At 37.5% G+C, this 72,089-nt stretch overlaps 1 protein-coding gene across 4 annotated transcripts; it reads right to left on the reverse strand.

The window, feature by feature from the left end:
* Window positions 1-24,772: 24,772 nt before the first annotated feature.
* BUB1B (BUB1 mitotic checkpoint serine/threonine kinase B) lies at window positions 24,773-48,615 on the reverse strand. 4 transcript variants are annotated; one of them, XM_014061109.2, is made up of 23 exons: window positions 48,516-48,615; window positions 47,873-48,028; window positions 47,308-47,367; window positions 47,067-47,211; window positions 45,260-45,456; window positions 43,605-43,783; window positions 43,325-43,524; window positions 42,870-42,964; window positions 41,257-41,474; window positions 40,323-40,429; window positions 40,078-40,217; window positions 39,848-39,897; window positions 37,743-37,824; window positions 37,283-37,385; window positions 35,614-35,888; window positions 34,932-35,086; window positions 34,540-34,683; window positions 32,634-32,743; window positions 31,551-31,709; window positions 31,172-31,314; window positions 28,865-29,036; window positions 28,531-28,637; window positions 24,773-25,320 (listed from the first exon to the last, which is right to left on the reverse strand). In XM_014061109.2, the coding sequence occupies exons 2-23, from the start codon at window positions 48,010-48,012 to the stop codon at window positions 25,131-25,133; spliced, it is 3,171 nt and encodes a 1,056-aa protein (XP_013916584.2). In that variant the 5' UTR covers window positions 48,013-48,028; window positions 48,516-48,615; the 3' UTR covers window positions 24,773-25,130. The 4 variants fall into 4 exon arrangements, with proteins under 4 accessions (XP_013916584.2, XP_087578993.1, XP_087579004.1 ...); XM_087722867.1 differs by lacking the exon at window positions 47,308-47,367; XM_087722878.1 differs by lacking the exon at window positions 31,551-31,709.
* Between the last annotated feature and the right edge of the window lie 23,474 nt (window positions 48,616-72,089).

Consider the following 72,089-nt stretch of genomic DNA (forward strand, 5'->3'; position numbering starts at 1 on the left):
TCGCAGTCGGTGTTAGTGGGGGGGCAGAGATCGTCCCCTAGGCCCCTAACTTATGGGGTGCCTCAGGGCTCGGTCTTATCCCCCCTACTATTCAACATCTACATGAAACCGCTGGGTGAGATCATTCGCAGGCACGGGATTAGATACCATCAATATGCGGACGATACTCAATTGTATCTGTCCGCCCCGTGCCAACTCAATGAAGCGGCAGACGTGATGAACCGCGGCCTTGAAGCTGTTATGGACTGGATGAGGGTTAACAAGCTCGTGCTCAACCCAGAAAAGACCGAGTGGCTGTTGTGTTTCCCTCCCAGAGATTCGACCAATATTCCATCACTCAGGCTGGGGGGTCAAATTCTATACCCCTCAGAGAGGGTTCGCAACTTGGGAGTCCTCCTGGACTCACAGCTATCGTTTGACCATCATTTAATGGCTGTGACCAGGGGGGCATTCGCCCAGGTTCGCCTGGTGCGCCAGTTGCGACCCTACCTGAATCGGGAGGCTCTCACAACAGTCACCCGGGCCCTTGTGACCTCTAGGCTGGAATACTGCAATGTGCTCTACATGGGGCTGCCCTTGAAGAGCATCCGGCGACTTCAGCTAGTACAGAATGCGGCCGCGCGAGTGATTGTGGGTGCACCTCGGTTCACCCGCATAACACCTATCCTCCGCGAGCTGCGCTGGCTACCTGTCGATCTCCGGATGCGCTTCAAGGTGCTATTAGTCACCCATAAAGCCCTACATGGCAGTGGATCTGGATACTTGAGAGACCGCCTTCTGCCAATTACATCCCTGCGACCAATAAGATCACATAGATTAGGCCTCCTCCGTATTCCATCGGCCAGCCAGTGCCGGCTGGCAACTACAAGGAGGAGGGCCTTCTCAGTAGTAGCCCCGACCCTTTGGAACGAGCTCCCTGTAGAGATTCGCACCCTCTCCACCGTCCAGGCCTTCCGCACAGCCCTTAAGAACTGGCTCGCCCGTCAGGCCTGGGGACAAGGATAGTTCCCCTCCCGAATGATGAATGTATGTTGTTTACTATTTTATTATATGTCTTATCTTAATGTTTGTATTCCCCCTCCCCGATTTTATGTGAGCCGCCCTGAGTCCCCTCAGGGAAAAGGGCGGCCTACAAATATTAATAAAATCCTAAAATCCTAAATCCTAAATCCTACCGCTTCACTGAGTTGGCACGGGGCGGACAGATACAGTTGCGTATCATCCGCGTATTGGTGGTATTTAATCCCATGCCGTCGTATGATCTCACCCAGCGGCTTCATGTAGATGTTAAATAGGAGGGGGGACAGGACCAAACCCTGCAGCACCCCATAAGGGGCCTAGGGGTCGATCTCTGCCCTCCGACCAACACCGACTGCGACCTGTCCGAGTGGTAGGAGGAGAACCACAGATGAACGGTGCCTCCCACTCCCACCTCTCGCAACCGTCGCAGAAGGATAACCATGGTCGATGGTATTCAAGACCACTGAGAGGTCAAGAAGCACAAGGATAGAGGAGTGACCCCTATCCCTGGCTCGCCAGAGATCATCGATCAGCGCGACCAAAGCAGTTTCCGTGCTGTAGTCAGGCCTGAAACCCGACTGAAAGGAATCCAGATATGTCAGTTACATAATTTTATTTATTACATATTTATGTTAATTATGTTTCTTCATCATATATATAGGTGTGAATGTGGATCAAAAATTCAGTTTATATAACTGATGCAAATCTTGTAAATTCCATCAACTGTCTAGATTGCTTTGGAGACCACAAATATTGTTCACTGTCTTGGTGTAAAGTCTGAAATAAAATGTTGTGTATTCCATCAAAAGTTTACAATATGGGAAGAAATATTGGATTGAAAAGGAAATCAGCTGTGAAAAGTGAGATGAATAGTCCAACTCTTTGATAATTCTTCTCTAGACAAAACAAGGACTTGAGATCACCCACAAGTGCTCCAGACAGTTGCTCCTTAAAAGGAGACTGTAAGGGAGGAGTTTTCAGTGAGTTTAGAGCTCTGACAGATGGGGGAACCAGTGGTGGGTTCCTACTGGTTTGGACCAGTTCAGCCGAACCAGTAGTGGTTTGGTGGCCCGTGTCGCTGGAACCGGCAGCCACCCAGGCCTAGCTTGTCCCCAAACCAGTTCCCTGGGCGGCGCCATTGGCACTACCATCTTGTTTTTCAGTTCTGTGCATGCGCAGACCAATTTTAATTGCACTGTGCATGCACGCACAGCGCACATCAAGCACGTGCACACATGTGAAGTGCACACACAAGCAAACTAGCAGTAGTGCCTGCTGGAACCTACCCCTGAATAGCACCTTGCTCAAATTGTACTCAGCACCTTTGAAAGGATATTAGGTTTGCATATTTCTTTCTCACTCGCTTTTAGAAATTAATTGTTAACTGCTTTTCCACTATTAGGAACTATTAGGAAGGTATTCTACAGCACTTGTGAGTTTTCATCAAACTTTAGTGAAAGATGCTATAAAGATAGGTTTAAGGACTTAAAATATTTTAATAAACAGCAAAAGGTTATAACTTGGATTTTAGAAAATTACAAACAGACTAAGGATCCAAATAAATTTTGGAATTATTAAAAAAAAATCCTTCCAATGGGAAAATAGCAATAGCAATAGAACTTAGGCTTATATGCCAGTTCAGATACTCTCTGAATAGTTTACAGTATCAGCATGTTGCCCCCAACTATCTGGGTCCTCATTTCACCAACCTTGGAAGGATGGAAAGCTGAGGCAACCTTTGGTCAGGATCAAACTCCAGGCTTTGGGCAGAGTCAGCCTGCAATACTGCATTCTAACTACTGCACTACCATGGCTCCTTGTTTTGAATTGTTTAAAAAATAACATTAAGATAAGACTTTAAAAATTGGACAATAGAGGGAACTAAAAGAATCTAAAGGAGAAGAATGTTCAAACTTGACTTACAAATATAAAATGAAGCAAAATATTTAAACATTACACACTCTGAAGGATATTTTTGAACAATGACCCAGAAATTAATTTTAAGCCTCTATAGATAGACTGTGTTTAAAAGATGTTATGGAAAAACAATATATTTCACTTGACAAGATTGAAACTGCTTTGAAAGTAATTTAAAAAGTACATGCTACAAGAAATATTGAAAAAGATTTTACTAATCATACAAAAGAAACCAGCTGACATTTTAATAATTAAAAGGATGGCACAAATAGCAAACCAAAATGTACCTGAACAATTTTCCTAAACTGGATTTACAAAAAAGACTTAGTAAACCTTTAAATAATTTTATTTATTATTTATTTAATCAAGGTTAAAATATTTTGTTTTTGTTATGTGGTAGCCCTTTATGGATTTCTGCTGACCAAAGGACTGACATTTTAAGGATTTGTTTATAGATGGGATATGGGAAGAAGAGACATTTGTTGTATTTTAAGTGAAAGTGATAAGTTACTAAAATTGTTTATACTTATTGTGATAAATGGGGTTATTTCTTTATATATTCTTTTTCTCTACCATAGTTTTGCTTTTTCTCTCTTTACTGTTTTTCTTTTCTACATATTCTATTTCTGTGTGTTTTTGTTCTTTTAAGTTTGCATCAGTTTCTACTCTTCTATTTGTAAATAGAAGAGTAGAGTCTTCAACTTGCCCACAACAATCTGGGTCCTCATTTTACCAACTTTGGAAGGATGAAAGGCTGAGTCAACCTTTTGCTGGTCAGAATCAAACTGCTGGCAGACAGCAGAGTTAGTCTGCAATCCTGCATTCTAGCTACTGTGTCACTAAGGCTACTTTTTAAAGTAATACCTTTTAAATTGGAATTTTGTCTTTGAGTACATATACAATAACACCAATATAAGGTGTTAGAATGTTCAAGTGACTAGCTGGTTAAATTCTCTCTTCCATTTGTATCTCACTTGTATGTTTGGATCTGTTGACAGCGGAGGGGCTGGTGCATTCTTGGGGCCCTTTGACACATGCATATAACCATGGCTCAAGCATGTTTTTTTTTTGTCTTCTGTCCCCATCATGTTGCCTTCATCTCACCCTCAACCTTTGGATCAGAGAAACAGCCTTAAATGATTAATAACTGTCTTACTGTTAAAGTGGTATTTCCCCTTTTCTAATGGTCTCCAAGGGCAGCTTCAATGTCTATGAAGACTGATAGGATTTGTCTCCCATTGCCTTGAAGTCAGATGATGCTGTGATAGAAACAATAGAACCAGGATAAGGACTGGCAATGCGGAAAGCAGATGTCCTGTTGCAATAGTTTTTCGTTGACTCAAGGATGGGTGGATAGCGTGTCAGATCAACACTGGGGAAAAGCCCTTGGTGTGCACCAGGGAACTAGCTGATTAAAAGGAGGGAAAGGGGAACTCCACAGGCCTAAGCAAAAGTTCTGTCACAAAATGCTGGGTTTAGTAGATTATGTAATGCTTTTTTGCATGCTTTATTTATGAAAATATATAGTTACAAACAAATGTACAGCCTTAATTTGAGAAAAAGGAGAATAGCCATATGAATCATAAAGAGAGTTTGACAGCTCCTATATCTCCCTCCTGAACACTGGAAACAACTCACTAATCCAGTATTATTACTTGCTAGTATCCATGTTAGAGAAACTGTACAGAACTGGCTTTGCATATTATGAGAGAAAAGCCTGCTATGACTGACCTTAAATAAATACAAACTTTAAAAGGGTTTTTTTTCTTACAATACAATACAATGCAATGCAATGCAATGCAATGCAATGCAATGCAATGCAATGCAATGCAATGCAATGCAATGCAATGCAATGCAATGCAATGCAATGCAATGCAATGCAATGCAATGCAATGCAATGCAATGCAATGCAATACAATACAATACAATACAATACAATACAATAGCAGAGTTGGAGGGGACCTTGGAGGTCTTCTAGTCCAACCCCCTGCCTAGGCAGGAAACCCTATACTGTTTCAGACAAATGGCTATCCAACAACATCTTAAAGACTTCCAATGTTGGAGCATTCACAACGTCTGGAAGCACTGTTCCACTGATTAATTGTCCTGTCAGGAAATTTCTCCTCAGTTCTAAGTTGCTTCTCTCCTTGATTAGTTTCCACCCATTGTTTCTTGTTCTACCCTCAGGTGCCTTGGAGAATAGTTTGACTCCCCCTTTTTTGTGGCAACATCTGAGATATTGGAACACTGCTATCATGTCTCCCCTAGTCCTTCTTTTCATTAAACTAGACCTACCCAGTTCCTGCAACAGTTCTTCATATGTTTTAGTCTCCAGACCCCTATCATCTTTGTTGCTCTTCTCTGCACTCTTTCTAGAGTCTCAACATCTTTTCTACATTGTGGCAACCAAAACTGAATGCAGTATTCCAAGTGTAGCCTTACCAAGGCATTATGAAGTGGCATTAACACTTCACGTGATCTTGATTCTATCCCTCTGTTTATGCAGCCTAGAACTGTGTTGGCTTTTTTGGCAGCTGCTGCACACTGCTGGCTCATATTTAAATGGTTGTCCACTAGGACTCCAAGATCCCTTTCACAGTTACTACTGTTGAGCAAAGTACCACCTATACTGTACCTGTGCATTTCATTTTTGTTGCCAAAATGTAGAATCTTACTCTTTTCACCATCTTGCACATATAGATCCTAGAATTATCAAAGGAGCCATTTATTCAAATTACATCTTTGAATTATTCTAAATCTTTAAATTAATCCATAACTCTATACCCTTTATCCCAGTTATGATTACTGTATAGATGAATTACACTGTTTTTGTTATTTCGCAACTTTAAAAAGTAGAAAATCAAAATAAGAACATGGCTGTAATAAAGCATTCCTAGGAAATTAATTCCTACTTAATAAGATAGAATCTCTAGGGAAAACTTACTCAGTCTACAGTAATTAAAATGCCATGCATAATCTATTAAATACTGCCTCTGATTTAACCTTAAAACATGCATCACAATTTCATCCAATTTTTAACAAGGGATTATATCATAAGCAAAATATTCAAGATTTTATTCTTGAATATTTTGCCTATATAATCACTTGTTAAAAATTGGATGAAAAAAAGAAATATAAAACACCTTATTAAAATTGTAATTAAGTTGCTAATTTAAAGGCTAAGAAAATATGTGCTTATCTCACCTAGTAGTTTTGTAAATTATACTTAGGTTTGGGGCATAGTTCATCACAGGTTGGCATGTTCAGTTGTTAACTTAAATGTGCAAAATAGCCATTTATAGATTACCAACCATCATCACCTAATGTCAGATCAAAAATAAATTGTTAAATGGTGACAGCTTGTACCTTCATGTGAGAGAAACCAAATAACAAATGCTGAAATGAGAGCATGTAAAAGTAAAATCGCTCCTCAAACCTTTCCAACTTTTCAAAGGGAGTTTATATTTGCACAGGTGCTGACAATTACTGGGAACTGATTTCTATTTTTCCTTGTGGTTTTGTTATAATACAGTACTGTTGACCTCAGATACTGGTCAATTTTATCAGAGGCAGAATGAAGAAACAACCTGCTGTAGCAGATTAGTATGTCATAAAAAGACATCACAATATTGCTGGATTAGATCCAGATTCATTCATAGACTCAATGTAACTTTTGCATTGAAAGTTAATTTAAAGTTAATTTAAATCCATTAATTTCTGCTACAATCTCTAAGCAAGGATTTATATTTTTACTTAGAAGGAAGGAAAGAGTTGCTTGTGGAATTCTGCATCTTAGGTCCTAAAAACCATACTTAGTCTTGAATATTTGGCACCTTAACTGTGGGTGTGTTTGCATTACATATGACAAGAAAACTGCTGCAGTGATTTTCTACTTCTGCTCTTCCCCAACAGGTATTTCAGCTCAATGTACAGGTAGTCCTCAACTTAAAACCGTAATGGAATCCAAAATTTCTATTGCTAAGAGAGACATTTATTCAGTTTTGTCCCATTTTATGACCACAAATGAACCACTGCAGTTGTTAAGTTAATAACATGGTTGTTAAGTGAATCTGGCTTCCCGGTTGACTTTGCTTGTCAGAAGGTCACAAAAAGAGATCACATGATCCCAGGACACTGCAACCGTCATAAATGTGAGTCAGTTGTCAAGTGTCCAAATTTTGATCATGTGACCATGGGAATGTTGCAACGTTGTAAGTATGAAAAATGGTCAGAAGTCAGTTTTTTCAGTGCCATTGTAACTTCAAATGGTCACTAAATAAACTGTTGTAAATCAAGGATTACCTGTAGAGAGTAGAGTAGAGTAGAACAGGACAGGACAGGATAGGATAAAATAGGAACTGAATTTTTTATTGGCCAAGTGAACTGTTATGAGATGCGATGTTGCCTGATTTTATATCCAGATCTAGGAAGAGGGAACACCACTAATTAAGCCTACTGCCCTGATGTGAATTTGTATCTATGGTTCCAGCAAGCTAACCGCCCCCCCAAAAAAAGTAATGAGTTTGGTTGATGGCTACAGTTTGGTGTAGTGGTTAAAGGTTCACCGACAAATGCGCGCCTGACAAATGCACACCGACAAAATCGCCACAACAAAACGGTGAAATCGAAAGCGCACCCACTAAAGCATGCCGATAAATGCGCGCTGACAAAAGCGTGCCATCAAAAACAACGTGAAAACAATGGTAACAATGTTAACAACCCTAACCCTAACCCTTACCCTAACCCTAACCCTAATCCTAAAAACCCTAATCGCGCTTTTGTGAGCGCAGTTTTGTCAGCGCGCTTTAGTGGGTGCACTTTCGACTTCACCGTTTTGTCGGCGCGCATTTGTCGGGTCACAGTGGTTAAAGCACCAGGCTAAAAATGGGGAGATTTTGTGTTCTAGCCCTGCCTTCAACATGAAAACAGCTGGGGGACTTTGGCCAGTCACTTTCTCTCGTGCCAAGAAAGGAAGCAGTGGCAAACCACTTACGAAATTGTGGCAAGAAAACTGCAGGGATTTGCCTCTAGGAGTCAATGCTGACTTTCAAGACACACATATACTGGCTGATGGCTGAATTTCTAACTCATTCAACAAATTCATGGACCATTAGTTAGGCCAGGTAGCAACATATCCCATTTTATAGCGTACACTCAGGATAAAGTGACACATACTGTTGTTGCATTTAAATGCTACACTTTAACGTAAACTTTAAACTCAAGAAGTGCAGGATATGAAAAAGCTTAGAGACTGCTTTGGTCCATATGAAGAGAGACAGCCTATATTTAGGGTCCAGGTCATTTACTGCTTAAAGGCAAGTACTTACAAAGAACAAAAAATCTAGTGTGGGTGATAAAATAAACAATGATTAACCTAGGTAATGCCAAAAATGAGTAAGCACAAAGCTGCTGACAAGAAAAAGTATTTATATTGTGCTTTTCTTAATCACCGTGACCTGTAATATAATTAATGCTTCCAAAGATTTACCCATAAACAATTGTTATTAAGGAGAATGGGGATTACCTTCTGAACTAATGGTTCCCAAGACATTTGTGACAGAAGAGGCCCGTTGTTAACTTTATAGGAGTAGAAATTTACAGCAGGGGGTGGGAAGAGGAAAAATAACAACTGCACAGAGCAATTCTGCTTATTAGGAGCTACTAGTAGAAAATTAAATCATTTTCAACCATGTCTTATTCCAGTATACGTATCCTGACACATGCTATGGTGGATGCATACATTTGATATCACCAAGGCAACAGCTTATCTCAGAATATTTGTTCTTGAAAATCATATAGGTGCCTTGACTCACAGTTCTAAGGTTTTTTCCAACCAGAATGTTCCTGTCGCTTTAAACATCCTATGATCATGAGACTTTTCTTTTCCCACAATTTCCTCCACTACAGTAATTTCTCTGCCCATCTGTTAAGCAGTCAAAAACTATAATTCTGTTTGCTGCAGGAGTTGTTTTTGTGTTTTAAGGATTTTTAAAAGATATTCTTTGCTTTTGGATGAAATTCTGGCAAGCAACTTTATTTGGGCACTTTCAAAATATATTTCATGGGTATTATATAACAAGATTATGCAATATTCTACACTGGCATACTTGATGATTGGGAATAAATTGCTAGTCTGTCACTGGCCGAGCCATTCCAGAGCAGATAATAAAGTTGGGCAGAGTGCCCTGAACACTGGAAAACTCTTGGATCTCTTAATTTGACATCATCAAAAAACACAAGAAGACTGGGAAGGGCAGGTTAGTGTAGGAGAATTTTGATTCTAGCAATGGAATTGCCTTATGGTCTCCCTGGAACCAGATTACAGATAGTCCTCGATTTACAACCACAATTGAGATCAGAAATTATGTTGCTCAGCAGGGCAGTTGTTATGTGAGTCATACCCGATTTTGCAACTTTTTTGCTTTGGTTATTTAGCAAATCACTTTAATGCAGTTAGGTGAATCATTCTGTCATTAAGCCAATGTAGCAAAACATTCCAGAATTCAGACTAACAAAGATTTGGAAGAGACTTTGCTTGTTAAAAGCTGGCTGGGAAGGTTTCAAATGGTGATCATGTAGCCCTAGGATGTTGCAACCATCGTAAATACATGTCGGATTCCAAGTACCTGAATTTTGAGCACCTGACTGTGGGGACTGTAAGTGTGTTGTATGTCACTTTTTTCAGTGCCATTGTTAACTTTAAACGTCACTAAATGAATGTTTGTAAGTCAAGGACTACCTATATCCTAATACTTCCCTCATGTTTGACAGTTTATGACAACAATCTTCATCTTGCAGCTTTTGTGAAAGCCCTCTAACAAAGTTAATAGTTCAATGGAAAAACAAATCACCAATGAACATTTGACATATTTTATCAAAATTCAAGAATTTCTATTTCCTGAATTGCATTTAAACTTTAAACTTTCTTGCTGTTTCTGTCAGTTACAAACTCACCTTATTGTTATATTCATGTGTGTACCTGTTTTTCACACCTTCTCCTGAGTGTTATTATTCATGGTTCCTCCAGGAGATGTTGCTCTTACTCATTCCTTTATATGAAGGGCTTTTAATAATCCATGCTCTAATTTCCTATATTTCATCAGTACTGGTAACTTCCTGTAACCTCTAATTTCCTGTATTTCACCAGTATCTAATATTAATAGTGCGGTAACTGGCAAGCAATATCAATATTAATTAAAACATGCCTGCATTTTGTTTATCAAAAGTTTGTGTCCATGAAGGATATTAACAGTTAATTGGCCAGCTCTCTTTAATTAAGCAAAGAGATATAAACAGAGAAAGTGCTGAAATACAGAAATGAAATATAAAAAACCATTTAATATGTATGTTAGACAAGTTCGGCTATTTTATATTTTGAGTTACTTTTTTGATTTCCAGCTGCAAAAACAGGGATGGAGATTTTATATACATGTAATAGTTATGCCATGAGAATTTCAAGAACATCTTTTGATTTTCTGCATAAGAAGCTATATCACCAAAGTTTCCTATTCTGTATATTTGTTTTAAAAAAATATAGGAGCTAGCCATTCCAATTCTGCTTGTCTTCTCGGGTACTTAAGAGTTTTTGAGATTCCTCAACTTCAGTGGATCACAGATCTTACAATATATGAGGTAACTCAACAAATTGGGAATTGCTACTCATGAAATTTCAACATGTTACAAAACTCATTTGTAGCCCAATGCAATTTATTTAAAATTTACTTTAAAAGAAACACAACTGAAAACCAATGGAAAAGAATGATTAGGGGCAAAATGCTAACAGTGTTCCAATATTTGAAGGGCTTCCACAAAGAAGAGAGGAGCCACTATTTCCAAAGCACCAGAAGACAAGGCAAGAAGCAATGTATGGAAACTAATAAAGGAGAGAAGCAATCTAAAACTAAAGAGAAATTTCCTGACAATGAGAACAATTAACCAGTGGAACAACTTGCTTCCAGAAGTTAGGACTACTCCACTATTGGAGGCTTTTAAAAAGACACTGAACAGCCATTTATCTGAATGGTATAGATAGTGTCTCCTGTTTGAGCAGGGGGTTGGACTAGATAGAAGACTTCCAAGGTCTCTTCCAACTCTTGTTAGTCTGAATTCTGGAATGTTTATAGTACAAAAAGACACAAATTAGATATTTGTCTCCTTTTTCTTTATCCTGATGGTTTGAAAAATACTCTTAACATCTGAAAGTGTGCTACTGGATATGCAGTACAAGTAAAATTGGAGGGAATTTCTATTTCTAATTATTCCTAGGACTGTAAAGAGATATTGTATTCAAATAAGAGATCTTTATTTCCACGTGATTTAAAAAAACTATTCATACTCTCTATAAAAACATCATAGAGGACTATTATATATCTGAATCTGACAGCTAGTTTTCACAATTATCCACCAGTAATATTTTCACAATATCATAGTTGTATACATATAGGGCAAACCACACAACCACATGCTTTTTTCCATTGAGGAAGGGTCTAATTTTGCAAGGTATTTTATATAAATATGCATTTCAGAACAGTTCAAACTGAGCAGCATATTCACACAGAAGATGATAATATAGCTCTCAACTTTTCATTTTTCAAATATTAACACTGTTAGATTTCAGAATTCAGTGCACAAATTAGTAAAGGTGTTAGTTCATGCTCTTAAAAAAATTCCTTCCCAAATCAGCTAAGATCAATATCTGTCAAATGTATACTACTACTTGGAAATAAGAATTAGATAATTATATGAAGCTATTTATGTTCAGGACATAAATTCTTTGGGATTTGTTCCCTTTGCACACCTACCTGCACTAAACAGACTACTAAACAGATACTGAGATTTCAGCATATTTACTAATAGCTGAAGGTACGTCAGCAAACACCCCCCCCCCCCCAATTTCAATAAAATCATTATGGAGAAATACATGTTTAAATATTTAGTCAAAGCATAATAGTAAAGCTTCAGAAACTGCCAAATTCGCAGTCACAACCACCCACCATTTACTTCTCTGATGTACAAATCAACACGCTCCAAGTGCGGTTTTTCCCCAAACTTAGCTACTTAAAGATGCCAACTCCAATTCCCAATAGTACCCAGCCATGGAATTCTGTTAATGAAAACCTACACATCTTCAAGTTGGCAAGTTTGAAAAACGCTGCTCTATTTGCAATAGATAATTGTGAAAACCTCGTTTGTGAGTCCCGATATATCTAGGTACATCACAATTCTTATCTAAAATTCCCATCCACGGTTTGGGGCTTAGGGTGTTTCTTCAGGAAACTATCCTTATTCCCGTTTGGTTAAAGTTACGCCAGGTTTCCTGGCATTAAAAGCCTTACCTTTTCCTTCCACTCGTTGGAAGTTATAAACTGCAAAAAAATATGCGGCTCCTATTGGCTAATTCAAATGCTTAATCTGAAGAGGAAGTGTTAGAGCACCGTCCTCATGCATCTGGAATGCTCGCAGGTTAGATGATTTCAGCCCTTATTCTGTCTTTCTCCGTCTCACACACAAACGCGCACGCACAGCGCGGTCCCCAATGAAATTGTGTGTGTGTGTGTGTGTGTGTGTGTGTGTGTGTGTGTGTGTGTGTGTGAGAGAGAGAGAGAGAGAGAGAGAGAGAGAGAGAGAGAGAGAGAGAGAGAGAGAGAGAGAGAGAGAGAGAGAGAGAGAGACTAACTAAACCGCAATAGGAGCAAATTGCCCTGCTTCCCGCAACTCTCTGCTTCCCGCAACTCTCTTCATTAGCTGAAGCGACACCGCTTCTATAACATGAGGGGGAAGAACCATCACGCAGGAATTTGGGGCAGAAGCCCGACCCCCCTCGAAGCAGCCAAAGCAAGAGATTCCAAAAGGTAACAGAAGTGCTTCACCACAGGTCAAAGAAGCACACAGGTCGAGGTATAGACAGGTCTAGGTATAGGCAGGTGAGGGGATAGGTCTACCTGTAAGACCAGAAATCAGCTAAGCTCATCATGGAGAAAACCAGGATCTTACCTTAGAGACAAGAGGAGCTGTTTCTGAGCTGCTCTGCTGAGTCCCTCCTCCCGGGACTGCAGGCTGCTGCTTGTTTTAGGAGGAGGGAAACATCCTTTGCTTCAGGCAAAAATTCTCCAGGATTTCATCTCCTGAGCTTCGGAAACACTCTGGTTCAGCTTTATCCGTGGCTCACGCATCCCTGAGCATCCTTCTTGCTGCAGCTGCTTCCTACCAGCATTCCCTTGTGCCAACCAGCCAGCTGCTGTGTGGGAGGCATTATGAAAATGCCAGACGCCCCCTCTCCCAGGCAAGTGGGGAAAAGCAAATGGGGGAAAGAAACAAAACACAAAAGTTTCCTTTGGGAAGGATGGGCCAGAGTGATACATCAGATGTCCTTGTTTACGCCGACTAAGCCCTTTTCCTCCCTGTGTCATTCAATAGTGTCATTCAATTGTCGCTGTGCCCATTTAACAGATATGAAAGCAGGTGGTGTGTTCAAATAGCGGTGATTTAGTTGCTCCAAGTCACCAGTCAGGAAACAGCTAGCCTAAATGTGCACTTTACTTTGCCTAGATTTTGCACATAGTCATCCTGGTTAAACTTTCTCACTACTTTCCAAAGAAACCCTAATTGATTTTCATGGGCAAAATAGAAGAATAAGCAGGATTCCCTTTAATCAATTTTGTCTACGTTGGAACATTTTCACATGGTTTGGAGCCCTTGCCCACCACTGAGCTCAAATGCTCTCCACCCATTATTGAGTAAGCAAAAATTAAAAAATGACTTGATTTGATTTGATTTTGTGCTACCAAACTGTTTTTGACTCCTGGAAACCTCACACGTTTCCTTCATGATCATCTGTCCCTAACCTGATTCTTCAGGTCTTCCAACATTGCACTCATCACTATTGTAATGGTGTCTATTCATCTCAGTACTGGCCATCCTCTTTTCTTTCTTTCCCCCTTTTCCAGCCTTAGAGGTTTTCCCATTTAAATGTTTTCTCCCCTTTTCCTATATCTATTGTCTCTGTTGTAATTCTCATAGCCAGCTAGACTTCCCTGTATGGTCACAGGTGCAAAACCTAATAGATTTCATGCACTTTGAGGGTACTTTTGAACAGTATGGATTAAGGAGGAAACATACTGGTATAATTAAAGTTACCCTAAGGCTGGAGATGAAATTGGGGGGGGGGGGGGGGTTGCACAATACTTGCAAGAGGGGAAAGGCCATATTGGATTTGTTAACTACAAATTATTACTGAGAACAAGACTAGATTTCCTTGTGTATTTCCTATTATTTATTTTATAATTTTGAATCCATAGTGGAGAAAGATTTCTCTGCAACCTCCCTGAGGCACCTTCATTTATTGAGGGCTAATACTGTAGAGAAAATAGAGCAAGGAATGAAAGGGAGAATGGAAGAATAAATCCTTCTTGCTGATCTTCTCCAGATGATTTACATTACAACTTTCATAATCTCCATCAGCTCTAATGACTTAAGTCATTACATAGACTTCCATTATTAACTATGATGACAAAAACATTGCAACATGTGCAAGACAAACCCCACCCTTCATTGCCTGCATCCTGACTCTGAACACAAATACTTAAGTGTTTGCATGTTTGCATGATTGTGCTACACTGCATGTGTTATCACTGGAGAGCTCTTTGGCCCCCTTCTGGGGCCTATGATATCAAATGAAAGCAGCCGCATCCATTTATAAACTGCAAAGATTAACACACTTTGTAAAATGCTATTGTAGCAGCCACAAATATTTTTCATCTGGTTCAAGGTAAGAATATTTCTTTTGTCATGAAAGCATTGTCTTGTACTGTCATACTGAATAAACAGAATGTACATGCATAGTAGGGTAAGTGCATACAAATGCATAGGGAATAATTTTCCTTGCGTGGAACCATGTTACATCTACATGACATTTCTCATTGATTAGCTTTGCATTGGTGGAAACAATTTAATGTAAAGGCAATATCCCCAACAGATTAACGTTTATGGCCTAAACTAACCAGTCCAAGCACAGTTGGACTCGTTAGTTTTAAGACAGCAGGCTACCAGGGAATGCCATGGCTTTAGTCTAAACTAAAAAGTCATATCCAAGGAATATGGTATTTACGTACCTAGAAATAAAGTCTTACGTGGCAATTTCCCCACCTCCTTCTAGGATACATAAAGATTGAAAATAGAATTTGGAAATTAACATTGTTACATCCACTCCAAATAAGTTTGGAGTCCCTTGCCTGAAGCAACTATGGTATTTGGATACCATAAAAAAGCCTGTCCTATGATTTTTAGATTGAGAGATGACCTTGTGCAAAATTATCTTATCTCTGTAATTACTCACTATATTACTCTGTTCCCCTGGCTTACAACCCTACAGTAGAAATAGGGGAGCCACATTAATTGCATACTAAAATTAGAGCTAATGTAGTGCTGCAAGAAAAAAAAGCAACATCTGATTCATGCTATGGACTGAACGGGAGGCTTAGAGGTATGTTCATATGTGGAATATACAGTAAGTACACGCACATATATGTAGGCATTATTCCAAAACAATGGGTCCTCATGTCAAGTCAAACTCAGTAAACATGCCAGGAAATAATTATTTCCCATTCATCCACAAAAATATTTACAACCAACAATACCAATTTTTGCGTGCGGTACTTTCACATAAGGACTTTGACACTTCAGAATCCCCCTGAGCCTCAATAATCTCATGACATGAACATTAACTTATTTCTGGTTTAACTTTAATATACAGTATTTGAAATCACAATTAAACTCACATTTGAAACAATGTTAGAGTTTCTGCCGAGTCTGCTGAAACTCTTGTCTCATCCCACCTTCTGCTCCAGGACTTCAACCATCCTAGCTTGTTTTTCAAAGAAATTTTATGGTTTTGCTGTTTCCACTCAGAGGCAGAGCTCTGATTTTTTTAATACATACCAGCAGTGCAGTGGTGGGTTTCAATTTTTTTTAGAACCTCTTCTGTAGGTGTGGCCTGCTTTGTGGGAGTGGTTTGCCGATCATATGACTGGGTAGGAATGGCTTGGCAGTCATGTGACTGGGTGGGCGTCACCAACTTGTAAAATGTGGTGAAACTCACTTAACAATGCTCTTGCTTAGCAACCAAAATGTTGGCTCAGAAACTCTGGCATTTGAAGCATACAAGTCTTACAGCTACAAGTTACAAGATCCTTGCACCCCTAACCCTTTAGAAAAAAAACCCTAGGGGTGTTCATACTAGACAGCTTTAAGACTTGTGGACTTCAACTCCCAGAATTCCTCCTCCAGTCATGCTGGCTCAGGAACTCTGGCATTGAAGTGTGCAAGTCTTAAAGCTGTCAAGTTACAAGACCCTTGCACCCCTAACCCTTTAGAAAAAAAAACACAGGGGTGTTTATACTTGACAGATTTAAGACTTGTGGACTTCAACTCCCAGAATTTCTCCTCTCGCTCTTCATCTTGATGATGTCTGGACGGGCGGGGGGAGGGAGCTGGAACTGGTTCTAAACGGCACTGTAGATTTGTGGCACCTCTTCTATAGAAGAAGTTAGAACTGGCAGGAACCCACCCCTGTGGCAGAGACAAATGGATACTGCACATAGTAAGAATAAGAATGGCAAGCTATTAAGTATCTCTACTTGTCTAGAGTGGGAATAAGCCAGGGACCTACAAATTCTTCAGTTCATCGACCCCTTTGTAAAGTTTCAGATAGTTAATTAACCGCCAAACACACATATGAAAATAATTTGATAACTAACACTTTATCTAATAGTACTATAATAATAATGATCATAACAATTCTAATGATAATTATGACCCATTGTATAGACCCATCAAATCTTGGAGGTCAATGTTGACCTCTTTGGAGAACCCTGGAATATGCTCCTAGCTATCCACTTTGTAAGATCAGTGGAAGAGAATATGATCACAAGTCTTTAATCTCGGAAATCAGGAATTCAGAAGTGGAAATGGTGACAAATGTGGAAGTGTTTTCAGATTTCTGATGTTTTCTTGGAAGAAATGCATCAGCAAATATTTGATACAGAAAAGGCATCATCTCCAAAAAAATAAAATAAAATAAAACTTCTGTTTCCATTGTTTTTTTGTTTAATCTAATTTCCTAATTTACATTTCTATAAATGCACATTTTCCTGGGCCTATAATGATGCTTGATAATTATCAGAATCTGAGGGTAAAAGAAGACAAAGAGGGAAATAACATTGCAGAAAAAGAAATAGAACTGAAGGCAATTAATTAATGAGGGAGAATTTAAGAATAAGTCATTCTCAAGCCTTCTGCTTAGTCACCTGTGCATATTTTCTTCAAACCCATGAAAGTCAGTACAGATGCCCACCTAATCCGTCATTTTGAGAAAGATAGTTATTAAAGAACAACCAGAGGAAAAAAGAAGATTCCTAAAAACTGTAATAACAGAATCAACCTTTCCAAATTTGACAGTTGTTCATTGCCAGGACTCCTCCTACACCTTAGCCCTCATTGTTTAATTTCTCAGTTAATCACCAATCAATAAAGCATTGCATTTTCTAAATGTTGCCTGGTAATTTTGACCTCGTGGGAAGTTGCTATGGGAAAGAAGTTGATGTCATTAGCACGAAAAGCACTGAATTTACACATACAACAGGAACAGGGCTATTTATACAGAGAGCATTTTACCCTAGCCTCCTTCTTTCAGTGCTGTCATAGAGGGAAGAGCAGTAATTTTCCTCAGTCCTGTCTGAGATGGATTTTGTCAAGAAATGCTCTGGATTCATGCAGAGCAAAGGATAGAAAGTGGGGGGGGGGGGGAACGGCGGCATCATTTAACAGACTATTCAGGCAGATTTATCTACTTGTCTATGTTTTTTCAATAGTAACCTTGAAAGATTCCAGTGCCTTTCCTTAAAGTAGGTAAGGCAGTATTGTATCATCCAGTGCTATTGACCATTCACAAATAATTGAACTTCACGCACCCACTACCTGTAGCTGTTTTCTTATGTCCTTACTCATCTTGTCCTGTGAACAAGTGTTAGAATGCAAGTGGGGGAAAAGACATGGGATTAAGTTCTGTGCTTGAAAAGCAAGATCACAAATTATTTTTTAAATAAAGGAGACTCCCAATATAGACATTACAGTGTCTGAAATTCAAACTTTGGGGATAAAACTAATTCAGTCATTAGGACCTGTACACATAGTGATATGCCATCCTCCAGTATTCTTCCTGAGTGGTAGGCTGGCACCAAGATGAAGATCTTGTCATAAGGACATGTCTTCAATGCCATCTCAGCATTGAGACAAGAAGAGTATGTCTATAGAATGCTACCCAATTTTACTTCCATTGTTGTTTTTTGAACTTGGCACATTGCTCAGAATTATATCCAGAGCCGAAAAGCTAAGAACTGCTTAGTTTTTCTATATGCTGTTGATCATATTCCAAGATGGTGTCAGTTTTAACTGTGCAAACACATTTTGAAAAGTCAGTGAGTAACCATTTGTTTCTTCCTCCTAAATGTTCTTGGAAAAGGTCTAGGTGCAACCTGAAATCATCTCAGTACCTTACAGATCCCGATTTGTATGTCTGCAGTCTACTCCCATATTTCATCATACGATACTATAAGTAAACACAGATTGTAGCTTGAATATTAGGCACTTTCCTCTTCCCATTCCTTTCCTTATGCTTCTCCCTCCATTCTTGAGCATTTGAAAATCTACACAGTATTTTGCAAGCTAAAAGACAACTTGAACAATATTTGCAAAATATTCTACCACTAATGAATTACCTTTAAAAATTTAAGTTGGTATGGAGATGTGGATCCTCCTATAGTAGTTTCTGCCTTCAGATCTCAATCTGCCTTCAGTCAGTCTTATCACACTTTTGTTTAGCATTTGGCCCAGCAGAACATGAATGGAAGGGCATTTTTTAAAATCTAGTTTCATTTCATTCATGATCTGGTCCCTGACTTCCTGATATCTGTCAATAAACTTTAGCCATAGTTAACCAACACCATCTAATATTAGCAGAACTTGCAAGTTTGTGTGGTGGTAAAGGCAGCAGACTAGAAATTGGGAGACTATGTCTTCTAGTCCTGCCTTAGGTACGAAGCCAACCAAATGACCTCAACCAGTACTAAATGACTTTGAGCCAGTCACTCCCTCTCAGCCCTAGAAAGGTGGCAATGGCAAGCCACTTCTGAAATCTTGCCAAGGAATTGGCAGTTAATGATTACAATGATTAATGATTAATCATAATGATTGAAACTAATTAACTGCAGCTCTAAAATTATTGAAATTTTCAGAACTGGTTTCATAGAGTGGTTAAGGCGTCAGGTTAGAAAGTGGTAGATTCCGCCTTAGGCACAAAGTCAGCTGAGTGACCTTGGGCTAGTCACTTTTCCTCAGCTCTAGGAAGGAGGAAATGGCAAACTACTTCTGAAAAATCTTGCCAGGAAAACAGCAGGGTTTTGGCCAGGCAGTCCAAGAATGAAGGGGGGGGGCAGAGGTGGGTTCCTACCAGTTCGCACCTATTCGGTAGAACTGGTTCATCAAATCTACCGAACCAGTTAGAAGAGGTTCCACCAGTGGACCCGGAAAGCAGGCCACACCTACAGAAGAGGTTCCAAAAATTTTTGAAACCACCACTGGTGGGTGTGTAAAGTCCTGCAGTTATCTACGCATTAATAATGATCTAGTAATATTTCCTTATACATTTTAGGGACCTTTCCTTACATAATTGATGTTTTCTTTCATACTTTTGGATTTCTAATTTCTGTTTCCGTTAGTTGGCAATTGCTAAAACCAATCCCACGTGAAAAAATATTCAAAGCCTTCTTGATTTTAATTGTCAATTTATTTATTCCTGCATATTGTAATATTTATTCATTTACATATCTCTGTTTTTCCACTGTTGTGCAAACAAAATTCCAGCAGCTGCTAATATGTGTAAAATTAAATATATATTATACTCCCTTTCAAATAGCCAACAAAATATTTCTGGCTTTAATTCCATATCTTGCTTTACAATTGCTTCTAACCACTAACTTCTGAATAGCTACTTGGACCGACCTAAGTACTAATTCATAATTTCATATCTGGTCACATGGGCAGCAAGCCACTCCCATCCAGTCACATGGGCAGCAAGCCACTCCCATCCAGTCACATGGGTGGCAAGCCACTCCCACTAAGGAGGTCACACCCACAGAGTATATTCCAACAATTTTTGAAACCCACCACTGGGGGCGGGGGGAGAGAGAAATAGTTGATGAGCACCGTCTTTCCAGCACAGCTAGAAAGGCATCAGGACGTAACATGAGAAACTAAAGGAAAAGAGTGAAATCATCTGAGTTGGTAATCCGAGAGTCCTTCCACAGTACGGTAGTGTTTCCTAAATAATCTTATCTATGAGTCAGTAGATACTTGATGTAATGCAATTCTCCAGTGCTCCCTGCCTACAGCTAAATGATAATTTTAACCTTCAGAAAGGAACAATCTAGATAACTGGCAAAAAATATAACGGTCTTAAATCAGATAGTCAAGTATTAGTCCATGCAGGAGGCTCAGGGAGTTTTTCCTATGTTTTAGTAAGCAGTAGTGCACATCAAGCACAACAACTTAGTCAAAGGCTATTCTTGAATATTTATTAATAGGGGAATGAATATAAGACCAGAGACAGCTACATAAACATTTTTAAACACAAACAGAACTTTTGTAGGTGTCAAACATTTTTTAAAATATATGATTCATGAATTAAGGCAAACACAGAGAATGTTTAAAAAAATTCCATTGTTTGATATAATGATTGGGTCATAGGGATGGAAAAAACCTTGGAGGCCTTCTAGTTTAAACCTCTGCCCAAGGCAGGAGTCTTCATATCAACTCTAACAAATGATCATCCAATCTTTACTTGAAAAATCTTCAATGATGGAGCACTGACCTCAAGAGGCAAGCTGTTCTACTACTTAATAGTTTTGTGAGGAAATATTTCCAGGTTGTTTCTCCCTTTGATGAACTTTCATCCATTGCTTCTTGTGCAACCATTAGGTACTTTAGAGAATAAAACGATTCTCTCTTCCCTGGCAGACCTTCATATTGGAAGACTGCTATCATGTCTCCCCTCAGTCTTCTCTTCCTAAGACTAAATATATCTAGCTCCTTTAGTCATTTGTTACAGAATTTAGTCTATAGACCCTTTATCACATTTATAAAACACTAGCTGATAACTCAGTGTTGTCCGGGTATTTATTTATAGGGAGAAAATGTCTGGACCAAATATAATTTCCAATGTTGGATTTTCCCCCTTACCAGAGAAAGACCCCCTTGTGGTGTACTGTGAAGCCATTACCATGGCAACTCCACTGCCCTGTACAGTAGAAGCCATTTTACAGCAGTACAGTAGAGGTCATTTTAAGGCACAGAAGGCTGCATTTTAACAGAACATTCCCCCCTCCCCAGGGGTATTAGTGGTGTCTTACCCCCACAGTATTTTTCTCCAGAGTAAGACATCTGTGTACCAAGTTTGATTGAAATTGCTCAAGGTGTTCCAGTTATGCTGGAACATACACACACGCACAGCCATTTTAATATATATTATCAGCACAAATAAAACACACACACACACACACACACATATATATACACACACACACACAGACACAGACACAGACACAGACACACACACACACACATATATATATATATATATATACACACACACACACAGACACACACACATATATATATATACACACACACAGACACACACACATATTATATATATATATATATATATATACACACACACACACGTGTGTGTTTTATTTGTGCTGATAATAATATATATGTGTGTGTCTGTGTAGTATTATTATATATATATATATATATATATATATATATATATATATATATATATATATATATATATATATATATATATATATATAAATTAGATTTTAATCATTGTTTGAGGCAAATGGTACAAGTCTTTGGTTGTTACATGTCTGAACACAGTAAATGAATCTGTAGTACTTTAAAAGAATTATGCATAACACTACAGCAATTGGTTGAATGCCAGCAATAAACTAAATGTGTTTAAGTTATATTCTGGTTCATCAGCTATCCTCAACTATTGATGAAGATGAATACTGTTTAAATAGTGTTTTCTTTTTCTAAAGTCCGTAAACATGTGCTTTGAAAAGAAACATACATTCATAATTTGTCACTGCATGAGGGGGAAAAAAAGAACCTCTAGGGCAAACTTTGAGCTGGTAAAGAATCTTTTATAAAATTTGAATGTAGGATATATACTTACCCATGCAAATGAAATTAGACAGGTGGTTAGAACTTCTCTGTTGTGGGACTCCACAAATAGAATAACTTGGAGGCATTCAGAGCCTCCGTTGAAATAGTATCAGGACTTCTTCCCAGATATTTGTAGAGTAAGTTTTGAATTTAAGAGGTTGACTGCTGGAGATTTGTTTTTATGTTTTAATGTATTTTCCTATGCTATCAATGCATTCCTGTCTGTTAATGCTTTAAATCACTTTGTAATCCATCCAGAATGCCAAGTGGGATCATGTGTTTATGGTTATACATTCAGGTACACGTCCTGCTAAATCAAGCCAAGGCATATCTTAATCTAGGACACAGGTGTCAAACTTGCCACATCACTTTATTTTTTTCACTCCTGGAGCTGGGGTGGGTGTGGCCTGAGTGTGATGCATCCAGCCTGCCAGTTTGACACCCCTGAATTAGGACTTGGTTACAGTGGCCAGATGCTGAAGGTTCTTGTGAGAAAATGAAGCCGTCTTCCCTTTCTAACCACTATTCCTCTGTGACTGGTACCAATGGTCCTTAACGTACACTTTTATTTAATAACATTTGAAGTTACAATGGCACTGAAAAAATGTGACGTATGACCACTTTCCACACAACCATTGCTCAAAATTTGGATATTCGGTAACTGATTCATATTTGTTTGCAGAGTCCTGGGATCATGTGATCACATTTTGCGATCTTCTGACAAAAAAAAAGTCAGTGGGGAAGCTGGATTCACTTTACAACTGTGTTACTAACTTAATTGCAATGATTCACTTAACAACTGTGGCAGGAATGGTTGTAAAATGGGGCAAAACTCACATAATAAATGTCTCACTTAGCAATTGAAATTTTGGGGTCAATTGTAGCCATAAGTCAAGGACTATCTGGAATTGAAGCATGTTGTCCATGACCTGGAGATCATATTTCGTTCTCAAAACTAATAGCCCCTGCAAACCAGTCCGCCTTGAAATTATCTTCTCTAAAGTAATTGAATTTAGTGGTCAACACAATATCTTGTGGTAGTGAACTTTGGGACTCTAGCTTTAAAAAGTCAGCTGAGAGGGATCATTGAGGTATATAAAATCACAGAAAGGCAGATTTTTGTGCTCCCGTTATATTGGTAACCCACTTTTATACATTTTCTTTACTTTTTTCAAATGTAGTGACCAAGTGCACACGTTGTTTCAGACACAATATATACATAAATAAAGACCTCTTTAGTTACAGATAGCTTACGCCCCATATCAGTTACTGTATATGAAAACCTATGGATTTTTTTTTGCCCAAAATACATATTACACTTAATTAAATGGAACTATATTTGTCATTTGGTTGGCCATTAACCCAGAACTCTTTCTAAAGTTTCCACAGCATCCTGTTTTTAATCACTTTGCATAGATTGGTGTCATTGCCAAATCTAACCTGCTTACTGCTTATCCTAAGTTCAAGGTAACTAACAACTAGCTAAGTATCAGTTTATACATTCTATACAGAATTTCAAGGACTCCATTTCCTACTTCCCTCTAGTAAGAAAACAGCCAGTAAATATTTTTCCTTTAACCAATTAGCAATCCATAAAAGGACATGTCTTTGTCAAATATTTCGAAAGACCAAGTGTACAAAACTGAACATTCTTCTACATCCACATGTCTATGTGGCCACTCTACCGGGGTTGGTGAGCTCTATACTAAAACCAAAACATACTTTAAAAAACAAGAACCAGAAAGTGCAAAGATATTTTTTAAAAGATTGTCAAGTTATTCACTCTTGACCAACTTCCTAAGTATTCTTATAGCAAAAAATAATCTGCACCACTGGGAAGTATTATTATAATATGTACTGGGACCAGCCATTACTACATGGTCATTAATTACTATGAAAGAGAAAACTGGGCCTCTGCCATCAATTTAGTTCATTGTTAACTACATTTCAGTGAAAAATATCCAGGGATGAGATCCAAACAATCTTCTAGAGCAATCACTACAGATATTAAGCTTCTGCAGAGTAAGTGTTGGCAGCATTACTACATAAGATTGGCATGTTCTCTACTAGCAGATTGCAGCTTCCATCTATTGTCAAATGTAGAAATATATCCTTTCATTTTATACGTACAGAATGACCTGTACAAATTATACACAATTTAGACTGCCAAGTGAATGTTTTAATATTTGAGAAAAACATCCACGGCAATCAATGATCTAATGCTGCTACTGACGTAAATGCTACTGCCCAAAGTAGAATTTTCTTCGTGATCCAAATAGCAGCCATAGGCGGCAGAAGTGGGAGCAGTACTAATAGAGACGCAAATGAATAATTTCGCCCTCCCCCTTCCACTAAAAGTAGGAAAATGACAATTATGTAACTAACATCGCATCAAAGAGCTGGCATTTTGCCTCTTGCAGGACTTTTTTTGGTACTGTTTCCAAACATGTTGAGATACCAAGTTTTGTTTAAGGAACCTAGCAATCCAAATAACTGCAAAAACTAGAAATAGTGTCAACATTTTTCATTCATCCAATAATTCTTGAAATTTTCATGGTGGCAAGAAAACAGTTTTACTGAACAGTGGTTACACAGAAAGGAGACAAACAAAGGATTTACAACAGTTTAAGGATGAAAAAGTTAATATACTACAAAGCAGTCAATTCTGGACATTTATAGAGAAGCAGGCATAGAACATTGCCAATGGATAGCAACTGTATAGATTCTTAAGGCATCAGCTAAACTTCATTTGACAACCTATGAGTAAATAATTGTGAAAAATGTTCCTATTGTTTACACATCTAGCAGGACCAAGATCAAGCATCAGCTTTCATTTGCCTTAGGTGATACAGAGGGAAGTAGAAAAGTAGGGAAATATTAAGAGAGGCATTTTCTCTATGTCAGAATCAGGTCTCCAATATGAGGAAAGGCTTCCAGCTTTGTATGAAATCACAAAGGTGTTTGGGGAAAGAACTATCAAAGGATAGTTCAAAGCTCAGTTCCTCTCTGAGATCTTGCAGAAGCAGCACAGTTGATTTCCCATTTGCATTCAGAATTTTGTCAAAGAATGTATTCCACAAATCACCATCGGTGGACCTAAACAAGAAGAAAAAAGCACTTTTATGAGAATATTCTGCATACTGCCACTTTCAGATTCTTGTATAAATTTGTACTTTCTCAGTTATCCTCGAATGCAGCCCTAAAGTTCCCACCTAGATGTAAATGCTTTATTAATTTCATAAACCACATTATGAGACCTATCTGGTTGCTAAATAAGATGAAATATAAAGGATCTCCGAAAGCACAAACCATTATATTTATGGATGTTATGCCTTCTACTCATTAAGAAAAATTAAAAGCTGGCACAAGAAGTAATTTATTTCTAAGCATGGATTGGATCCAGAGCATAAAATTAAGAGTTATATTATATTTATACCTACAGGTGCATAACAATTATATTAATTGTTATGCACCTGTAGGATTTCATGAGTTCCAAAACGTTTGTTCATTTCAAAGAGAAATACAAAATTTCAAATATTACGCAAACATATCTCAATTCAGAAACACAGTAAAAGCTCTGTAGATATTTCATAACAAATGGTCTAATTATCTAAAACTAGACTTTTAAAAAATCTACTTTTGCCGTTTATTTCAGTTTTATAGTATTTCACTGCATGTGTTTATTCAAAGGGCAGGTTTTGATGCAGATAAACAGCTTCAAGAATGAACACTGATAAGTGCACCTTCCTAAAATAAACCATTCCCCCCTATGTAAAATGAAGATTGTAAATATGCTATATTTTGTTTCTACTGACTAGTTTTGGAAAGGGTGTGTGTGAGTAATAATGCAATATCACAATTGTACACACATTAAACATTGCCACAAAAATGCCATGTTGCATTTCTGTGCCTGCTGAAGGAAAGAGCAGGTCTCTTCTATTTGGTTAGCATGGAAATACAAGTCAGATTTTTTATTAGTTTTTGAAGTTATATTCTGCAAACAGGGTCCTAATAAGGAATTGAATTCCTTTACTCCAGGGCTGTCAAACCCGCAGCCCGGATGCGCCACATCCACGCCCAGTTTAGTGAAAGGGGGAAAAGTTGTGATACATCATGTGACACCACAAGTTTGACACCCCTGCCTTACTCCATAATAATATACAGAATATAGAAATCAAGTGGATTAGAGGAAGGATAGAAAAATCTATTTCTTTCTCACCAAGCTGTCCTTTGCTTCCCAAAATTCTTGATTTAAACTATCAAATAGACTGCTGACCTCAAGAGGCTATGTGACATTCAGAAGGACAAACTATAAAACAGCAAAACTATTTCTCAATTTATTAAATAGAGTTGGGATTTGAATTTTTCTCCCATCAGGTCAAAAAACCATCTTCATCTGAAGGACTGGAATAATTCATGTTGAAACAAAAAGCATGATAATTCAAATTGTAAACCCACATGCAATGTAACGTAATGCAAATAAATTTATTATTTGAATTTTAGTGAATTAATTCGCCTAGACAGAAAAGAGAGCATCACTGGAAACACTTTAGTTAAATTTATCTAGCTGAAAATATTCCATCTGTGCAATATAAGTAACAATTTAAGGACTGGAATAAGGTGTTCCTGCACACATGCAAATATTTCAATTGAGATTCTGAACAGTCTGATCACCAGAAATATTCTGCTTATATCTGCTTGAAAACTCATCATATGCGTTTCATTAGCCAGTTCAATGAAGCTGTTGATGCACATTTATCTATTTAAAGCTCACTCATAAAAAGAAATGCTATAAAAAGGCAACCTTTTTTTTTAGAATGCAACAGATAAATCTATCTACAAAACTGGGTAATTTAATTTTTCAAACATGAGTTATGATGACTTATAGCTCTAAGAAAGAAACCTATAGGAAATAATTTATACACTCCCTTAATTGCATAGTTGATAAAAATAAGTACTCTAAAATAAAGACAAATAAGTATATAAACGGACAATTTAATACATTGTAGATCAGAAAGGGATAGCTCTTGGTAAATCTCACAGTGGCTTAAATCAACCAAGAAAGGGCTATATAATACAGATACTCCAGATTTCATGAGACTATTCTGAATCCCAACATGTGATAAAAAGAAAAGTAGAATTCAGACCAAATGTAATGATTAAATTAAACAATCAGTCAAATCAATCAATCAATATCTTTTCTAACCTCTGGAGAACTGATGTTAATATACTTATATTATTCAATGAAATGTGTTAGATCAGAGTTCCCCAACCTCTCCGGCTTTGCAGACAAGTGGGAGGGGGGTGGGTAGAAAGAGGATAGTTCCATGTGAGCAAGTATGCACACATGCAGCTCCATTTGCACGAGCGGAGGCATGCATGCCTGCTGCTTGCACAAACGGAGCATGTGAGCATGCGCTTGCCTGCTGCACATGCCAGTCGGGATACACGCACATACTCACACACCAGTTCCATGACCCAGTTCCAAACAGCTCAAAGCCTGGTAGAGGGCCCCAGCTCGGGGGTTGGGGACCCCTGTGTTAGATAACAGTAAATCCCTCAAAAACAGTCTGGCCAGCTTTACAATTAAATCCAATGATTTCCATTACCATCAGCTCTCCTATTTGTCCACCATAAACCACAAAACCAAATCTGTAATTCACTTTTCTAAACCATCTACGCTGTTTTTCTTGCACTCCATCCTCATCCAATTGTTATGTTGTTTTCTCTCCAGAGATCAAGTCTCCTGGAAAGATACATATTCACACTCATCGTCCTCAAGGTTAAGAGCCTCAGCAGGACATTTGTAAATGGGAAAAGCAGCTGCTTCAAATTACAGTTCTCACAGATATCATTTACAAAATAGCCCATACATTACTGGTCATTCTGTGAACATTTTTCAAAAGTTGTTTTTTTTTTTTTTTAATATTTTCTCTCAATTATAAATAAAATTATTATATATTATATAGCTTGCAGAAAAGAAGGATTAATATTGCAGTCATAATGATCAGCTGTCTGCAAGAAATATAAATCCTTCCATTCCCGACCATCCAGTCAGAACTGAAGAACCTTCTTGGATGAGAAGTGAAACATCTTCAAAAGAAAAAACAATGCCTCCTGAAAAAACACCTTTGGGTCACATATACTTAAGTCCCAGGACCACATGTGGTTGTCACAATTACTTAACTAATTAACATGTTATTCTGATTTAAATATGTCATTCCTCTCAATTAATGGTATCATTTCTGTCATGGTGAATCTAGAATGGAAACAAAAGGTACAGTCTTTGAAATGCTAAACACTTACTGAGATAGATCTCTATTAGTTTTCCATCTGTCTTCTTCCCAATGAACTTGCAGGTATTCCCCAAACAAAATCAAATGGGCAATGTTTCCAATGCCAAGCATGTCCACCTGGAATGATTGAAGGATTTCCGTGTTAATAATAATGACTTGTAATTTCATAATCTTTAATCAATCGAGTCATATAATGAAAAAAATAATCTCTTTGGAAGCAGCTTACTCCAGAAACATTACATCAACTTCAAATGTATTTTTTCAGGGGTTTTCTAGTAAATTATCCCCCCCAAATTAAATATTTTTAAAATAAGAGTTACCAAGAAAAATGTGTTTTTTTTTACCTGATGTACTGAGGTGTTTTCATTAAAGATTTGCTGTCCAATCTGGGTCTGAGTTATTGGGAAGCTTTTTAGTGAATTCTCAGTTGGCTGTCGTTGTAAATCTAGGCTGTGAGAGAAATCTACTATCTTCAGAATTTTGTTATTGTTCTCCATGGCAAATGAATTGTACATACTGAAAGAGAGCACATTTGCAGTTTAATTGAATGGTTACAGTATTTGCACATGCCCGTCTTATTGCTTCCCTCTAGTGTTTGCATTAAGAAGTTGCCTCATTCTTAACAGTGTACTTGATGTGAGGATAATAAAAGCAAGTGGTTGGAAGGATGGGTGAACATGCATGCATGTGAAACCATACTGGCTGTTTTGAGTAAAAAAAGAGCCATCACATGAGTCTTGTCTCTCTTCTTGTTGCTTCTAAAAGATGAAGGATGAGTGTCTGAAATGGAGACCCTCTCTATTCATGAAAGCCAGCTATGTGATCAAAGTCATGAAAACCAGATCTTTAGTTTGCAAAGAATATTTATAGGTTAAGCATTTTTTTTCGACTGAAGATTTAATCTTCTACAAATGAAAGGCAAAGAAGAATCTAAGGCTACCATACTGGCCTGGAATAATTCCATAGGGCATTGCAGAATAATTTATCTTTACCACCCTTAGATGTCCACCACATTTATGTAGGTGCACGAAAGAGTAGTTTAAATAGAAAATGTTTTGTATGTGCATATATACATATAAGAAATAAAATTTTCACCCCAATGCTTTATTTTACAACAGGCAGTTAACTGTACTCAGTCAATACTGATTTTTTGCCCTGAACTTCCTTTTTCTAGAATGAGATCTCTGGGCAATGAAACTCATTTATACATTTGTTGTGGTCTTTGGATTAATTGTTATAGGAGTTAGAACAATACTTGACACAACAGTATTTATAACTTATTCCATGTAATCTTTGTGTAGGATTATGTTAGTTAGGGAAGAGGGGAAGTATCTTAAATTCAGGATCTTTCTTTCCAGTAAATATAGTTCTGCTAGTTCTTCACTCAGCCCTAAGTTTTCATATTGCTTGTTCTATTACCAGAAACAGATAATATATAGAACAGATGGCAGTTCCTTTAAAATGGTCATAGGATCACTATATTTGTAGCATAAAAATATAAAGGCAACATGCATGTGACTGACCACCTTTGGAATGCTATTAATTATATTTATTTTTAATATTTAAAATAAAATTGCAAATAGATCCTTTTGTAGCAAGCTATAATACAGTATATAAGCACCAAAGTTAATGATACATTTGAAAGTAATTATTCATTATAGTGCATCTCCACAGTTTATTGTTTCATTTTAATATCTTAAACTACAGAGGCCCGCAAATTATGTTTGAAGGCTTTAGCACAAATTGGGATCATTATCAGAAAAAAAGTTGAATACATATGAAGAAGTCTAGAAAGGAGGATATGGGAGGATATCTGTTACAGGACATGCTGGACCAGATACTTCCCAGCTATATATATATATATTCTCACCCTTAAAAACAGAACTCCATTTGTCAAATTTAAATGGAGAAATCATATATGTAAATAATGGCCTGAAAACTGAATAGCATATAATATATATTTCTACAATGGCAGACTTCCTTTTAGTTACATTAATCCAGTTCTCAATATGTATTACCTCTTTTGGTGTAACAATGCAACCCATAAGAACAGCATTACAAAATCACAAAGCGGCTGGATTCATATTGTACTAATCATGGAATAAACTATAATACATTAAACAAAATCACATTATGATTTATTCCTGTTTATTGTATTGTGATTTATAAATCATAGCTTATGACTTAGCAATTTATGAAAACTTTTCAATTGTGTTTTTTCTGTAAACAATAATCAAGCAAATCATGGTTTACCACAATGTATAAAAGTTCTTTTCCTAATACAAGTTTTTCCCCACTTTACAATTGTTACATGACACTCAGTTCTCAATAAACTAGAATATTAATGATTACGCCTACATGTTTGTGACCTATAACACTGAAGTCACTGATGGCTCCAAATGGATTGGTAACCTTACAAATCCTAGTTACAAGTTAGGACAGAATACAATCAAACTTGAATTTACTGACCCAACTGTCCATACAGTCTTTATTCCAACATCAATTTTGGATTAATTATTGTAGTGCTCTTATTTTTTTTCCTCAGTGACATATTTTACTCAAAATCAAACTTGCATCTACTTGGAATATTATTTTGAATAGTGCCAGTCCAGAAGCACAATGTTTGAGGTCAATAAACAAAGGTAGCCAACCTGTCTCCCAAGAACAATGTTTCCGGATTCAGATTCCCGTGGATTATTTCTGCTTTATGCAATTTTTCTACCACTTCTAAGAGGTTGTAAACTATTAGCAGTATCACTTCCCGGGGGATAACTTTATCATGCTGGATCATATCCTGTAAGATGGGAGGATAAAAACTAGGCATAAGCAAATTTTCTATCATTCTGATCCCAACTCAGGTAATTAAATCTTGATATCATGCCTACTTTTCAAGCTTCTTTTCTTAGTCATATACCTTCTTTTTATCATCTACTTCAGTTCCAATTCTTTATATAGCTATTTTACTTACATATGAAGATAAGTGTGCATAATTTGTTCAACTCCTACTCATTCAACAATGCACATACTGACCTGAACAGTGAGAGAGCGTACTATCTCATGGAGAGTCACACAGCCATTGTGGTATAAGAAACAAGTGCAGAGACTAAAATTCTGGTCAAATTCAGCACCTAAGCGCTCTTGAAGTACCAATAATATGTAGAAGTCCCATGGCACAGGCTCAGAATGCACCTGCATAAAGAATATTTACAACTATGACTTCCTAATATTCAAACTTCAGCAGATATGCTTATCCAAATTTAAGTGATCATTTTGTTATCTGATAATGTACAAATTATAGCCCATGTACACAGCCCAGTTACTTGCTTGTGAGATAGCCGGTTGTATAAATTAGTTAAACAAGTAAATAAATGGCATGCTTATGTGGCAGATAAATCTGAGCCAATATGGCGGATCTCATCACAGCAATCCCATGCATATATTGCAGTTTCACCATGGAAAAGTATTCTATTATGAGCATTGGATTCACTGCTTTTAGAAAATCTGAAAACACTGCCTAATTCCACCCAATAGGGGTGGGATGAGCAGTCAAAATTATATTAGAGTGGCTCACATAATGCAGGGAGACTACATACAGATTGAATTAAAAAGAATTGGTTATATCTAACAGTATCATTCTGCTAGCAAAACATTCTTTGCAACTATGTCTTTCTGAACAGAGGAAAATGCTCCCTAGATAACATCCGGGATACATTTCAGGCAGATAGAACAAATGGAAGTTTTATTCTGTTTTTCTTATGCTTCAGAATTAAAATACAATTTTATTTCAACTTACTTTTCAATGAATGATTACTTTAAAAAATAATAATAGCATTACTGTTCAGCTTAAGGCAGTTATAAAAAAATGTGTTTGTTTGCTGCCTTTCTACTTTTTTATGGTGACCATCTTTGTATTTTTAACTGTTGTTCAAATAGAGTACATTTTTGTTTTTAATTAGAAAACAATCTTAGGGGTTTGGGTAATTTGTCATTTTAGAACAGAAGCAAGAGAACAGCATTGCAAATTAAAGCAGTAGGTTGAAGGGCTTCATAAGTGTTAATGAACATATGGGAGTATGAAAGAGTTAAAGGATGATCAAAATAAAATAATTATACCTTTATTAAAAATGCTGAATCCTTATCTGTTACATTAGCTGATACAGCAGAGAATATCTTGTCTTGTTCACTTATCAAATACTCATGAGTAACATGATAAATAGCATTTCCTGTTGAAAAAGAATTGTTTGCAAAAACAAATAATTGCTAGAACATTTCATGTTCTTCCGATCTTTACACATTTAGAAATAATATTTAGGCATATGAACATTTAATTCTAAAAAACCCTACATCACTACACATTTCTAGAGTTGATATGGTAGTTGATTAATCTGGAATTATTGGGAGGATAGTACAATGAATCGCATGTGGAGGATTGCATAATAATCAATAGCACTACTTGCATATTTATTTGTACTGTGCAATGTTTCAGAAATGCTTTGAAAGAAGTACTTCAAACCTCACAAGCCTGCTATTAATTAAAGCAACAGACTTTTTTCAGACATCTGCATGAGCACAAAGTTGTCCCTGCTTTGAAAGCTGCATTAAAGAAGCAGCTTCTTACAGTAGCATTTTTTTCTTCAGGCTTACGAGACAATTTGAAAAAAGCTAGAATCCTTTAAATCAGTGGTTCTCAACCTGTGGGTCGGGACCCTTTTGGGGGTCGAACGACCCTTTCACAGGGGTCGCCTAAGACCATCGGAAAACACATATTTTTGAAAAAATATGGAAAACATAAAATAATTTTATGGTTGGGGCTCACAACCTGAGGAACTGTATTAAAGGGTCACAGCATTAGGAAGGTTGAGACGCACTGCTTTAAATAATAGTAGGAAAGCACTCTGTTTTCCCAAGATTAGAAGCACATCTCCTAAATGATTTTCAATCACACATGACCCTTATTTGTACAGTTGCCAGCTGTAAATGTAACCTTTTGATAGCACTGATATTTTCTACAGTAGTTTAATAGGATAAATGCTTTAAATGTGACAAGACAAACAGCTGAATTCCTTGGCCAACTTTTGTGATTCCCTGTATCACTCTAAAGCAGAGGTCTTCAAACTTGGCAAGTTTGTCAAATTTGGGGTACCCCTCCTCTAAGGATTAACTCAAGAGAAAAAAAGAAGCAACTGAAATGTAAGGCATCATCAATTAGATTCAAATAAACCATTCAGGGTTCACAAAATACACTTCATCAGGTTTGTTAAAGATCAGCATCTGCATGGTAACGTGATAAGTTAAAACTGAGATAAAGTACAAAAAACCTAATACAATTTTATCCTTAAGTAGCAGACTAGACCTGGGTTGTACACGTTAATCCAAGGTCCAACTACTTATCTGAAATTGAAAAGAATAAGAACTTTTCAAGTTCTTGAATCTTGCCTGAAATCCTAATCAAACCTTTTTTATATTGGTTCTCTGGGCATATAAAGCTAATCTGTTATTTAAAGGGCTAGATACTCTCCACCTAGGGTAAATTTAGTAACCTAGTTAAGCATCACAATAATAACTGAATGCTTACAATATTTTTTCAATTCACATAGAATTCATAATGAATTCAAACAAAGTGAAGTAGAAGAAAAAATATATATGCTGGCTTAATGAAGTTTCCAACATTTTATGTATCACAATGCAGGAATGATATATTTTGCATCTTGGAAGCAGTCTTTTGCCTTTATGTACTGTTTATGACATCACTAGAGCAGAAAAGCCTTTTTTTTTTTAGAAACCCAGCATGAAAAAATAAAATTGACCTAGCGGAACCAGACTTAAGCAGAGAGCATCTTAGCAAGGTTCAAGTCACCCTTTCTTTAATTCCCCCAAATTAACAAAAGATTAAACAATTCCATACATTGTAAGGGGACTGCAAATATGGGGTTACATGCTGCCCATGGCTTTTCCACTCTCCCTCTAGACTTTCTTATTAAAACAGATTATACCATAACAAGACTATAATAAGTCTCACCTAAATTAACTTCTTTTTCCAATTCTATCCAAGGCATAATTTGATCCTCCTGTTCAAAGCCAAATGCCTCGGTCAAGAAATCTGGAAGAGGTTGCAACAACTGTTTGCGTTGTTCAGCATTCTGCAAACCCTCAGAAGAGTCATCTAAAAAAAAAACCCAAAACCATAATTTGTCAGATAACAATTCCACACAGCATAGTAATTTTCTTCTATAATAATTACATAAAGGCTGTACCACTTCTTCCAAGGCCAGTATCATAATATCCTCCCTTGAAGAAATGTTAATCAACTACTTTTGCTAAATGGTTGTAGAACATAGTTACAAATATATATTTATTAGGCATATGTTTTGAGCCTGGAATAAGAAAGTGAATTGTCAGTTGCAAACTCACCAGAGGCGTTTTCAACATCATTGGTGATTTCATCAGTAGTATCAATCAATTCCAATTTCTCCGGAATTTGTTCCAATTTAACAGTAGAGATTTGTATTGGGGAACTTGATGATGCCGAAGATCTGGTATCTTCCACACTTGCCTCCAAAATTGGACTATGCATAATTGGAAAACAACTGTATCAAATTTACACTCTGCAAATTTATTCAAGCTGCCAAAAACTCCAAAGAGCACATTAATATCATTAATGTACTGAAGCCACTTTACTCCAGAGCTGCAGATAACATTTCCCAGCAGTTTCACATACAGATATTAAAAAGCATGGGAGAAAAGTGTTTAATGCATTATTTTAACACAATCCATGAATTATTATTAGTAGCAGCAGCATTCAAATAGAATTTTGTCCTGAAATTCTACTTATGAAGGGGGCAAGGTATAGGCCTCAAGTCTACACAGAATTTTATATAACAGAAATTCTTAGATACAGCGATGATATATAATTCTATTGATATTCTCATCAGCAAGTAGAATTTATTTCTAATTTTATAGTAGAACAGGTAAGCAACCTGGAGAATATCATGAAATTCTGTAAATTATATAACCACAATATATGCAACCAAGACAGCTGTATGCTCAATCCTATATAAACATTCAGAAAGTGTTGACCTCCCAACTGAGTTACCTCAGTTTTTTCACATAGATGGACTCCTCATACTGTCCTTCACAAACAACTGTTTGTTGATTCAGAAGTGTAGTCTTAGACTCCAGACATTCTTGCTCTAGTTTGTCACCCAGATGATTCCTCTGTTCTGTTATTTCATGGAAAGGTGTTGATACTAGATGGGCAGCCCTAACAAAATCACATGTGTCTTCAGGATTAGGGAAAAGAGTTTTGTTCTGATATAAGCCTGTGACAATTGCATCTTCACTCAAGGTTTCAATTCCTTGAAATTTGTCCTACAGAAAAATGCAGAAGACATCACAGCATGAGTATCTCTGAGAAGTTTGATTTTGTGATTCAGATAGGCTTTGCAACACAAAATAATTGGTTTGGAATTCTATTAATATAGATTTATCTCTTAAACCATTTCAGCAGCAACTGAAACTTTTACACATAATTTTTCCAAAGCTGAATCTCAAACACATAGAGTAGATTTTGTTAGTTATTTTGAACAATTCTAAATAACCAAAAACAAGTAAGTTGTTAAAGAAAAGTGAGTTTTGGTTCTTTAAAACTATTATGATAGCTGGCAAATATATTTTCCTGCTTATTAGACTATATCTAGAATTATGCTTACCTTTTATTTTGTGCCTCACTATTTTCTGAAATATACTGATGCCTAGTGTAAACTGAACAGCTTTCATATTCTATTCATAGACAGACAAATATCAATATATAGACAGGTATTGATATACAGTTTGCTCATTCAGAGTCAATTAAATGAAAATGCTATACATTTGTTAACATCTGCATGTACATATGTGTAGATAGACAAAAGCATCACCTACTAATAAAGAACTTTATCTTGGGATTGTGCAGAAAACATATAAAAATGATTTGCACTTGGCTTAATCTCAAGCAGCCTTTAGAGTGAAACCTGAACTAATGAATCATATTTCTTGTAAAAGTGATTTATCCCTGAAAGATGCAAAATAGTAGGGGTGGGTGGGGGAAAGGTCCTAGTAACTCTCCTATCATGCACTACATTTGACAAGTTGCCAGTATATAATTTCTGGTAAATTACCTTAAGTGGAGTGCAGCCTTAATCAAAAACATCTATTTTTCAGGCTTGAAACGAAGCTTTTATATGTAGATGAAACTTAAACTGAAAATCATCAGTTGTTAAGAAACAGGTTTACAGATCCAGCTCAGACACCTGTCCCTAGACCAGAGGTGGTATTCAGCAGGTTTTAACCAGTTCTGGAGAACCGGTAGTGGAAATTTTGAGTAGTTTGGAGAACTGGTAAATATCACCTCTGACTGTCCCCACTCCCATCTATTCTCTGCCCCCCGAGTCCCAGCTGATCGGGAGGAAATGGAGATTTTACAGTAACTTTTCCCTGGAGTGGGGTGGGAATGGAGATTTTACAGTATCCTTCCCCTGCCACGCCCACAGAACTGGTAGTAAAACAGTTTGAATCCCACCACTGCCCTAGACCTATCTATGTATTTTTAAATATGTACATTCACAGATGCAAGGTGGTAGAACCCTAAATTTGTTGGCTTGCAGTCTGCTAATACATGCAAGCATATTTTTTATGAAAGTAGTATTTTAGAGGCAGGAAGATATAATGGATTTTTAGAGCAAAATATATTCATAATATGCATCATACAAACTATGAACACTTACCAAATTTGCAGGAGCTACGTTTTCCTTAGCAGTGACACTTTCTGAAAGTTTGCGGGCTGCGAGGGGATGACTACCATTTGCCAGTGAAAGGCCAAGTGAAAAACTAAAAGATAAAACAAGGTGGCGCAGTGGTTAAATGCAGCACTGCAGGCTACTGCTAGATCAGCAGGTCAGCGGTTCAAATCTCACCGGCTCAGGGTTGACTCAGCCTTCCATCCTTCCGAGGTGGGTAAAATGAGGACCCAGATTGTTGGGGGCAATATGCTGACTCTCTGTAAACCGCTTAGAGAGGCCTGAAAGGCCTATGAAGCGGTATATAAGTCTACTGCTATTGCTATAAAACAAATGCCTATTTTGATGACACTGAGCATTCACTGAATTCTAGAATGTTATTTAAAATACCAGACTTGCAACGTGCTGAAATATACCATTTATTAATATTTTAAAAATTTAGATTTACCTGGGAGTCTTATTTTCTATAGCAGATGACTCATCAAAAATAGAGAAAGGCATAGAAGTCGCAACTGGACAAATCTCAGCTTCTGAAAGATAAATAGTTGAGTTTTATGGTGGACAGCTTAGTATTTTCCAGAGGCTGAGTACATTAATATAATTATCAAGAGCACTTTAATATCCTATCTCTAAATTCACTGACTTTATAATTTTTTTCTGAAACTGGTATCGGCTCACAAGCAGATTGCATTATTATAGTAAAGAGAATTACATCTCACTTTTAAAAAATTCTACACAACTTTTGTCAATTATAACAGTTAACAATTGTCAGTCTTCCAGCATAAAAGTTAATACAGGGATCCAGACGTTTATACCTGAATTGGCTCAAATCCCCACTCATATTCAGGTTTATCGGCCTAAACACCATAACAGTCTCAGTCTAACCCTGACTGAGTCTAACAGGTGGCACACGGAGTCATATCTGCCGGCATGTGAGCGGTCAGCTCCAGCACGCATGTGCACACCGGCCAGCTGATTTTCAGCCTTCCGGAGGGCATGGGGAGGCTGTTTTCACCCTCCCCAGGCTTTAGGAAAGCCTTTAGAGCCTGGGGAGGGTGAAAAACGGGACCAAGGGGACAACCAGAAATTCAGAAAGGATCTGTTTCTGGCTTCCGGAGGGCCGTTTTCGCCCTCCCCAGGCTCCAGAGGCTTTCCTGGAGCCTGGGGAGGGTGAAAACAGCCTCCCCTGGAGGAAATAAACAAGCTCAGCTTGGAGGCGAGTAGTACAGCGCAAATGGTGGTGGTTGTGCACATGTGCGGGTGTGCTTTGCATTATGTGTGCTGGCCTTCACATGCGCACCCTGGCATTTTTGGCACCTAACAACAAAATGGTTAGCCATCACTGGTCTAACCTGTTTAATTGCTATGAAGAAACCATATCGGAAATAAGGCACTGTAGGTAATCCTCACTTAGCAATCATAATTGTGACTGGAAATTTGATTACTAAACAGAAAGTCACACAATTACAACAGACTACAACCTTACTTCCCCTTCAATTGTTAAATGATGCAATGCAGTTGCAATACATGCAATCACGTGATTCCAACATATTTTATGTTCATTTGTCCACATTCTCCAATTACATTGCTTGCCACAAGTGATCACAAAACACACAATGGTGATCATATGACCAGGAGCATTGCAATAGGCATAAATTCACGCAGGTCACAAAGCATGCAAATCAGTTATGAAATCATAGGATGCTGTGATGGCTATAAATGCAATAATTGGTTATAAGCTTTTCACTGTTTTAATTTCAAATGGTTGCTGCATGAGAATTGTCTGTATGTAAATCTCTCTCCTAGACAGTGTGAGATATAATTACAGTAGTCATTCCTAGTCTCAGAATTCTTTCTCTTATTAGAAAATAAAAAAGTATCATGCCAAAAACTGTTATCTGGCTTTTCCACTAAAAGTCCTTAACAATATCGTTACGTGATAGGTGATTTTTTCTGCCATTTTCTCAATGCCCATAGGCTTTAAAGAAACTTTGAGCAGCTGCCAACTGCTGCTGTTTGTACTTTGTTCTGGTCTTTTGTATCCATTTTCCTCAAAGATACATTCAGATAAATATTTCAAGCAGATTAGAGACACACAGATGGCCAAATCCCTTTTCAGACAATCAAAGCATCCACCCAAGTTTTCCAGATTCAGCCTCTTTATAAAGGAACATAGGAAGAGGGGGAAAAGGTCCATAAAATGGTTACATGCTTTCCCATCAACACCATAACATTATATATTTGTATAAACTTACAAATATAATTTGAGATGCTGCATGATTAAATTTGGTAAACTAGGTGAGTGCCTGTTTAATGGCTGGGATGGAAGCAGTATGTCCCTCACTAGAACTGAAGAATTTCTTTCCCTGCAAAGCAAGCTAACGAAGGAAGTTTAAATTGCAATTTGATTATTTTCATGCTCTCAAAAAAACAAAACAAAAAACCCTAACTCACTTTACCAGTAGGTAGGAGATTCATATAAAAATACTTCCCATCTTCCCTTTGGTTGGACTCATGATTGTATTTAAAAAAAAATCTATAAACATAACTTACCATTTGAGTTTGAATTCTTGCACTGATTACTTTCAGCCAAGTCAAAATTGCTTTAAGATGACAGGATGTAAAACAGAAAACGAGGTTAATAAATAGATCTACTAATACTTATTTAAATGTATGTGTGCAAGTAATCACTTGTTTCAGCATAGAATTTTGAATTATTGGCTTTTAAAAAAAATATCTCTCTTTCTTCCTCCCTCCCTCCAGCAAAGCAATTTTCCTATTACCTTTTTATAGAAAAACACTCTGGAAGAAATCCTTCAACAACTGCTTCAGTATCTAAAACATGTTGCTGTTCAGTTGGGGAAAATTTCAAATCCTTTGATGTGGCAGAAAATATGGCTGCAGCCTCTTGTTCTACTTGTTGCTGTGATTGTTAAATAAATAAAAAAATGACAACATGCATTAAGAATAATGCAAGTGCACAGAAGTTAAATAATAAGCAGATGGTAAAGCCAAACTAGAATATTACCTGAGTGCCTGATTTCTGCTTATTTTCTTGCTGCTCTCTCACTACTTTTTCCATTTCTTCAATCTTTCTCTGCAACTCAGCTTTTTTTTGCGCTAAAGCCTCCAGTTCTTTATATGAAAGAAAATCAAGATATAATCTTCATAGCAAAAAGCTGTGTAGCAAAATGCTAGAGATTGCATTAAAAAAATGCTCAAACTGCTATGTAATATATAATTCCAGCTACTCAGCATCGTAACGCCAACAGCATTCTCTAGATCTTTAAAAAAGAAACTTAGAAACAGGCTGCCATATATAATGGCTGCACTGTATGTAACCCCATTCTAAAGCATAATTAAAATAAACATATGACTCCTATGCCACAAAATTGTTGTGTAAAATCAATACAAAAAAGGATTTGCAAACTAGCACAAATATTCTGGAATAAAACAAAAGAAAATAGTTTTTGTACAATTTTAAAATCTTCCATTATTTTTGTTTAGAAAAAAATGACTTGGGCACATAAAGGCATGTCTTGCCACTTATATTTAAGGGCACATTAGAAAATAAAAATTGCAGCATTCTTATTCCAGCTTAAGGAAAACCTCTACCGTGGGATGGGGGAAAGAGTACCTTTTTAATAAATACGTGCCATATTTCAGTGGCAGGACAGGAATGGTTTCAACTGTAGAATAACCCAAAGGTGCTTTTCAAATCTCTTTCAATCATATGATGCTAAATATAGCAACCTTTGGAAATTATCAGTGCATTCCCCTCATAACTCTTAAAATACAGACATTTAGCAATTGTTTATGTTTATGTTTATTAACATTTATAGGCCGCCCTTTTCCCTGAGGGGACTCAGGGCGGCTTACATAAAATGGGGGAGGGGGGGTACAAACAATAGACACAAAATAGTACATTCTGGAAGTTTCTTTGTAATTTTTGGATCTAATACCTTCCCTTCTCTTTTTTCTGTAGATTTCAACTCTAATCTCTTCGAAGGAGAACTCCTCTACTCCAGCATAGACTCTCTCTTTACAATACATGGGCTGTTCTTTCTTTTCCTGACCATCTTGATGATGGCTTTGCACACGATGTAGTGGATCCTCCTCTTTTCCAGGTTTTCGGGCACTTAATACAGAGTTAATGCTGGACTCTATTTTGTGAGGAGTCCTGAAAGAAACATGGAACAAAGAGAGGAAGGACCAAGTATAAATAATGAAGGAATTAGGGTTATTTCCTAATTTCTTTTTGTCATAAAAGAAAAGGTACATGAAAACCCCAGTCTCTAATGAAAAACAATTGTTACAAAAATTTATAAGAGAAATTACATGATATTTTTTCCCAGAAAAATAAAAGTAACAGCAAGCAGCTTTGGAAGAGATGGTGGAGGGAACATAGGTGTAATTTCCAAACTGGCTTCCACTTTGAAAACCTATGCTCCAAATCTGAGCAAACTTAAGTTCATCATAATCCCAGTTATCATTAAGTTTGGAGTTAAAAAAAATCTCTCCAATTTATTCCAAAGGTAAAGAAAACACATGTGAAAAAAAAAGTGGAGTTCACATAAGCTGATCCTTCATAAGAGAACAGGGAAAGCCTTGGTTTTAGAAAGGCCTGTTTTTGCATTTCCTTTGAAAGGATGTTTTTTGTCCCCATAAAGTCGCCACTAATTGTAGTTTGTATGGAGGGAACTTTCTGCAACTATACCAATGTCTTCTACAGAAGAGGTGTTCAAACTTTTTAGGGCTGCATTTCCCCCACACCTATTCCTCAGCTTGTAATGAGGCAGTTATTGATTTCTATATTATTGCCCATATTTGCCAATAAAAATATTCAGAGCACCCAACTGACTTTATATTATGGGTACAACGACAGGCCAAATTTTCAAATAGGAAATTTGTTTTGCTATTTACAACTACTGATTTGGCAAGCAATTAACACTTCAAACAATATTATTCACATAGCATCCTAACACAATCACACTCATCCTTTCCCACATGAGGACTACTTTATTTAGCAAATAATATATCCAGATAAATATACAACAGTAATTCTGAACAGTACAAATAATCAGAAAGGAATACAGTAGAATACTGGGAACAAAACTAACCCTCCAAAATGTTTAAATTGTCCCTCATTATTCCTTACAAGCAGTTCCATCAAAAAGACACATACAAATGGTAACACTCACTACTGAAGGAGTCAGTTACATCTCATAAAGTAAGTAAGGGTAAGTAAATATTTACTGCAAATTGCTCTATTCCTGTTTCAGGGCAAAATTACATTCACTGGGGGTTTTTTAGTTTCATTTTTGGAGGCTGGAAGAAAAAGTATTAACATATCTAAACAATTTATCCTTTGACCTAGAAATGAGAAGACGATTTTTGTTCTTTGGGATTACACAAAATAAAATAATCTCTCAAAGAAAGACAGTTCCCATATGGATCACTTTATTCTCAGATTTCTTGAGTAAGATGACAGAATAGCAGAACCCACTAGAGAAGATTTATAAGAGTACTTTCTACCCTTACTCAGTTATTTAATAGTCTAAGGCTGAAATCTTACATGGTCTGCTGCTGTGCAGTCTCTTCAACATATGGAGTAAAGCTGGGGGTTGCAGCAGAAGCCACAACACTGGAATCCATATTGGATCGAGGACGCTGAAACAAAAGAAAACCATTTTTATGTTAATACATCAACTGATGGACCGTGTTTGATTTGTAGATATTTTATCTATAGTCTGATTAATAGACAGTTGATGTAAGCAAAGCAAAAAATGTACTTATGTCACATTTATAAAGTAATGCAAATAAGCAGAAAACATTCATAATACCTTGAAAATTTGTGGAGCCTAAATAGTTATTGGGGGAAGGTTTAGAAGAAACCTATCCAAAGACAGTGCTAAGATAACAATGAATCCTTAATAATAGGTTGTTTCCCCCCCTGAAGAATACATCGTTGTTTTACATTGACACACTATATATATTTCAACAGCATTAAGTAGATTTCCTATTTCTTACCCTGCCTGTGGTCCAAGGACCTGCTTTCAATTCATTCTCCTTTGATTTTGTGGGTGGAGGAGCAACCCAAGGCTGTGGTGTAAGTACTGGAAAATCAGGTGTAGAATCTGCAACTTTGTTTTCATCAAACACAGAAAAGGTGGGACGAACTGATGCTTGCTGAGAAGGTGGGTTTTGGAAACTCTGTCCTTGGCTTGGGACTACAACACATCATTGCATAATGAAGTTATCAATGTTTCATAAATAATTGGCAAATTATAATAGCATAACAACAACTTACCTCTTACAGCATTTCCTACACGGCTAATTGGGGCTTTTATGATTCTCTTTCCTCTCCCCTTCAGTTCTGCCAGTGTGGTTCTCTGTGGTTCAGAAACAGTACTGTCCAACTGCTCCTCTACATCACAATCATTTCCTAGCTCTTCCAAAACCTGTCGAGACACACGGGCTTGGAATTCCCTACAAACAGAAACAGCAAGATTCCAGCTATCATTCCTGCCTTTTTGCTTCCTAATGAAGCAGTGTCTGAATCCAAAATAATCTATGCAAGGAGATTTCTTGCAGCAAAGTACCTCCGCTAAAACTGGTCAGTCCTAGAGATCAAACCTAGCTGCTTTTTAGAAGGCCAGATCCTGAAGATGAAAGTCAAATACTTTGGCCATCTATCGTATTTTTTGGAGTATAAGACGCACAAGGGTTTTGAAGAGGCTTTTTTTTTAAAGTAGGTAGGTAGATAGAGGGATAGAGAGGGAGAGAAAGAGAGAGAAATAAAGTAGGTATGTAGGGAGAGAGAGTAGTTGGGTAGGTAGGTAAAGGGATAGAGAGAGAGAAATATAGAGATGGAGAAATACAGTAGGAAGGTAGGGAGAGAGTGTAGGTAGGTAAGTAGGTAGAGGGATAGAGAGAAATAGAGATAGATAGATAGAAATACAGTAGATAGGGGGAGAGAGAGTAGTTAGGTAGGTAGAAAAAGGGATAGAGAGAAATAGATGATAAATACAGTAGATAGGTAGGGAGAAAGAGTGTGTAGGTAGGTGGGTAGGTAGGCAGAGGGATAGAGAGAAATAGAGGGGGAGAGATTCAGTAGATAGGTAGGTGTTTCTGCTGGCACAGCACTTGATTAATGTAATTCTCATCAATTAGTAAAAGAGGTTTCAAAAAAGGGGGGAGTTTTTGCACTTTGCCAACCTCCCAAAAACGGCCCGTTTTTTGCTCATTTCTGCCCTCCCCAGCCCCCAGGAGCTCTCTGAAAGCCTCCCTAAGGGTATGCATGGCTATTTTGGTGAAAGGGGCGGGACGTCAGGAGGCAAAAAATGCTGTGTTCAGTGTATAAGATGCACCCAGATTTTCAGCCTCTTTTTTGAGGAAAAAGGTGAGTCTTATACTCCAAAAAATACGGTAATGAGAAGGAAGGACTCACTGGAGAAGAGCCTAATGCTGGGAAAGATTGAGGGCAAAAGGGGATGACAGAGAATGAGGTGGCTGGATGGAGTCACCGAAGCAGTAAGCCTGAGTTTAAATGGACTCCGGAGAATGGTAGAGGACAGGAAGGCCTGGAGGAAGGTTGTCCATGGGGTCGCAATGGGTCGGACACGACTTCGCAACTAACAAGAAATTCCGCTAAATTCTTCCAGTGCAGCCATGCAATTATCATTCCTATTCAAAGTCCGGTAGCATTTTGGTTAACTAAATTATTAAAATGCAAAAAACTTTGTAAGCTGAAACTCACTGCATGGGGCATACAATGGCTAATGTGTGATTAAATTGGGCCAAAGTTTTGGGGGGAGGAAGAGAGGTTGATTATGCAGTTGCAGGTTACATGCAAGGCAGATTACAAATACTTTACCAATTAACTATTACAATGGGCTAAGAAAAACTGTGTTCAATTAATTATCTATAAAGTCAAGCAAGCACCTCTCAATTTTCATCAATTACCTATGGTGGGACAATAATTTATCCAAAGGCTCTGCTTTATGAAGGATCCCTTCCTGGAATATCACATCAGCTTTCTTGTAATTCTCTCTTGCCTCCAGTTCTTCCGCCCAAGTAATGTAAAGTTGTGCTAGTGAAGTGCCTATCGCCTGGCTATGTAGATAGCTATAAAGATCCAAAGGTTCACTGCAACAGTTCCCCTAAAAAACACAATGAAGAAAAACAATGCTCATTTATAAACTATTTTTCAAAGAGGAATTCAGAATTCAGTAACTTGAAACTCCATATAGCTCTATGTCTAGTCTTTATATCCACAGATAAAACAGACATTACAATATTTCAGAAACTATTCAGAAAGGTGTTTTGTGATAGATGCAGACCTAAACATTTTTACACTGAGAAGTGGTTTCAGGTGATAATGGGCAGGAGCATGAAACAAAGCTAAGAGATTTATTTGGCTATGGAACATGCAAAAAGAAAAGAAGGACTTGGAAAATCAGAGATCAGTGAGTTGATCCTTGCTGGGATATTGATGGCTGAGGTAAAGAACAGTGGAGGGCACATAAGACACACAGAGGATGGAATTGGAGTACAGAGGAGTGACATTTCACCACTTTGCTCTATTCAGGCCGCACATACCCTCCAATTTTGTTTTGGCTGAAACCCAGTAACACCAAAATTCTGAGTTTTGATTCTGCTGACATGCCTGATCTGAAATGGTTTGGCACGATTTTTTGAACATAAAGGTTTGTTTCATACTTAAAACATGTTTCTCTTTTGCACACATTCTTATTGAAGTGAAACAGAAGCCTGTCTTAATTAGTAGCCAAAAATTAAGTTTTTTCTTCTCTAAAATTTGAGTTTTGTGGGCTCTAGATTTGTCTTTATTTTGGGGCTTGGATTTCATGGTAATAGATGCATTACCATGCATTACTGCATCCCGCTTGTGTTCTCTCAATTGCATCCCGCTTGTGTTCTCTCAAATGAATTATTAAGTCATAGATACAGACATGGGGTCCATTTTAGTTGCCTTGAAATATTATCTAGCAAAGGTATTTCTGCTCCTTACTATTGAGGCCAAGTAATCTTTTTTTTCTTATTTCATTCTAATTACTTGTCTAACCATGTTATCTATTTTATGCAGTTCTAAACTAATATGATGACACTGAGAATCAAGTATGTGATCATGTTACTTAGGGAATGCGGTTGATTACCTTTCCTTTTGTGCTTATTCCATCTAATAGGGATGGAATTTTGATTACACCCAGGACTTATAAATTTGTCTATTTTATTCTTAAAAGTTTAACATTGTAATCCACTTTAATACATCTCTCTGGCTAAACCCTTTCAGCAGATTATTAACCAATTTCAGACACGTTTGAATAAAACTCATATAGCTAAATCAATTCTAGTCAGGCTTCAGGCTTACTTTGGGAAAAAGCAATATTGCGTTGGTGATCTACTGAGAAATGGTCAAGGAAAGCACTGATCCAGTTGTCTGTGGTCTTTTGATTAAAAGGAAAACTTGTAAGGTATGTATACATATGCTCAGTTTAGATTTAGTCTGGTCTTGTTGTAATGCTGTGATTTTGTTAAGGGGAGAAGATTAAGCATGATTTGATGAACTATTCAGATACTTCCAACACATTACAAATTAGTGTAGTACTGCGGCTATATGAACACATAAATGGGGACAATTCCCATAAAGAATGTTTTGTGTGAAAATATTGCTGTTCACAGCACAATAAGGTATCATATCTAAATAAAGTTTGCCAATGAACTGGACACCAAATAATATAGCATTACTCACAAATTTAAGCCAGAGGCTAAGATAACGGGGATCTTGGTAGTATCTCTGCTGTTCATTCAAAGCTTGAATAGCTCTCTCCAAAACAGCAGAAAGATTGCCCTCTTTACCTCCTTGAGGAAAGGTCTGTTCTGTCCATTTGATGTACCTAGTGATATTAAAAATAAATATAAACACAAGGGAAAAAATAACTAGATTTGAAAATTATGTTTTTTTCATATTTCACTTACAAAGTTAAGCATACCTGTCCCAGATGTCCAATGGATCATCTCCACAGTAAAAGCGAATTTCAGATTCAAATGCCCTGAAATAATAATCAAATGTATGACTTTTACATTATAGATTGTTTTAGTTGTTGATTTTTCTAATATTGCTGAGTTAGTTTATGGTAAGCTGCTGTCTAGATACAGTAAATAAATGTCTAAAGAACTAGAAAATATATTTTCAAATTAAAATAGCATGCATATAATTCAGATTTTTAGGGAACAGAGTGTATATTTGATATGCAATAAACTGGAAAAATCCTACCAAGAATACAGCAATGGTAAATGAAAAGTGTAGTTGTACATGCTTAAAAATTATTTTGAAATTACACCCAATTTAAACTTTCAACACAGAGAAAAACCTACTAGGCATATATATGTATATATGTCCAGAATTGTTTAATCGTGAAATACATATTTACAGCAGGAGTCATATTAAACATCCAGCTATTCTATTTGTATGTAAAATAAAACCATGTCTTATTTTAAAGAAAGAATTGTAAATGGGATGCATATAGTAATGAGATAAATGACTGTCACATTCACCTCTTTTGCTGCTGAATAACTGTGTGAGTAGAAACCTCTTGCTGAGCCAAAACTCCTTGCAAAGTGGTCATTATTCGTCCCTGCCTCAGAGGCTGCACATTTTCTTTGCTCAATTCCCATTCATTCCCATCCGAAGCCATGGTAATTTGTGTTGGCCTATTATTCAATAATATAGACAGATCCAAAGTTAAGTACCGAAAGAGGTTAATCATAACATGTGTAAAAACAAACGGGGAGAGTGAAAGATAGCCTGTTCAGGGGTTTATAACTATAATTACACCAGAAATCCTGACATCGCTTTTACAAACGACTCCTCTTTGGGAGTAAACTCCATATTTAAAAAAAATAAAACAATTTTATGTAAGTTGTATGTATGTATGCATGTTGTAACTTTACTCAAAGGATTAGAAGAGCGCTGGTATAATAGTCTAAATGGTTTTCGCTTCTCCGGCTTCACGTGTTCTTGTGAACTATTGCTGCAATTAATTTAATATTTTCCCCCAAGAAACTAACTTAGTAATTAAAGCAGCGCAAATGCTGCACGGAGCGGCGAGAGATCATTTTAATTTTCCTTCCCCCCACCCCACCCCGCGGAAATCCCACCATTATAACACACAGGCAAACACGCGCATCTCTCCTTCACCTGTTTTGGCCCAACACAACCCAGGACAGAGCCTCCAAACGTTCATTCGCCACAGCCGGAACGTATTCACCAGACTCTCCAAGCCGCTTCCTCCACCGTCTGCGTTCAAATATTAACCGCCACCAACCGCAGCAACTCGTTCGGTCTGATTGGCTCTTGCCTTAATATTTGTCGTCTCTGATTGGACAGAACATGAAAATAGACAGGCTTCCGCCGGCTGGCGGAGAACGTGGGAGACTTAACTCTTCGTGGGCGGGGCGGCGCTTTTCTAAGGCTGGAACCGCTGTAATTAATTCATGTCCAGCTAGAGGGCGATAAGACTATGATTTTATTTAAGAGATTTTATTTGTAGACTCACTTTGTCCCAGGTGGCCAAGGAATCGCAGATTTCGGCCATACCAGTAAACCGCCTTTCCAATATTTATTCTCCCTTGTCTAAATTGAGAGGCTCTGTCAGTTTGCTAGGAAGAGATAAATTGATAGACGCTGTTATTACTACACTACAGCTCAGTCAGACCCTGCAACACATGATCGCACACTGCTTTAATCAATAAAAAAATATCTTCAAAAATTAAATTCGGACACATGCAGGCTTCCCCTAATCCGTTTGAAAAATTACAAAAGGACGGTTGATTATTTAAAATGAAAAAAATCCATTTTAGCAATTTCTTCAAGTAAAATGTATCTGGACTTCACAGTTTGCTCTAGTTACATAAGTAGTTTGTAAAGTTCAAACTTCACTCTATAGAAATGAATCGGATGATTCTACGCCTATTTTCAAAAAAAATTGCAAGGGCGAATATTAATCCTTTGCAAACACTTCAGAATTAAAAGTTATATATGAAGAATGAATATGTTTATAAAATTAAGATGAGACTGAGTTTCTTTTAGAGGAATGGGAAACTTATAAGATGTAGGAAGTTAGCACCCACTCCCCCTGTAAAAGAATGAAATATCCTAGGAAATATTGAAAAGGCAGATTATTATATTACCCTGGATCAGAAATGGAGAAACATGTTTTTAGGCAGCAAACAGACTCATTCTAAATAGCCCCCACTTTTGTCAATGGGCTATTAAAAGGCCTGAGCCAGTTTATTCTACATAACAAAGATCCCCCCCTTCAGGTCCATGGTGATGGGATTAAGGCATAATAGTATTAGCCCTTTACCCATCTCACCACAGGGCAGGGTGGGAAGAAACAATGCTCAATCAAACTTGGACTCAAACACACAAATTAGAGAATTGCCCCTGCATGGACCCATGGGAGTCTGACAACCAATCAGAATACACTTCTTACACAGGAACAGGAAACAGAAAAGTGGGGCCAAACAGAGAGTATTAAAAACCCAGGAACTTTCAGCAAGCTCTACTCCTTTTTCTTCTTCACCCAACATCTTGAAGTATGATCACCTTTTTCCCCAAGGCCTCAAACCATGTGGTCGTGTCCACCATTAAAATCATATTTCCAAGCAGCCTCCATGTTTCCAGTGTCTTTTTTCCCCCCACTTGGAGCTGAACTCAGAAGGACATTTCTTCCAACAGGGATACAGCAAAAAATGCTTTAAAACTACCTTAATGTTGTTATTTTAATAATATATTGCTCAGTTTTAAAAGGTGTCATGTGGTATACATCAAAACATTTAAACACCAGTGCAGTATAAGGAATAAAACTCAGAAATGAGAACAAGTGTTAGACTAGGAATAGAGTTTCCCAGATTCTAATCCACCCTTCACCATATAAATTCACTCAGTGACTGAGTCAATTACTGTCTCTTAGATCAATCTACATATACAATTATAGTATGGAGAAAATGGGTAGAAAGAGCATTATGTATATTGTGTATTTCCTGAAATGAAAAGTAAGATATTATTTTAATAAATATCTTGCTTCTTACCCTCAACTTTTGCAGGCAATCCAGAAAGATACCTAAAGCCACTAATTAAGAGATACAGATACAAATCGATTGAACAAAACATGACTTTTTATGTTGTGCAGATGACTCCATAGAGACATAATACTGAAAAGAAATGTATATTAACATCTCATCAATAACATCATCAGTCTTCTGATTATGCATAAATAAAATGCATAAGAAATGCTGAAACTTGTGGGTCAGGTAATGGAGCAAATATCTTTATTATATTTTCTTTTATATTTTATATTTTGGCCAGTAGGGGCTGCTGTTAATATATGGAACTTTTTAAAACCAGCTCTGTTCTGCAAGATCTTTTCTTGCTAAATAGTTGAATCTTGAAAACTACAGTGCTTGTGTTACTTGGTATTTCTTACAGATACACTTATGTACTTCATGAACATGTACCCTTCCCACCATAGCTGATGTAAGTAGTATCAGAATGCAAAATTTAAAACTGAAATGCAATCATAGCTTTTTATACATTGACCAAGAATGATTACCTCTCTATTTTATCTTTTTCACCGTGGCTTCTGTTAAGTGATACATCTCTGGGAAGCTTTCCCATTCTGCAAATAGTTACTGTTACCTCTGTTACTGTACATTTGTTTAATTAATTGCTCATTTTGTTTCCAGGCTGTAGTATTAGCCCAATGTGCTTAAGGTATGCATGAGTGCTTAAAAGGTGACAAGCCTCAGAAGGATGAATCTGTCAGTTTAATTTATTTATATCTTAGGTACATGATCCCCTATTAATTGCAGCTATTGTTATCTAAGTGTGACTTAATGTAATGTTGTTTCCAGGCCTCTTTAACTGTGCCAATACTAGACCTTTACTGTAATTTAGATCTTAGCCCGTATCATCCTTCAATAATAAAATAGTAACATGAAGTCTTAAAAGATGAGCATTTATCTTAGGCACAAACAAACTGAAGTCTGGTCTTTCAGTTAGCCTGAAAGTTGTCTGCAAGAAAAAATTAAAAACTGTAGCATTTACAGTTAGTGAAGAACAAGATATATGCCATCAAAACAAACAAACAAAAAAATCAATAAAGAAGAATTTGTTCATAGAGGATTTTGGAATGACACACCCACAAGTACCCCAAACCCAAACATTACAACATTAATAATATTCCTTGTCACTTGTGGGGAAATCTAATTTAACAGTAGCTAAGCAAGCATAGGATAGTTGGGCAATCTGTGATACCTGAACTCCTTTTTGTAGTTCTGCAAAAAAAAAAATTAATCCATTGCTGAACTTGTCTTTTTTTGCTACCTCAGCTTCATCTCATATTAAAGAGAGTGAAGGGTGGGTAGGACTTCCCTCCCCCCATCAGATGGTGATATTCTGTAGAAAAGAAAGGTAACACAGCCAGGAAATCCTCTGGTTCCTGTTCTTAAGATCCTTTGCACCTTAGGATAGCCTGTATATTGACAGTGTTTTAGTCATTGCACTAAATCATGATTTGTTAATATAGTTTGCATAATAACGATTGGCTCAGTTCTCATAACATGCTATTATAAAAGCCACAGCTAAACAAACAATGGAAAGTATGTTCATATACCAAAGCCATAAGCAAATAAACCATATTATGACATAAATGTGCAAATTTGGTTGTCATCCTTCTCCATCAAAAGGTTTCAAAGTATGTTCTAAAATAATAATCCTGTTTTTGAATATACAGTATGTTTTTATCTTTGGTTTCCACTCCATATCACGTTGAGTGTCAAGCTGAATAGTTTTATAAGTAAGTTATGTCCCATACAGGTGAGTGATCACCTGGTGATTATATGAACATATACTTATCATCTTGAATTGCTTTTAGTAATAAACAAGTAACTCTTCTAAAAAATTATCTATAATCCTTTTGAACCTATCTATCCATCTTACTAGTTATCTGTTCTCAACCATGCCAAGTATATTAATTTTTTTAGTCCAGTCTCTAACATCATAGACCTAGGATACATTAATTTCTATTTGCTGATCATTACCTCAGTGCCAGATTCAGCTTTTATTTGTTTGTAATCTGGTTGATTTTTCTTAAGTTCCCCATGTCATTTGTAACCAATCCCTTGCTGGCCCACTAGAGCGGGAGGCAAGGAATGTTGAGTGTCCCGTCCCCTAACGAGATATATCTGGTAGGACCCAGAAGAAGGGTCTTCTGTGTGGTGGCTCCCTCTCTCTGGAAAATCATCCTCCAGGAGATTAGACTGACCCCCACTCTTTTGGAAGGCCCTGAAGGTGTGGTTCTGCCAGAGGGCCTGGGGAACCCAGAGTGAGATTGAGCACATTAAAGGACTAGTATGACTATGTGTTGTTGCCAGAGTGGAGGGGGGGGGGTTATTATTTTATTATTTTTCTTTTTATTATTTTTATTTCTTTTATATAATGTTTTTATATCCTTGTAAACTGCCTTGAGTCGCCATGTGCAAGTAGCAATAGCAATAGACTTATATACCCCTTTACAGTGCTTTACATCCCTCTCTAAGCGGTTTACAGAGTCTGCCTATTACCCCCAACAATCTGGGTCCTCATTTTACCCACCTCAGAAGGATGGAAGGCTGAGTCAACCTTGAGCCTGATGAGATTTGAACTGCCAAATTGCAGGCAGCCGGCAGGCAGCCGAAGTAGCCTGCAGTACTGTACTCTAACCACTGTGTCACCGTGGCTGATAAAGTAGGCGGCAATATAAATTTTCTAAATAAATAAATAAACCAGATCTGTAATTTCTCAGTATTCTACCTTTCACAGCCATGGAAAAGCACTGGAAAGTCAGAACTTTAACAATCTTTCAGTGATCTTTCTTATCACTGAAATATCTTCATTTCCACTTTTAAAAGTAGAAAACAATGTCTACCATCTTAATTTGTTCACTGAAAGCTGTAAATTTGCTATATGATATTATTTTTGGCTTCTTAATATTTAACATTAGTCCAGATTTTTTCACTTTCCATTTTTACTTTCATAATGAACTCTTCTAAATTGTTTCATATTCAACTATTGAAGCAATCTCTCAAACTATTGGTATGATTGAATCTGCTCTTGATTCCTCATAATCAACACTTCCCATCTTCCTTTCACATAATAATAGATGTAAGCTCCAATTCAGTATACGTTTTCTTGGGAGTAACTTTTGTTGAACAAAATACCCATTATTTATTTCTTAATAAAAATTATAAGATTGTGCTCCAGAGTAGCAAGAACCCAAATTGCTCTAAGACTTCGAAGGATTATCTTAAAACACAAATTAAAAAAAAAAAAGAAACAGGCAAAAGAAACTATTTTGGAAATAGATGTTGTTTCCCATTGCTATACTGAGATAATTGACTCTGACCTTCCATCCATCAACACTGGTGACTATCAGGAGTACCTTTTCTATATGTTCTGGCTTCCCAAGGGATCAAACAGCCTCCATCCTTTGTTCTCTATTCAATGTTGGGATGAGATGCTTTATCTGTGATCAGGGGGGAGTTAATTACATGGACAATATGCCTGCAATGTAAATAACATCTGCTGGCTCAGCAACTAAATATCATCAGTAATAAATGGACCAGTATGTTTATATAGTCATAGATGACAATGACTATATAATGACTTATGACTATAGTGATTATAGATAATGGACATAATATAGGGCATATACTCTTGTTACCTGAAACACAAGGTTCTATAATGTTTGCACGGAATGCATATGGATGAATCAAAGATACCCAGTAGGATCTTCTTTCTTTAAATGGAGTAGACAGCTATTCTAATTCTAATTAGGAAGCCATTATTTGCTGGGGTAAACAATACTTCAGCAATAAGCCTCTTCCAAGAGGGTTGTTGACTTTATGTAATTTCTGTTAAGGTGGTCAGGTACCACTCAGCACAGCACTCAATAGCTAGATGAGATGAGATTTTAAAAGGCCAAGATCAAATGGCTGGTTTTTGTTACTGGTTTCCAGACAGCTGAGACAGAGTTCTGATATAACTGTGTTGTGCATCCTAGAAAGCTTTACAACTGGCGTTTGTCATTGAGAAGCCACTAAATAAACCATTTACTCCTTATACAGCAGTGTCGTACAGATGCTGAAAGATCAGCTATCATCTTTTGACTGACATCACTAATTGCAATGATCTCTATCACTTGGGACTGCAGACTACTTACTATAATCTTTTCCATATAATCTTCTTTGAGAAAAGAAAATTACCACCACAGTGACTAAAGTAAATTTATCATTTTCTTCTAGTTTATTTTATTTCAAGTTTCTGGCTTCTTCTAGCACTTTTAAAACAGGAACCCTTTTATTTTAAGGAAGTGATTAAATTGGTAAAATTACCTGGTAGGATATGGGCAATGGAGCATGGCTTTAATCACAAGTTTATCACCTACGATATGTAGCTGTTTCCTCCCTAAAATTGTTATCAATTATAATTGTTAATAGGAAATGACAACTTATCAAATAGATGGAAAGTTATATTTAATTAATTGAAAAAATATTACTGGTTTGCTGACAATGAATTAATGGCTGTCAATCAATTAATCAATTAATTAAAACAAAAATAGTTTTAATTAATTCATTTGCCTTACTGCTTTTTAAAAGTACAGCAGTGGGCACAAACTGAACAGATAAGGATAACTGTATCCTGAAAATGTTTGAGCTCAAAATGCTTTCACATCAACAATGACTGGTGCAAAAGAAACCAACAGGCGTTATGACTGAGCTGCCATGTATAGGTTGTCCTTGTGTCCAAGATGCATGTCACTGACTGGATCTGAGAAACTCAACACTTTTCTTTAGAGGGCATTTTGTCAGCCCTTGGCATTTTGACATTACAAATAAGGCTGTGCCCCCTTTTGAAAATATTTTCAATCTTTTCTCAGGATTGACTGGAGATACCATGAAAGTCTTTCCTTCATCATACGATGATTGGTAGTAAGAATGTGGATGGGGCAGAACAAGATTAAAATCTAGTATTGTAAGAGCTTTCAGGCCTTTGTTGGTGTATTATGGAATTCCTGTACCTCCAGTGCTGTTTCTTGACAGGGAAGTGCTACCTCTGAAAAAGTGCTCTGTGGCTTGGAGGTCCTCGTGAACTCATAACTTCTATCAGGATGAGACTGTGGCCCAAAGGACCCTTACCCAGCTTTGACCGGTATGCCAGTTACAGTCTTAGCTAATGTGTAAGAACTAGGCTAAGTGACATATGTTTTGGCTACCATAAGACTGGACTATTAAAATGCTCTCCATACATGGGTCTATAATAGAATACTGCATTGGAAAATACTATTATTCAAGAATACACCAGTTTGAGTTCTGATCAGCCACACATCACGTTTGTATTCCGTGCCCTATCCTGGTTTCCATTTGCTTTCCAGGTAAATTTAAAGTGCGGGTTTTAACCTACAAAATCTTGCATGGCTTGGTACATAGGTTTCCAGGACTACATTCTCCAAATTCTTTTCTGGCTACAGATCCAGTTATAACATCGTATGTGTTTCTCAAAATGTCATCTATGAAATGCTGGGGCTACAAACAGCAGTTACTTTTCTTGAAAAGATGTTCTATAGCAAAAACAAATGAACAATTATTTCATGAATTGTATCTTTAACTTCTCTACTATTGGAATCTTGGCCTGGATTTTTCAAAGGCCAACTCTTGATTGCCCTAGCGATTACTGAACAATTGTTTTGTGAGTTTGTCTTTAAACTTTGGACTTGTGCCTGGTTTTGAAATGCAATATGCTTGTGCACTGAATGAAGGTTCCTCCTTTCTTGATTTCCCTTTACTCCCTCCCCCCACCCCTCTCTTTCTCCCCTGCCTCCATCTCCGGTGTCACTATTCCTCAGCAGGCTGAGACTACAAAGCTTTGAGCCAACAACTTCTCTATTACTTCTCAGGTAACTCAGTTCTTCTGATCAGATGCAGTCTTAAGAAAGCCTAATAATGTGGTGTGCATTCCAGATTCCACTTCAATAATTCACACTAGGATTGTACTTCAGTATCTTTCACTCAGATAGCTCTTATCTTGCTTTACTTTCTTGCTTCTGTTTTAAATGATTTGCTGCACACCAAACATAGTGAAGGATTTAAAGAAGGATTTGGTTTCTCCTTCATTTCAGACATCGGTTCGATGTGCTTCCCAACTATAACTGCCTAACTTTAGCTAGGTATGCCAATAAATACATTGCTATCTTCTCAAGGAGAGCCAGTTTGGTGTAGTGGTTAAGGTACCAGGCTAGAAACCAGGAGACTGTAAATTGTAGTCCCACCCTAGGCGCAAAGCCAGCTGTGTGGCTTTAGGCCACTCACTTTCTCTCAGCCTTAGGATGGTGGCAATGGCAAAAGATCTTTGAAAAATCTTGCCAATAAAGCTGCAAGATTTGTCCAGGCAGTTCCCGGGAGTCAACACTGACTCAAAGCATCCCTCCCCTCAAATAAATAAATTTATAATTTTTATCTATATCTATATCTATATCTATATCTATATCTATATCTATATCTATATCTATATCTATATCTATATCTATATATCTATATCTATATCTATATCTATATCTATATCTATATCTATATCTATATCTATATCTATATCTATATCTATATCTATATCTATATCTATATCTATATCTATATCTATATCTATATCTATATCTATATCTATATCTATATCTATCTATATCTCTATCTCTATCTCTATCTCTATCTCTATCTCTATCTCTATCTCTATCTCTATCTCTATCTATATCTATATCTATATCTATATCTATATCTATATCTATATCTATATCTATATCTATATCTATATCTATATCTATATCTATATCTATATCTATATCTATATCTATATATCTATCTATCATCTATCATCTATCATCTATCATCTATCATCTATCATCTCTCTCTATATATATATATATATATAGATAGATAGATAGATAGATAGATAGATAGATAGATAGATAGATATAGATATAGATATATAGATATATAGATATATATATATATAGTTAGATATATATAGATATATAGATATATCTTTTAGTAAGACTTCTGGAGGAGAGAATGTAATTCAGCACAATAAATGATAAATTTGAAGCCAACATTCCAGTTAGAATAGATTGTCTTGCCCAGTAGCTAGGTGCCAAACATAAAGGGCTTTATGGGGTAAAACCAGGACTTCAAATACCCCAAAACCAACTGACAGTCAGTGCAGAGCTTAACAAACTGGTGTTATGAGCACTGAGGCTCCTGTATCTTGAACCAGTTGTAGTTTCCAAAAGGTCTTTATAGGCAATACCACAGAGAGAATACAATAGTCTAATCTGTGGCTGTAATCACTGTTGGCTGGATTCCCACATTATAGTAAACAGTAAAGAGTAGTAGTTTTGGAAGAGACATTGGAAATCTTCTGGTCCAACCATCCTGCTCAAACAGGAGACCCTAAATCCGTGATGGCAAACTTATGGCACGTGTGCCACAGGTGGCATGCAGAGCCATTTGTTAGGGCACACCAGGTGTTGCCCTTTCAGCTGTAGCGCGCATGTGGCCTGCTGACTTCGGCCTTCTTTTTCGGTCATTTTTCACCCTCAGCCAATTTTTCAGGGAAGCCTCCTGAAGTCTCCGGAGGGGGAAAAATGGCCTTCCGGGCAACCCGGAAGTCACCATTCCTGAACTTCCGGGTTGCCCATAGGACCATTTTCACCCACTGGAGGCTTCAGGGAAGCCTCTTGAAGCCTCTTAAGGGACTCTGGGGTGACGGGGGAGGCTGTTTTTGCCCTCCCCAGGCTCCTAGAAAGCCTCTAGAGTCTGGGGAGGGTGAAAAAAGTGCGCCAAATGCGGGGAGGCTGGTTGCACGTATATGCACGTGGGGAGGTTCACGTGTGCAGGGGTCATGTGCTTAGCATTATGGGTGTGGGCACACGACCCCTCTGCGCTCCCCCTGCTTTTGGCACACGATCCAAAAAAAGTTAGCCATCACTGCCCTAAACCATTCTGGACAAATGGCTGACCAATCTCTTCTTTAAAATTTCCAGCATCTGAAACCTCTGGGGACAATTGATTGTTTGCACTGTCAGGAAATTTCTCCTTAGTTCTAGGCTGGACTGCTCTGATAATTTTCCATTCTTGTTTTGCTTGTTTTGGAGAATAAGCTTATCTCCTCCTCTTTGTGGCAGCCCCTCACATATTGGAAGTCTGCTATCAAGTCACCTCTAGTCCTTCTCTTCGTTAGTCTAGACATAATTCTGCAATTGTTCATATGTTTTATCCTCCAGTCCCCTAATCATCTTTGTTGCTCTTCTCTGCACTCTTTCTAGAGTCTCAACATCCTTTTGCATTGGTGTTATCTCACCTGTACAGTATAAAGCATACTAACTCTTCATGTGATCTTGATACTATCCTGTTGATGGAGTCTAGGACTGTACTTGCTTTTTTTGGCAGCTGTAACACACTATTGGCTCATACTTAAGTGGTAACTCCTACATCCCTCTCACACTTACTGAGGTTGAGCCATGCTTGGCTGTAAAGTATGGAATACAAAAACAACATTAACTATATGCACATATGGTGTGAATCCAATATCAGTCAATCAATATTACAGTTTGGTTTAACATGCAAGCCAGGTTATTGCCTAATAACCAACAGAACTTCAAGATGTCTGGTAGGCATTTTCCAGACTTACCTAGATATGCAAACTCCTAAATCATACATAAACCAGCAGTGATCTGTTTTGCAAATTTATGTTTCTTGTTGCTTTGGAAAACGTTGTGGAAATTTCAGTTGAGGCGGAAGGCTGCCATTTGATCAGAATAGAATTGACCTACTTTAGGAAGCTTCTGGCTCATAAAAAGAGGGAGAAGTAAATTCTTTAATTTATATAAAGTAGAGAGTCCTCCTTAGGAATGCTTTATTTCCTATGGTCATCAATTCCATCTTGTTCAGTTTTAGCTGCAGTATATTAGTGCTCAAACAATCATTGAGGCTAGCAATCAACATTCCCAGTGTGATCATTAAAGAAAATTACCCTGGGTAATCAAAATATATGGATGATGCTTTATTAAAAAAAAATAATTAGTTGCATCCAAAGCAGCCTCAGATAAAACAGCGTTTTAAAGAAGGATTTTTAAAAAACTCCGATCCACAATGTCACAATTTTATCTAACTTAAATCAATCCTGTGTATATTAACTCCATAATTAAAATTCTACTAGTAAGTGCACAGGATTCAGTCTTAAAGAACCAAGAGGAGATTTTTGCTGTTTTTTAAAAAGAAAACCCAGTAAATTTTGAATATGCATAAATCAAGTTAGAATATGTAAAGTTGGCAATCAGCCATAAGAAAACTTTGATTACTCGTTTCCAGTCATATGTCTTATTGTGATTGGACTTAATTGCAATTTAATGCATACTATGTATCACTTTTGAATGAATATCTCGTGCTGGTCGCTCTTGCAGTAGCAGATTATACTATAAAATCAGTTCTGGACTGACAGGTTATTTGTGCTCTTTCTCCCTCTCCCCTCTGGAGAGGAGTTGCTCTGGTCAGCAGTGGACTGAGTCCAACAAAAGAGTAAAGCAACATCAAAGGAAAACATCATGCAGATTTAATGGTGCACTAAGAAGAGTTAGCATAATAGATGAGAGCCAAGATCTCCCCATTCCCTCATTACCTTAATGAATAACTTTACTTATAGTGTATAGAAATGCACATGTCAGATTGTGCTGCTATGTGCATACTGATGCAAAAGTATAGATGGAAAATCCTAGCATAAGAGTTGTATAAAAATCAAGATACATTAGCAGAATCCAAAAAAAGAGGCAAATAGAAGGTGACAAATTGTATAATTGGTAATTTTCACAGTCAAGAGGACTGTGTGCCAAATTAATTTTCTGCATGGTTCAGAAGAACTAACACAAGGTAAGGTGCCTCCAGGTTATACAGAACACAGAATATCAATGTTGGAAGGAATCTTGGAGGTCTTTTAGTCCAACCCCCTATCTAAGCAAGAGACCCTGCCATTCAAGACAAAAGGCTGTCCAATCTCTTCTTTAAAATCTCCAGGGTTGGAGCACCCACAAGGCAAGCATTTTGACTGATTAATTGTTCTCACTGTCAGGAAATCTCCTTAGTTTTAGGTTGGCTCTCTCTGTCCTTCTGTTCCCATTTATTGTACTCATTTCTTATGCATATACTTATACCTGCTTATACTATGTTTATATGTTATATTCATACTTATACTTGTTTTCTCATACATGCTTGACAAATCAAATAAAAATAACAATAAATAAATAAATAAAATAAAATAAAATTTCCCACTCGCTATTTCTTGTCTTGCCCTCAGATGCTTTGGAGAATAGATTATCCCCCACTTCTTTGTGTCAGACTTCCAAGTATTGGAAGATTTCTATCATGTCATCTCTAGTCCTTCTCTTTGTTAAACTAGACATACCCAGTTCCTGCAACTGTTCATCATATGTTTCAGCCAGTGGTGGGTTCCTACCTGTTGAGATTGGTTCGGTCGAAACAATAGTGGTATGGCCACGAGGGTCGCTTGAAGTGGCAGCGACGTAGGCCTGCCACGCCCCCCAAACCAGTTCCCTGGTCTCTTCTACCATTGCCGGCATGTTCCTGCACAGGCGCAGAACAGTTTTCAGTCAAATGCGCATGCACAGCAATGTACGGCTTGCGCGCACACAAAACGCCCGCTCAACGAGCATGGTAAACTGGTTAGGAACCCACCACTGGTTTCAGCCTCCTGATCCTTAATCATCTTTGATACTCTTCTCTGTACTTTTTCTAGATTCTCAACATTTTTTTTTTGTATCATGGTTACAAGAACTGGATGCAATATTTCAAGTGTTATCTTACCAATGCAGTATATAGCAGTACCAATACTTCACGTGAAGTTGATACTATTCCTTTGTTGATGGAGCCTAGGACTACATTTGGGTTTTTTGGGGGGGGCAGCTGTAGCCCACCTCTGGCTCATATGTAAGTGGTTGTCCACTGGGACTCCTAGATCCTTCTCACAGTTGTTACTGTTGAGCTGGCTACCACCTATTCTATACCTATGCATTTATTTTTACCCCTAAGAGTAAAGCTTACTTTTCTCATTACTGAATTGCACTTCATTCGATAGGGTCCTATAACCAAAGAACTTCCCAACCCCCTCCTTGCTGAATATAGTTTTATAGAACCTTTATATTTGGCTTATTACAAAAATTCTTCCACGCCTTACTTCAATGGTTTTAGCCCATATATTGAGATTAAAAGGTGGATTGTTTATGATTAGCAGCTGATCAGAGATGTAAATTTGTTCCTATCCTAAGGTCTGCAACTGTGCACAAGTGTTTTGGACTTATGGGATGGATGATAACCATCTCCAAAACAGTGCATTCCTTCTCAAAGATTTCCCCTTTCCATGTTGCAATTTAGCTATAATATATTCCCTGTTGTCATTAAGAGACTTGTTTTAAGACTTAATTGCTCTGTGTGTATATTTAAGAGAGTGACAGATTGTGTGCTGGGATGTGACCTCTCATAGATCTGCTTGTCAACTTTAAAGTGCTCAAACAAGTAGGTCCCCATAAAAGAGGCAAGGGTAAAAAGAGAGTAAGCTAGAAAGTTGGAAGGAGATGTTTTGCCTTATCCACAAGAATTACAGTATGAGGATACATCCAGAAGAATATTTTGTAACATGGTGTTGAATCAAGTTATTGGCATTTATAGGGAAGTAACCTTTTGCAGGGCACCTGCTTGATGTAAACACAACCTCCTCCTATGTTTTCCTTCTTTTTCTGAGAGAGGTTTAAAAACTTAAAAGGATTCCCCCCCCCCAAACATTACAGCAATGGTGCGATTCAATTTTTTTTTACTACTGGTTCTGTGGGCGTGGCTTGTGACTGTGGCAGGGGAAGGATACGGCAAAATCCCCATTCCCTCTTAATCAGCTGGGACTCGAGAGGCAGAGAATAGGTGGGGGCAGGGCCAGTCAGAGGTGGTATTTACCTAAGGTGACCAGATTTTCAGATTGGTAAAGAGGGACACCATTGACCAGGGGCGGGGGAGGAGGAAGCTAGGCCGTGGCAGTTAGTGCCAGCCCGCGGCCTCGCTAGGGACATCTGGTCACCTTAATTATACATATCCTCTCTCTCTCTATCCATCCATCCGTTTGTCTGTCTATCTGCCTGCCTATCTGTCTATCTAGTTATGGTATCTCTCTGTCTCTCTCTCTCCTTCTGTCTGTCTATCTGCCTGCCTATCTGTCTATCTAGTTATGGTATCCCTCTCCCTCTCCCTCTCTCTCTCCGTCCGTCTATCTGCCTGCCTACCTATCTCTCTCTCTTTCTCTCTATCCATCCATCTTTCTGCCTGCCTATCTGTCTATCTAGTTATGGTATATCTCTCTCTCTCTCCCTCTCTCTCTCTCTCTCTCCCTCTCTCCCTCTCCCTCCCTCATCTCATTATCATCTATCTCAGTGTTTCTTCACCTTGAAGACTTGAAAGTATGTGGACTTCAACTCCCAGAATTTTGGGAGTTGAAGTCCACACACTTTCAAGTCTCCAAGGTGGAGAAGCACTGATATATCTAATTAATATAATTATTTCTCCCTCTCTTTTTCACTCTCTCTCTCCCCCACGCACACATGCAAATGCATAGGGCAGACCACCTCACACACAGGTAACGCCGGGCGGCTTACAACATTGTGATGCACACCCAAAGCGAATAGAGTCAGGTGCCTGTGATCCCAACCCTCCTTTCCCGAGGGGGGAGGGCCGTGGAACACTGCAAAACTCTTCTTGGTGGCGTCACTCTATGGGGCTTTCACTTTTGCTTGTCCCCCCCCCAACCTTTCCAAAGCCAAGCTTCATCCGATTCTAACCAATCCCAGCGCCTCTCGCATCTCTCCTTTGCAAGCGTCACCCTGTGCAGAGAGCTGGGATGGGAGCTGGAGTCCGATGCCACTGGCGATCTGGGGCTGCTGTAAGCAGACGCGGGGCTTCGGGGGACGGGGGATGCACAAATTCCCCTCCCCTAATGCTTCTGGCTCTTGTAAAGAAGAGGGTGGGGGGGCTTATGCAGAAAGGAATCTCTCCTCTCCTCCCTGCACGCACCCCACTGATGCCCGCATCAGAGCTCGGGCGGGATGCAGGCGAAGGAAAGGACTTTTCTTTCGCCCGCATGAGAGCTCGGCCGAGTGAAAGCAAGCATTTTAATCAGTGGGCTTCGTGCAGGGAGAAATATCTCCTCTCCTCCCTGCATGCATCCCACTGATTAAAGTGCCTTCTTTTCCCGCATCAGAGCTCAGGCGGGATGCAGGCGAAGGAAAGGATTTTTCTTTCACCCGCATCAGAGTTCGGGCAAGCGAAAGCAAGCACTTTAATCAGTGGGGTACGTGCTGGGAGGAATCTCTCCTGGCACGCACCTCCCTGCCTAAAGCGCTTCCTCTCGCCCCCCGATCTCTGCTGTGGGCGAAAGGGAGCTGGGAGGAGAGGAAAGATTCCTCCCAGCACGCACCCCACTAAAAGCGCTTTAATCAGTGGGGTGCGTGCTGGGAGGAATCTCTCCTCCTGGCACACGCACCTTCCTGCCTAAAGCGCGGGCGAAAGGGAGCTGGGAGGAGAGGAGAGATTCCTCCCAGCACGCACCCCACTGATTAAAGCGCTTTCAGTGGGGTGCGTGCTGGGAGGAATCTCTCCTCTCCTCCTGGCACACATCTCCCTGCCTAAAGCACTTCCTCTCGCCCGCCCAAGCTCTGCTGTGGGCGAAAGAGAACAGTTTAATCAGTGGTGTGCGTGCTGGGAGGACAGATGAGATTCCTCCCAGCATGCACCCCACTGAAAGCGCTGCCTTAGACTTAGTGTGGATGGGCGGAGGAGCGAGCGACAGCTGATGGGCTGGGGAGCGAGCGAGTTATAAAAGCGGGACTTTTTGAAAACTGCGCGAGGCGCAGGACAAATTGTACAAAAACGTGCCTGTCACGCTGAAAGCAGGACGTCTGGTCACCTTATATTTACCGGTTCTCCGAACTACTCAAAATTTCTGCTACCGGTTTTCCAGAACTGGTCAGAACTGGCTGAATACCACCTCTTCATTACAGGATAATTTCTCCTGGCTGCTCATTTCACTTTAAGTAGTTAAAATAGTACCTCTTTTAGCCAACTGTGACCTAAATCAGTAGTTCTCAATCTGGTCCGTGGACCCATGGGGGTCTATGAAGACTTGAGGAAATGTTATGATTTAAATCTTGAGTTAGGTCTTGGGGGGGGGGGGGTCTGTGGCCATGGTCCGTGTCCACAGAAGGAAGAAGGCCATGGTGAAGAAAAGTTTCTGAGCTATTGACCTAAATAAATAGTGCTTATTATTTTAGCTAGTTAATTCTCAGTGGTAAGTCCATCTACTCTAATAACCAACACTACCTTTTTATACCTTCTCATTTACCTCTTCTCCCTGCAAATACCTCCAGTTAAAAAAAATGGAGCTGTAGTATCAATGTAGTATTGTAGCACAAAACCAAGGAGTGCAAGTATTTTCTTCTGATTCTAATTCTGGAAAAAATCCTTCCTCCAGAATTTCATAGTGGGAAAAGTGAAATAATCTACTTGGTGACAGAATGTCATTAGGAGTTTACAAACCTGGAACATGTTCCGTAACAGAACGTTCAACATTTTGTGCTACTATATTGTCACCTTCATGTTATGGCTGCAAACCAACAAAGGATTACAGTATTGCTGTTTAACAACATGATCATTGCTAGACACACTGAATGATGCAATGAATGCAACACATTACCTCATTGGCTGGGCCAGCCCAAAATTTCCTTGGAAATCTATAGTAACTCCTCACATTCTGCTTCTTGTTTTAGTACTAATGTGAGCATTGTGTGTTGTGCTAAAGTAATATATGCTTTAAAAGAAAAAACCTTCAGTAAGGTTTTGAAAAACTTAGTGAAAAAAGTCAGCATCTGTTCTGGTGACTCTTGGTATCAAAGCCTAGTCATCTCATAACACGTTAGCTTACCACATCTGTGTCACATGTAGTTTGAAAAAACAAATGTCTAAACTTCTCAAAAGCCATTTTCCAGATCAAAATGTATTGAAGCCTCAACATTCTAATCAGAAAAAAAAAACAAGCCAACTCATTGTAGAAGTAATGAAGAGAAAGCCTGCAGATATGAGGGTGGAAACCCTTGGGGGCAATATCTAGCAGAAAATATGGGGGATTTGGAAAAATGGCGAGCACATTTCTTCTGCTCTGCCAGACTAGGGAAAAAACATTTAAATATAAAAAGGCATAAGAAAGCAAATAATATGAGCAATTATTTACCAGGGAGAACATGGGCTTCTACATTCTGTTAATACTGACTATCCCACAAAATCTGCTGTTCTAGGACTGGTTTAAAAAGCCCTCTGTAATATCTCATCCGATTTCTGTCTATGGCTTCACTCACCAGATTTATCCTTTAGGATAACTCTAAATATACTTAGGACTTGGGTGTATCTTTATGAGATTTTCATAGTGAAATCCTGTACTTCAAAATGACTATCAGATTTCCAACTTGCATAACCTGTGGTGTATATTATCATTGCTCTCCTACAGGATGAAGGCAGTGTAATAATCTTGTCTGATTTAAAGAGGCATCTTTACGAGAGAGAGAGAGGAGCATGTAAGAGGATCTGGTCTACCTCTTTAATAAGTAAAGAATTTGGGTGATACAAGACCTTCTTGTATCCAATGAAGAACATTTTCCTCCTTGGGAACTTGAAGCCCAGTTGTTATTAAAAATGAAAATCTGTCTCTGGCTTTCAGTCAATTTCCTAGAAAGGATAAACATTTAAAAGGCGTGTAGAAGGAAAAAGAACCAACTAAGAGAATCTTTTTCAGATGAAACTTTTCTTGTCATCAGGATCAGAAGATCTGTGCCAATCAATCTAATATAGGCATGACAAAAACATGGGTGAGCTATTCTGATTATTTCTGTATATTTTATTTATTGGGCATACCCTCTTTTTTGCTTTTATACACCACCCTTGTCCCATCTAGTATTTTGCAAGTGTGTTTAATTGCAATATCCATAATCCATACTGAGCATTATAAGAAGTGTAGTCCAAGATATCTGGAGCGCCAAGGACAAAGAAGGATAGGATTACATACAACAGAAAAACTTATGATTCTTTATATTACTCAGAAATGTCTCATGTAGCAAATGTGAATCTTCAGAACTTTAAACCACCAAATATTCAGAGAGCTACCAGAATAATCTTAGTTAAAATATACTTAAAATGGCCAAAGTAAGTGAATAATGCTAGGAGAATAAACAGGGAATGGTAAAATAATTGCTATTAGCTACAAAATCTCACAGGGTAATTACCTCCATGTTTCTTTATATATAAGCCCTTTTTTTGTTCAGAGAGACTTTATCCCAAGTATTGTAAGACTATAGAGACATGCTCATTGTTGTTTTCAATTTTTAGTTCTTACATTTAGGTTGGCAGGAAAATGTATTCATCTCCTATGAAACCAGAGAAGCTTTTCTGCGGATATCACCACATTCTGAATTGGATCCTTAATTTTTAAATTAGTCTTCACTTAAATATACAAGTTGAAAGATCCAATCAGTTCACAATGAAGTTAGGAACAAGAACCTGTTCCTGCACCATAGGCAATTGACAAAGAATGTCTATAAGACTTTTAAAAGCAATTTAATAGTTATACTTATTTTGTAAGTTAAAGCTTACAAAATAGAGAGCCAATACAAAGAAAACAGAACTACTCCTTCATTTGCCAGTCCCGTTTAAAGTGCATATTATAGCAGTTGTGTTTGAATGTGGCGCAATGTTGAAAATCAACAGTTCCAGAGTGGGTAAGAAAGACCTAAACAATTTTCTTTCTTGCTGTGGATCACTGGGAAATTTGTCTTCCAAAGAGCATGGATGAATTCCCACTGTCATGTCTAGTTTGGCTCTAAGGGAGAAGTGGTGTGTAACAATTGAATACTAAAAATGATTAAAATAATTCCATTTACATTTTAAATCAGTGGTGGGATCATGATTTTGTGTTTTGTTTTTGAGACAGCTGCTTTCAGTGGGAATAATTATTCAGTGGGAGAAATGCAAAAATATGGCATTTTTAAAACTATTCCTATACATTTAAATGGAGCTAATATGTGTAGTAGAAAAAGTTGCCCATTTGTACTTGATGCTATTGTGCTAGCTTCATCAGCAGCGTTCAGCAAATTCATCACTACATAGTTTGTTCAACTGAAACTTTTTTTTTCTTTTCAGACAACCTGTCTCTGTCTGGATTGTTTATTCAGAGCCTTTGGTTAGCAATGACTAATTTCCTTGAGGAACCCCCCTGAGATTACCTTTGATGAAATCCTGCCATATCTCTCTGAAAATCATTGCAAAGCTATTATTCTGATACTGTCATGGCTAGTTGGACACTCCCTTTTATTCTCATGTAATTTTTCAAATTCTCAAATGTTTTGCACAAAAAATGTCACTGAAGACAAGGATCACGCCATGCATCTTTTTGCATTTTGATTTTAATTTAAGATTAATTTAATTTGATTTAAGATACATAAAGTCTTTTAATTCCTTTGCCACCTCCCTCTTTCTAAAACTTCTGCAAAACTGCCGCATAATATATACGTGGCTTCTTAGTTATCTGTAATAGAAATCAAAATGTTATGTGGCAATATTAACATCCTACATAAATCAGTGCTGTTTGTTTTTCCTTGAATGAAAAATGGTTCTATATTTCTACCTCATTCTCAAAGTGATTACAATGATTATGAGTTTATTTTAGCATTGCAAAACAGCAAAAGTGCTGCTTTTGTTGCTTCCTAATGCACATCTCTCCTTCATCCTCTCTCTCTTTCTCTAACTGCTTCTATTCTCAACCTGAAAAAGAGCAAAAAAAAAAACTACGGGAGAATTTCTCTTAAAATGTCATTAATTTTAACTAAAAAAGTAGAAAGTATATGATGTGATAAACTGTTGTCGATTACAGATATGATATTGCATAATGAAAGTCACTTTTCCTTCAATACTGAATTAAGTCCAAAATATCTCAACTTCGCCTTTTTTTCCATCTTTTAAAAATCAAACAAGAATTTTAAAAATACAGATGAAATTGTTCACACAATGTTAAGTGTATATATTTATTTACTCACCCAAATCAGACAAATTACTTGTTTAAGTAATAAGACAGTAAAACATTTTAAAAGTAAAGTATATTAATATGTAGTAAAAGAAATAATATATAGAGGGGAAAAAACAACCAACTACTATGGTGGCATTTCACCATGCATACAGAACCCATAAATGATAATAAAAATATCTGGGTTAAATCATTTATGGAGGAAGAATTAGTGTGAGAAGAATGCATTAGGAAAGGATATTACATACAGGTGCATAAAAACCCAAACTGAATCTTGATGATATGCTACAGATAGGCTCCTTAAACTTCAACACAATCACACATAGACATACCCATCACCACTGTAACACCCAGGTAGTTTTCTGGAAATAATATTAAACTTCTCCATTCTCTTCTCTGTTGGAATACAAACTCAAATAATTCGCCAAAATAAAGATAGTGGATATTGGTACTTAGGGCCAGTATTCTAGTTGCTTGGGTTTTAAAGACAATTCAGTATATGGCACTTTTCCATGGATAAGGCTCAATATGATTCCCCTTGGAAGCAAAAGCTTTATTCTTATTATATCTAATGCCAGAACTTGAGTCCAGGAAAAAAAATCCTCTAAGAAGCACTATTGTATGTGATGTCTGGCCTCTTTTGTTTCCTCAAATGTTTTTGTTGCTTGATATGGCTTTTCACAAAGCTGTCTCTTGAGAAATTTTTGTCCTTTTACTAACCTCTTTTGTTCCAACAGATCATTAATTTTATTTCATATTAGGTGCACAGACATAAACACACATTTTAGTATATTTCATTGTTTCCTATGCTTAAGTAGTGGAGTGGTTAGACTTCAAACGCCTCGGGGAGTCTCTAAAGCCCAAACAAACAATTGTTTGATTTGAAAATGACTGGGCTGCTGTAGCAAAATACTGAAATCGGTTGCAACTTGGCTAAAACTTTCCAGAACATCTGTTACAATAACTGCTTTCAGAATTAAAATCAGGGCGATCAAAGTTGCCGGGACCTAAAACCAATGGTTTTAATAGGAAAAATGTAACACATGTGATATTAGTTCAAAATGAACTGGCTTACATTTGTCCTTCTCATTCATGGATGTTTAGAATACAAATCAGAATTACACCCCCCCCCCCCAAAAAAAACCCCATGGAAATGGATAATCATCAAACCTGTGAGTGTAGATGGGTAATTTCTGAAATATAAAAGGCATTTCTACATGGACCCATTATCCATGGACATTTGCCAAGGCTGTGGCATCACAGCATGTTGCACATATATTGAAAGCCATGAAAACTTCATGTGATCCTAATGCAACTCCTGTCACCCCAGCCAAGGTGGAGAATAGTAAAAGATGACAGGTCAATAGTAAAAAGAATGTAGAAATGTTTCCTGAAGTGGTATGCTTCCTGGATAAAATCCTAACCAACAAATAGTAAATTCCATTTTCTGTGACTTTAGTCTAATGAAACATGTTCAAAATTAAGAACCTAAATTATGGTAGCAAACTTAGTTGCTCATATACAGTATATCCATCACAATTTTCTTAGATATTAGAATAGTTGTAAAGTTCATGAATTTACTACAAAGATTTGCAAGCAGGCTGTCAATGTTAATATCTTGCAAAATGTTTATTAATCAGATGCTGATAGAGAAAAGGCCTGCTGTATCAAACCAAGGGCTCACAACAGCTGACAATCCTGCCCGTGGCCACAGACATTGGGACTAATAAGCCTAACTACCTTTGTTTTTCTCAAAATGTGTGTAATCCTCTTTTACAACTAACTCTTGATAACTATCACTGCATCCTAAAGACATGAACTGTGCAAATTAATTATGTACCACATGAACAAGTATAGGAAGGCGAGTGATACTTTTCTTTATGATACAAGTAGAAAATAGGTTTCCTCCTACAGCAACCAGTTGGGTTTCTGTGTTGGGTACAGAAGGAGGATAGTGTTCCACTCTGTAATTGACAGCTGGTTCCTTCAACTTGTTTCTCATTTGTGCTACAAAACCCATATTTAAAAGAGCTTGAGAAGTAGGTCCAGAAATTCAGTTTAAATGATTTTTTTAAAAAAAGATCTTCAAATTATTGGTGCTCACTTTTCTTACCAAAGCAATTCTTCACATGAAGGTTTTTCACGCCCTACAAAGAAGCTCCTCCCTTAGATGATTAGGTCTGTTGTGAAAATGATAAAAGCCAAGACTTTTGCCTATTATGGCCCTAATTAGGAGCAAGGCAGGCAACTTGTTAATTTCAAAACCCTTCTTCAAGAAATCATCAGATCTTTGAAAAGAATGATCGGATCATTCTTTGCCAGTACATAAGAGTACAGAGAAAGAGACAGACAAGGGGTAGAAGAAGAGAAAAACAGCTACTTTTCTTCACTAATTATAGAAACTACGGTGCTTTTTAAAAAATGTCTTGTTCTAGCTATAATTTTCTGATAGAGAATTCATCATTTAGGTAGAAACTCTGCACATATAATTTAGACCAGCAGGAGGAACCAAGTGGCACAGTCTTGACTAAGTATCAGTCTTGTGTCTTCTGAGCACAGTCAGTAAGATCTGTTGTGGTGTTACTCCATAGAATTAATCAACCAAGAAGGAGGCTGGGTCACTTTTACTAAAGCACAGAGATGAACCCAAATTTCTGGGAGACACAGGCAGTATCCCAGCTGTTGGTGAATGTTGTGTTCACCTGATTGGTTCAGGTTAAACATTTGGTATTGTGTGAATGAAGCCTATGTAAATAGGTTTATTTTAAATACAAAGTCACATTACCTGCATAATAATATTATTTTATAATAGGGTTAAAGAAAAACCAGTCATGGGCTGTCATATTGTGGCACAGCAATTCAAATGGAAGTTATGGTTATAAAGTATGAATTATGAAAATGTGGAGAAAATACTGGATTATGTAAATGTGATTGTGTAACAAAAACTTTTTTTTCACATGATAAAATTCTTTTGAACCACAATATTGTACCTAGTATGTGAAAATTAACAACCGAATACTGTAAATAGATTCTCCCTTACCACGGCCAAAGGACTGATATTGCAGCATTGGAAAGATAACTATATGGCCCTTTTTACTTAAGGGACTGGTTGCGTCTAAGAGTAGGATGCCAATAGACATATACTTTATATGGACACATACATAGCGAAATGCCGGGCTCACCTATACAAATTAGGTATAGAATTAAAAGGTGTGTGTGTGTATGTACGTATGTATGTATGTATGTATGTATGTATACATACATACATATATAACATATGTACTTCAATAATTACATTAGATAACAATAAATAGAATTGTAACTATTTACAACTTTAAATAATATACCTTTTTTCTTTTTTGTTACATTTTTTCATTTAAAATATTTTGCGTTTTTTCTTTGACAATGCATGAATTTTTATCTTTGTGTTTTTTGTCATTTTTTTAAAAGCAAGAAAATAAATAAATAAATAAATAAAATTATAGAAATGTAGCCAGCTCCTTTAAAACC

Source organism: Thamnophis sirtalis, unplaced genomic scaffold, assembly GCF_051295495.1.
Source record: "Thamnophis sirtalis isolate CommonGarterSnake01/CBP01778 unplaced genomic scaffold, rThaSir2_p1.2 scaffold_1, whole genome shotgun sequence".
Lineage (NCBI taxonomy): Eukaryota > Metazoa > Chordata > Lepidosauria > Squamata > Natricidae > Thamnophis > Thamnophis sirtalis.

Bases quoted from the DNA above. Each gene is read 5' to 3' on its own strand.
- BUB1B (XM_014061109.2), bottom strand. From the start codon at position 48,012: ATGGCTTCGGATGGGAATGAATGGGAATTGAGCAAAGAAAATGTGCAG. The intron at 40,430-41,256 runs GTATTAGATCCA...TTTCATATAAAG, and splicing joins CAGAAAAAAGAGAAGGGAAG to AACTGGAGGCTTTAGCGCAA. The intron at 28,638-28,864 runs GTAAAAAAAAAC...CAATCATTCCAG, and splicing joins AAAACACCTCAGTACATCAG to GTGGACATGCTTGGCATTGG.